At 37.6% G+C, this 64,278-nt stretch overlaps 4 protein-coding genes across 7 annotated transcripts in view; 2 read left to right on the plus strand and 2 right to left on the minus strand.

The window, feature by feature from the left end:
- Positions 1 to 5,095, minus strand: part of CTDNEP1 (CTD nuclear envelope phosphatase 1) — a 14,290-nt gene extending 9,195 nt beyond the window's left edge. Inside the window, exons 1-4 of the mRNA XM_051208788.1 lie at positions 4,834 to 5,095; positions 4,729 to 4,795; positions 1,978 to 2,168; positions 215 to 331 (exon numbers count right to left, since the gene is read on the minus strand). Of these exons, the coding sequence (XP_051073018.1) occupies positions 215 to 331; positions 1,978 to 2,168; positions 4,729 to 4,795; positions 4,834 to 4,932 (474 nt within the window). The 5' untranslated portion in view covers positions 4,933 to 5,095. The remainder of the gene's footprint in view (positions 1 to 214; positions 332 to 1,977; positions 2,169 to 4,728; positions 4,796 to 4,833) is intronic.
- A 4,321-nt stretch (positions 5,096 to 9,416) lies between these two features.
- Positions 9,417 to 25,108, plus strand: MS3_00001370 (uncharacterized protein). Its single transcript, XM_035733311.2, has 7 exons — positions 9,417 to 9,486; positions 11,867 to 11,982; positions 12,020 to 12,260; positions 16,551 to 16,695; positions 18,784 to 18,839; positions 22,446 to 22,518; positions 24,589 to 25,108. Exons 2-7 carry the CDS (start codon positions 11,887 to 11,889, stop codon positions 24,704 to 24,706), a joined length of 729 nt encoding a protein of 242 aa, XP_035587236.1. The 5' UTR covers positions 9,417 to 9,486; positions 11,867 to 11,886; the 3' UTR covers positions 24,707 to 25,108.
- Positions 25,109 to 28,426: 3,318 nt separating this feature from the next.
- On the minus strand, positions 28,427 to 35,920 carry DNAJC19_1 (DnaJ of sub C member 19). 2 transcript variants are annotated; one of them, XM_012946361.2, is made up of 5 exons: positions 35,741 to 35,920; positions 35,594 to 35,707; positions 34,847 to 34,923; positions 31,178 to 31,248; positions 28,427 to 29,629 (listed from the first exon to the last, which is right to left on the minus strand). In XM_012946361.2, the coding sequence occupies exons 1-5, from the start codon at positions 35,741 to 35,743 to the stop codon at positions 29,562 to 29,564; spliced, it is 333 nt and encodes a 110-aa protein (XP_012801815.2). In that variant the 5' UTR covers positions 35,744 to 35,920; the 3' UTR covers positions 28,427 to 29,561. The 2 variants fall into 2 exon arrangements, with proteins under 2 accessions (XP_012801815.2, XP_051073019.1); XM_051208819.1 differs by having other exon boundaries at positions 29,406 to 29,629; positions 35,594 to 35,795; positions 35,836 to 35,920.
- An 8,501-nt stretch (positions 35,921 to 44,421) lies between these two features.
- On the plus strand, positions 44,422 to 58,062 carry MS3_00001391 (uncharacterized protein). 3 transcript variants are annotated; one of them, XM_051208833.1, is made up of 8 exons: positions 44,439 to 44,534; positions 44,586 to 44,681; positions 52,639 to 52,778; positions 52,818 to 52,902; positions 52,949 to 52,980; positions 53,023 to 53,113; positions 54,581 to 54,711; positions 57,597 to 58,062. In XM_051208833.1, the coding sequence occupies exons 3-8, from the start codon at positions 52,696 to 52,698 to the stop codon at positions 57,685 to 57,687; spliced, it is 513 nt and encodes a 170-aa protein (XP_051073021.1). In that variant the 5' UTR covers positions 44,439 to 44,534; positions 44,586 to 44,681; positions 52,639 to 52,695; the 3' UTR covers positions 57,688 to 58,062. The 3 variants fall into 3 exon arrangements, with proteins under 3 accessions (XP_051073020.1, XP_051073021.1, XP_051073022.1); XM_051208834.1 differs by having other exon boundaries at positions 44,422 to 44,681; positions 52,639 to 52,902; XM_051208835.1 differs by lacking the exons at positions 44,439 to 44,534; positions 44,586 to 44,681 and having other exon boundaries at positions 52,636 to 52,778; positions 52,949 to 53,113.
- The last annotated feature ends 6,216 nt before the right edge of the window (positions 58,063 to 64,278 follow it).

Below are 64,278 nucleotides of genomic sequence, written 5' to 3' on the forward strand. Positions count from 1 at the left end.
GAGAATGCTGGTCTGCGGCCTATGCTCCATTAGGAGTAAGTAAGTAATATATCTATTTGTACAATGTTGTTGATTTATAGATCCTGAAAGAGGAATGGATCACACATCTTTTGATGGATATCAAGAAGAATAGATTTTATTTTAAATTTTACACTAATTGTATTACCGAACAAGCAATTATGGACGTAACGCTGAAATGGAAATAATAACCGACCTGTCTGTAAAATCGTCTCTGAAGAATATGGCGTCCATTGTCGAGCAACTCAGTTACTCCTGCTCCGTAAATTTCAAGACTAGCTGTATATATTACAAGTTCGTACCACTGGCTTATCTAAAGAGAATCATCAAAATTAGAACAGGCTATTAAATTCAGAATTCGTAAATATTACTTAAGTTTTAGTGGGGGGTAAGAATTTTCATAATAATGTAATCAATAAATTATGCGGCAAGTAATACAACGACAAATCAATTGGAATTTAATCAGTTACATACCTAGACTTTTTACGATATAAGTTGAAGTGGTCGAAGTCAGGAGGAAATACACTGGGAACCTTTAAATTATCCATTGACAAAATCGGTGACCACAAAAAATCCCTTAGAGTCATTACAATCAAAAGGTTTGTGAACTATCTGCCTTGTGGACTAAACATCTAGGCCAAAGGCTCGGGGAGTGGCCTCCTAAGGAAACCACTTGCTTCAGTCTAAGAACCCGAGCAGTATCACGACCCTCACACAAATTAATGATAACTACTGCTGGCCTCATTGTTACTATGTGGAGCATATGTATTTGGTGCCCCTTATACCCATGTTTATGTGATCAAATAATAAATAAAATAAATACAAAGCGAAGTAAGATCTGAAGCAGAAAAGAACCTGCATGGACAAATATCTTAGTTAGGTGGGGACAAAGAAGACTTTAGGCTCAAAATCCGTGTTATATAGAATTCCGAGGATAATCTTGATCTTAATTTCACGTTTTGTGATCAATTGACCTACCTAAAGCTTACGAAGTTATCAGTTTCGCCACACGCAGATAGCATGAAGACATGGAAAGTAAAACGAAATGCAGGGAATATTATAAGGTTTCAAACAGACCGATAATTAGTGAATGCTAATAAGTCCTGTCAAGAGCATTATGATCCCTACTAGTCAGTGATGTGGGGATAATTACATAATTATTCACCGTCGATCAAAAACCCACAATGGACCATAAAACACTTCAAAACAACTGGATTGTAAGTGGTTCTACAGTCGCACTCTTAGGATACGTTGGGCAGGATACATGCCGTTTGATAATTTATGTCAAAGTGTTTACGATACTGAGTACAGTAACCGTTTGTCTAAAGCTCAAATGTCGTAAATATAGAGGTAATTCTTTTCTGAAGTTTTAAGCAAACTTGACGGGAACTGTCTTCAGAATTTTCAGGTTTTCGGGTGGTACTTTATTCAGAAGGATCCGAGGTGGACTAATCACAGTTTTTGGATTACTTATTAACCACATCGGTATTATCATAACCTTGCCTACTTGTCTACCAATATCAAAAACATATAAGGATGCCAAAAGTCGTAAGCACAGGACTAAAGGACCGCTGGCTACTTAATGAGTCCCCTAATAATTAAAATACCCCATTTTCAGAAGTGACAGCAGCTCCATCCCCAAACTTATCTAGGAGAACAGATCAAGTGAGACCTATGTTGTCAGGACTAACATAAACATCTTAGTCGTCTAACCTTAATAACACGACTTAGTATACACATATAGCAGGAAAAAGTTTGAGCATTAGTATCATAAATCACAGTATGACTCATAGAATTGTAATACCTTTAAGGATACTTAAACTAGGTATTTGGAAACTGATATAGACCTATTTACATGCATTTAGCTGATAAGTGAAGAAAATATACGTTAATTAGGATATAAGTGCGTTACTTTGAAGCCTTTGAGAAAAACACAAAATCTGATATTAAAAAACTTACCACATTGAGGAAAAAATCAACATGCGGTCGTTTATGAACGGAGAAGCGAACAGGATGATGGTCAATAAAAACTTTGAGAACGAAATCTGGAGGTGTTCCTGGTCTGACCGTTGGCCGCATTATCCCATCGTGTACTGAATGAATCAGTGTCTCATCCAAATCTAGTACCATAACTTTTCGTCTTAATGTACCTGAAGGAAAGAAATAAAGTTAGAATTTTTTTACGTCCGAAATTATAAAACATTTTAATCGGTAATTTTACTTTTTGTCATTAACAACATACAGGGATCATCTTAAATATTCAGAAAATGATATAAGATGTAAGTCATTCATCGAGCTTTTAATCACACTACGTGTAAACTAATGACGACACCATGCTGACCAGACTGAAGTCGATGTAGCAGGACCCATACCTGTAACATGATGGTTGAAAATGAGATACCGACCATTAAGCCACCACTCTATATTTTAATGGAATTAATGTACTATTTATTAGTGAACGATTTCTGATATCACATGGTAAGGTGGTATCTACAGACACATAAACATTGGTACAAGAAGGCACCAAACAGATATGCGGTACAAATAATTCGATATGTGTGACGGCTGGGATACTGCCAAGGTGCTTGAACCGAAACAGGTGGTTTTCTCAGTAGGTCACACTCCGAAACTTCAACCTAAAGGTCTAATACACAAGACAGTGGAGCAACGTAAGGAGATGCAGTCCTATGGTAACCAGTGACCAACAATTGGTTCATACACTATTTGTTCCTTCAGGATACTGGAGCCAGCCCATATGTACCATCAGTTTGGAATAAGGGTTTTCTAACTCCCTTAGGTGGATCCTCCATATCCACCAGCCCGGTCAAAGCGCCAGACATTCGCTTTTCGTTCTCTCCATTTCGTAAACAACGGTGATGCCGCGAGAAGGAAGTGAGTAGAACTTCTTTGACAGTGGTTGTATACATGTGGCCATGTGAGAGCATCCTGAGAGGAAGAGCTGAATCTTCCCACTAATGGCGGATCAGAGGCGCCCCATGCCTAATTCACACACGAAGATCCAGTCAGGGATTGAAGAGGGGGGTTGATTATGAATACAGTGGTCTTGAGTGCTGTTAGAGGTATGAGGGCGGTTATCACTTCCCGGTCGCCCACATCGTGGAAGGGTTCTTCTGGAGGTACCTGAAAAGAATATTGGACTAGAAGTGGTCTTAGTGACCTGAGAGCGTGACCGCAGTGCCCAAGGAACAACTGCTTGAGGTCGGTCACACACGACCTTTTTATGAGTAACTTTTGTGTTAGCTCCGTACCTGTTGAGACCTTACCGCCGGAGACGGATATCCGTGGGATAAGGCGAGGTGTGCATTTCTAGGGTCGACCCTTTCTAACGACACCCCTCTTTTTGGAAAGGCAGCATCGCTGTTATGCTGATTGTCTGAAGGAAACACCTTACTGCTGTCACACCTCTGTATAGTCAGCAGTACGACTCCGGACCTTGGGTTTGTTGCTTTCCGTCTTGCCGCTCTTCAACCGACCTGTCTGACATGGTTAAACCTTGAGGAACGGTTGTTCCAGCCAGTATAGCTCGGTTGCTTCATCACGATAGGCAAGCCCAACCACCACGTCAAGGTAGCAACAACGGTCGGAACAGACGCAGATTGGGTGCTTTCGATGTTAAAGTGACATTTACACAACATCGAAATAAAAAGACCTTAACAAACTTGCTGTTTGAATTAATGGTCTTAAAGGGATGAAACACCTATAAACTCATTGTTCACCTAGTGATATTACGAATGGTGAAAATAATGGATTATCCAGAAAACTAGAAGGGGTTTATCGCTCACTAAAGCGCGCCATCTCCATACTTTACCAGTGAGTTAGCAAATCAAAGCAACCCGAGAATTCAGGTGTAAACATTTCTTGAGAACCTGTTTCTTCAGGTGAATAAGATTTTTAGAGGCTACCGAGAAGAGGTGGTTTAGTGGTCAGTGAATATGAGCAAAGTCAACCTACTTAAATTCCGACAACATCGATCACTATTAATTGCTATACGTGCAGCGTCGTCTATTATGCTATTACTACTGCTTTAACATCTTAACATTGAAGCACGTGTAGAACGAGATGAAACATGACAGCACCAGTAAGCAGATGGAACCTGATCACTGACTAAAGCATTATGAACTCAGGTTTTAGCCGCACTTAACACTACTCGGAAACCCAGACCGATACATGTGAGAAAAAACTTACGGGAAGAGCAGGACTTCATACACTAAGCCATAACTATATAACTTTACACATATACTATGAAAATTCCTATTCGAAGCGCAAATGCAGGTTCAGTTTTCTATAGTCTATCCTGAAAGGGCGTTCCAGTTATTGACCCCGGAGACTCGGCTTACTTGGTCGTCATTTCCGAAAATTTATATGATTGCTATGATGACCAGTCTTACATATAGAGATTTTTCCAGTCCTAATGTAAGCTTAGGAGAAATAACCAATGCTCTAATCAATAATGGTAGTTTGTGATAAAGAACTTTACTTTTCGAACACGAAGAAAAGCATTAAAACTCTTAGAGAAACATACAGTGTTCCCCTTAGTGGAATTTTCTCAAGTTCATTTGCACCAGATCACTTCACGTTGTGTAAAGTAATCTGAAAATCTCAAGTGTCCATGATACTTTTTAATAATACAGACTACTACAACACAATACAAAACCCGAGGTATTGAACAGAAAACTTTCATAAACTTACACAACCGGTACTTAGATAAGGGAGATAAAGGAACAATATCATATTTCACACTTTGGTATTTTAATGCCTGTAAATAGGTCAGTCTGTGTAAATGAGAAATCATACTGTTTTTAAGTGCCTTCTGAATATCAGGCAAATCATGCTCCACAAACTAGCTATCAAGAGTTTGAGGTATCCCTTGTAGAACACAGCATACGTTCTCATGTTTATGCATGAAAACGTTTCAAATCACCCGGCTAATAGGGGAGACAACAAACAAATATACCAGAGAAATCAAGTGAATTTGAAGTTGAGATTAGTAACAAGACAACTCTGGGACCATCAGGAGAATTCTAAATCCTTAGTTTCAATGAATACGGGTCTGAACTGACGTTTTAACTCAACCAACATCACGATGCAGAGCACACGTTACTGAACGCCAGGACTCATTGAACCCACTGCATGATGAGGCCTAAGAACGACTCTGATAGGTTCCACATTACAACCTTGAATATAAGCGAAGCCCAATGTCGTCATCACTGACCGAATGGAGATCTCATATTTGTAAAACGAGCAATTCTTCATCCATCTTACAGTAGCGCCACTAACCGCGACACGGTAGTTTAATTACAACCTTTATTGGACAATAAGAATCGTGAGACTTCCATAGTCTCTGAAGATTGACAAACGTCAACACATTCTGAAAGACATCACCTTCAAAAGAACCTGAAAAATCGCTTTTCAAGAACTAGTTCTGTCAACTTTCTAAACTTTTCACTTATTTTTTTGTGCGTTACAACATCGTGTTGGATTTGTAATTTTTGTGGCTCTCCTAAAAAAGCTGCGTTATACCTATACGTACGTATTTATGTTTTCTTCCTGTAGATTTAATGAACCGCGAACATGACGGTAAAATCCTAATCGTTTTTGTCACACACTCATTTCATTTTTATTTATTTTTCCGGCCGACTCGAAAGAACGATAATAAGGGAGGAAAAAGGCAGTGATTTTGCGCCATATATTTGTATCTTGATCTTTTTATACAATTCCAAGGGGCGAATCCGTATTTCATGAGGGTGAAATTTTGGCGTGCTATGGTCCATTTCTCCTAACTGAGCGCAGTTGCAAGTAACTTCATATACTCAGTTTTCAACTATCAATTCACACCCGGTGCTGATCTTTCTTGTCTTCACGAGTATTATAAGTTGGTAGCAAACGTTTAAGCATATACCCTTATTCCCTGTGAAATCTAGAACTATCCCACAATCTTACAAATGACCACCCGAATAGTCTAATACTATTTCCAAACCATGAGTCAATTAAAGCTGGGCCACCATACAAAGGCTGGAAGCAGTGGACGGTAGGACAAATTTGTGGATTAACTGAAGTTAGACATTAACACTGTTGGATGCCTGCCCAGTGGTCTACAGATTAAGCGTTTGCGCGCGAGAGCGAAGGTTCAGGGTTTGGATCTTACAAGGCGGGGTCGTGGATGAGCACTGCTTAGGGGTCTCATACTAGAAAGAGACGGTAGTAAAGTGCTTCCAGATTTTCTGTGGTGGTCTTGCTTTAATTAACTCAATAATACATGTGATAGTTTCGAGCATGTTAAAAAGGAATAACTAGGGCAAATATAACCTTTTTATATTTTCCCCTCTTTTTACTACATCGGTTGACACTATAACCTAATTTTACTCTGCAACCCGTTTCAATAATTTCACGTATAAAATTGTAGAGAATACCATGCTTTTTAAGATCAAGAACTAGTCTAAAGTGGAAAAAACTTAGAAACAGAGAAACATATGCTCTCTAGCGATTTGCCTCGTGAGAAAATCTGTGCTCTTAGTTAAAGGCTGAGACCGGTGGAGGTAGACCATATGAAGTAAGGGAAAGCTACTCAACAAAGTCAATGAAATATGGTCGCATGCTGTCATGGGCTGACAGAAGTTAAATTCGTGCATCAACTGAATCCTAATCAGTAGTTCAAAGGTTAAGCAGTACGTTGAGAGACCGAAGAGCCTTAGCTTGGCCCGTGATGACGCTGTCGTAGATGTGCGTTGCTGGTAAACAGTTTTACCAGTGTTCCGAGATTTTCAAAGACTGTTTGACTTAGGTTAGCTCGTGATACCAATAGAACTATTTTTATTTATATAACTGTTTGAAAATGTGTTATACAGACTAACCTGTTCATAGAAGTTGACTCGAAAGAAACGCCGCTAAACATATGACTCATTTTTGATTGTCTGAAAATTTCACAAAGTTTATTGGGTCAAAACAAATGGAACTAACGAATGATACTCTTCTACCGACTAACTAAAAGATAACAACGTTTCCATCACTGAGGACGAATTTCAAATCGGGGCGTGACATGTTTAAATTCAGAAACTCAGTAATTGCATCGATTCTAACTCTTCATACGTGACTGATAAAAGTTCGTTTTGGTTGATGAGTGTATTGTGATCGACATGTCAAGTCTCAGTAGCTCAATGGTCACTATCTACTCCCTATCGTACCATAAACAATACTTTGTGGGTGTGGAAGTAGTACGTGGAAGGTGTGGATAAGAAGGGACGATATTGACAGATAGATTCGGTAAAGTATTTTTTAACAGTTGAGACAGTCAAATGAAGCAAAAAAATTTATACCAGGTTTCGATTATCAAATTTTTTTATAATAATTTATTGTCACTAATAGTAAGCCGTTTATCCCATGGTCAGCACGTAAGCTATCACATTGCCCTCCATGGATTAATAAGGAAACCCGGAAGCTGTTAAAGCGTAGGAAACATTTCTGGGACTTATTCTTGTTGACAGGTCATGCACCATTTAAGCGTGAGTACCAAAAGTACCGTAATATCTGTAAGAAAACCATAGCCAAATCCCGTACCACTTACGAACGACAGTTAGTATATGACAGTTGTACTTGTCCGAAACGATTGTTTTCGTATGTTAAACGGCGGACGAAACGTAGTGATGGTATTCCCCCGTTACTGTTACACGAAAATTCAGAATTACTGGCTGAATCAGATTGGGCAAAAGCTGAGACTTTTTCAGACTACTTTAGCGAAATCTTCTCTACGTTTATTGTAACAAATACTTGTCCCACTCACATCGAGATACAACCATTGAATCTGTACAGGTGACTGAGGAAACTGTCCTTCCGTTGATAACTAACCTCAAACCTGGTAAGATACCGGGCCCTGATGGGTTACATCCACGGTTGCTGTCATCTCTTGCGGACATTATTTCAAAACCGCTTGCGACACTCTTCAACATGTCCCTCTCACTCGCTCAACTCCCTAGAGATTGGAAGGACGCTATAGTTAGTCCTATATTTAAGGACGGTCAGCGACAGATAGTATCTAACTACCGGCCTGTCAGTCTAACTAGCATAGTCGTTAAGTTACTTGAAAAGATAATTCGGGTTAGGTTGCTAAGCCACATAGATTTACACAATCTGTTGGCTCCTGAGCAACACGGATTTCGTAACAAGCGTTCATGCTTGACTAACTTGTTTATTGCGAGGGAGGATTGGACAGCAGCCCTAGATAACGGTCTGTCTGTTGACGTGATATTCATAGATTTTAGCAAAGCGTTTGACAAGGTTTCACACGTAGGTCTCATGCAGAAGCTCACGAGCTTCGGAATAATAGGTACTGTACATGCGTGGATAGGAAATTTCTTATGTGACCGCAGACAGAGAGTGAGGGTTAACGGAACAGTATCCGATTGGAAGCCGGTCAAAAGTGGTGTACCTCAAGGCACCATCTTAGACCCCCTGCTCTTCCTTCTCTACGTTAATGAGTTACCGCTGTTACTTAGGTCGTCGACATTATTGTTTGCGGATGACGTAAAAATCTGGAGAACAATAAAAAGTGCGGCTGGTCATGTGGATCTTCAAGCTGACTTAGACGATTTAGTTAGATGGGCTCGAGAGTGGGGCTTAGAAATCAATGCTAGGAGGAGTGTACTAATGCACATCGGTCACGGTAATAGTTACCGTTACACTATTGAGGATAAACCTCTTCCATGCGTTCAAGAGCATAAGGACTTAGGAGTAATATTAAGTCATGATTTAAAAACAACTGCGCATTGCAGAGCAGCCGCTGTCAATGGTTTTCGTGCGTTATGGTCACTTCGCCGAGCGTTCAAATCTTTTGACGAGGAAACGTTTCGAATTTTATATCCCACATATGTTAGACCACATTTAGAGTACTGTATCCAAGCAGCTAGCCCGTGTCTGGTAAAGGATACTAACTCCCTTGAGCGTGTCCAGCGTGTGGGAACGAAATTAGTGAAGGGTCTTTCTAGACTCCCTTACGATGAGCGCTTAAAACGCCTAAATCTTTTCCCCTTGTCGTATCGTAGGACACGAGGTGACCTTATACTGGCATTTCGTATCTTTAATTATGATTTGGGTGTTAATATGTCTTATCTTTTTGCTCCCTCCAGCACTAATAATCTCCGAGGTCATAGCAAGAAGGTTCATAAACCACGATCTAATAAACTTAAAGTGGGATCCCGTTTTTCTCATCGAGTAGTCAATGATTGGAACGCCTTACCCGAACAAGTGGTATCAGTCACATCAGTGAATACTTTCAAAGAGAAGCTGGACCTTCACTGGAAAGCAATGTGTCAGGATTAACACAGGTTCATCAACCTACTATCCTTATTACTGAAGACTGAAGACTGAAGACTGAAAAGAATGGTAAACAACGGCGGTACCGCATACTCCGGGTTGTTTGAAACTGGGGTCTGTAGTCCATGATCTATTATATTTGTGAGTATTGCCCGAAATTCGTATGTGAATTACCATGTTATACAATCACCCCTATTTGAAATCAAATTTTTTCTGTCCGAGATACTTTTCGTAAACCAGCTTAGATACTAAAACACAGTCAGATTCAAAGGAATTAATCCTTCAAATCATGTTGATTTCGGCTTGCTAATGTGTAAATTCAACATGTTTTTTAACATTAAACACATATGATCTCTCCCTACTAGACCTTTATGTGCTTATAAATTTACTTTGAGCCAAATCTTAAGATTTGTCGTTTTTCGAACTATAACTTAGCTGTTTAAAAAAAGTGGTGTTATTCCTCGTTGAGTTAAGTTTACTGTTTTGATCGTCAATTACTCATCAAAACTACTGTCTCTTCAATTGAATTTATTTTAGTTAAATCGTACTAGTATGTATTAACTTTTCTTTTGTGCATTGGATACTTGAGTGACTTTGACTTGATTTATTCAGTTAAGGTTTGAAATTTCCTTACATTTCCATTTTTGTGTTACCATTTTTAGTTCAATTTTAAGACAGTCAGCTCTGCTCACAAATGTGAGCAGTCATATTGCTTATTCCCTGTGGAAGAAGGAATCCAATGTGATATGTAGGTTGACTAATATTTTAGCTAAAATCTGGGAGTTGGACGTCATCCCATCTAACTGGTCACAATTACTTATCGTCCCAATATATAAGAAGGGGTCGAAATCATCCTGTGATGACCTTAGAGGGATTAGTTTAACTGATATAGCATCCATAATACTAGCTCCAATAATTATCGGGCGCCTAAAAAAGACTCGTGGACTGCACATACGAAAAAATCAGGCTGCCTTCAGACCTGATAGTGGCTGCATCGACCACATATTCACTACTCGTCAGATCTTGGGACACAGGCATGCTAAGAGCTCCATTCGACTCTGTAGACTGAGGTTCTGTGTCTGTCATTGAAAGGTGTACCTCAAATGTGCATAAAACTTGTAGAGGCTCTTTATTTCAACACTACAAGTCGAGTCAGAGCTTACAGATAACTGTCATCCGATCTTTCAACCTCATGTGGTATCCGACAATGCTGTCCACTATCTCCATTTCCGTTTAATTTCACCACAGACCTATTGCTGGGAATAACATTCTCCTCTACTGAATTTTCAGGAATTAATCTCTTTGCGGAAGGTTCACTTATCGGCTTAGACTACTCAGATGACATAGTTCTGTCTGATGAAGACGCTGATGAAATGCAGTCTCTTGGTAGCACTGAGCAACAACGCCAGGATGTTTGGGATGCGTTTCTCCCCATGTTAATGCAAGTTTATTCTTCAGGACTGGCCTGAGTGAACACCTAAACTAAGGGTTAGGCACGAACTATTTGAACGCGTCGACACGTGACTTATCTTGGAAGTCTGATTAGCCCTAGTGTGTTGGTGTCTGACGAAATCTCTGCACGGATTCGAAAAGCTCATTTGACTTCTGCCAACTGACGTCACCTATGGCGAAGGCAAGATATCCGTCTACCAATTAAGGGACGAGTATATTGCGCAGCAGTTCGTTCTGTTCTACGGCTGCGAAACGTGACCATTAAGAGTAGAAGATACTCGTAAGCTACTAGTATTTGATCACATAGCTCGCATCTGCTGGAATCACTGGGTAAGTGATAATGAGGTTAGACGTAGGGTATTAGGGAATAACAGTAAATCAGTCAATGAAGTTGCAAATCTTCACCGACTGAGATGGTTGGACCACGTGGTACGTATGCCTAAACACGATGCGCAATGCTGACCAGTGTTGGAGACGGTTGGAAGAAAGTCAGGGGCGGTCAAACCAAAACGTGTCATCAGTGCTAGAAGTCACTAAATTCTAGTCTGAGCAACATTTGTAGATGCAGAATACTTGGTTGGGGTTTGCGTGAATATCGTAACCAATGGTTGGAGACTGTGTGACATGGATCACAATGTCGTAGATGTATACACTCTGTTTTCCCTTAAACTATAAGGTTAAAACCGCTTCATATCTTTCTGTGAACTAATTCTTTCTTCCTGTGCTATATCCGTATATGCGATCTTTCTTTTATATATTACCATCATTGAATTAATCAGTTCTAGTTATATTTTTGCCAACTGAACTGTTTCTCCCACATTTTATTATTATTATCTCACTCATACACTAATTTCTGTTCGTTGTCGTTCTTTTACTATAACATTCTCTATCTCTTCACAACCTCATTGTTATTGTGTGTATTTGGTGCTCTTTTGTACTAATGTTTTTTTTTTGTTCAAATAAATAAGATAAATAAATACATGCTTGTTTTAAAAATCTAGTCTTCTGTCATAAATCTTTATTATTTAATCAGTGTTTTCATCTGAACTCTGTATTAATTTGTTAATAGCAGTGACGATATTGTGAAAAATGTCCAATTTTGCCAATCTTATGATCACCACAAATGCATCAAAATTAAGATCTGAAAAACGTTATCCGCTTGATATAACTTTGGGTCAATTGAAGGTATTAGTAATTCAGTTCATTAATCAGTCATTTTTAGGAGAAGCTAGTTTTAATTACAGGTTGCGATAACCGTACAATGAAAGTAGAGTTGTTTGATAAAGAGGATAGATCCTTGGGTCAATTAGTTGGTGATGATAAACCACTTTATGATTTCGGGATTGAAAATGGGATGCACATTCATGTAGCAGATCCTACGTTAAAAGATGGAGCATACGATCAAGTTGAGGAACCTGTTGAAACTTACCAAATGTCGGCTGAGGAGTATGCAAAACGTGAGGGTACGTTAGTTACTGTTGTTCGTCATTATTAGACTTGTGTATTAATGTTTGTACTCAATCTTACAAAGTTGTTAAAGTCTTTCTTGTAATTTGAGAGATAAGTATCAATCATGTGCTAACAGGTCGGGTATTTTTGAATGTTGTTGAATGTTATTGTCGCCTCATTTAACTGATTTAATGCCCTGTTTATCAATTTTTGTGTGAAGAATCTCAATATGTAACGAAAATTGTAAGCCAGTCAGTAACAACGTAAACCTTCGTACGTACGTACATCAGTTCGAGTTGCCACACCACATTAGCACAGAGATGCAGTGGTCGATTCAAATCCCGTAGTGCTAGATGGAGTAAATCATAAGCTGTAATCAGAAAAATTAGGGTTTGAAGATGTTATTCAAGGAGTATAATCCAGTAAAATAAACTTGGAAAGAGAAAAAAAGGGACATGAAGAATTCAGAAGATTAGAATTTGGAAGAACACAAAGAGTGGATGCACCTGCTCCATTGCAAACGATTTTGAGTCATGTCATTCAGGGTCTCTAACCATCGATTGCTATCATCTCGCGGTCCCCAACCAGGTAGTCTACACCTACCAATATGACTCAGTCTACTTGTCAGTGACTTTATGGACTTGTGCCATGTTTTGGTCTGGCCGCCCCTAACTTTCTTCCAATCTACTCCTATACCACTGAACATCGCACATCGAGGCAGTCGGTGGTTGGGCATGCGTAACACATATCCCAGCCATCTCAACTGATGAAGTTTCACTACGTCATCAATTGATTTGCCATCCTTATCTAGTACCCGTCTCCTAACAACTGCGTTACTTGCTCGATGGTCTCAGGATATACGAGCAATTTTTCGAAGACACCTATGATCAAATACTAGTAACCTACGAATATCCTGTACTCTTACCGGCCATGTTTTACTGCCATAAAGTAGGGCAAAGCAAACTGCTGCACAGGAAACCCGTCCTTTGGTTGGTAGACGGGTTTCTCGTCTACGCCATAAATGATGCAAGTTGTCAAAAGCTGGTCAAGCCTTCTGTATCCGTGCTGAGATTTCGTCACACACCAGACCACGAGGGCTGATGAGACTTCCAAGATAAGTGAGGCGGTCGATACGTTCAACTACTTCAATCCCTATCATTAGTTCAGGTGTCGATGTAACCTAACCCTAAGGCAACATTTTGCATTTCGAGGGATAGGATCGCATCTCGAACGTGCTTGTATTGTTGCTTACCGTGGTCAGAAGACTGCATTTTGTCAGCGTCTTCACCAAATAAAACTATGTCATCAGCATATTCTAAGTCAACAAGTGAACCTCCCGGTAGAAGTTCAACCCCTGGAAATCTAGACGAGGAAAGTGTTATCTCTAAAAGTACGTCGTTGACAAAGTTGAACAAGAATGGAGAGAGTGGACAGCCCTGACGAACACCACTTGAGGTAATCAGTTCTGATAACAGTTCGTCATAAGCTCTCACTCTACCAGTTGTGTTCGAGTAGAGAGCCTTTATAAGGTTAATGTACTTCTTTGGTACTTCTTTCAGTGACAAACACTGCCGATCAACAGAGTCGAATGCCGCCTTAAGGTCGAGAAATACTACCTGTGTGGGGCGTTTGAATGTGTGTCTGTGTTCTAGAACCTGACGTAGTGTGAATATCTGATCTATACAACCACGTCCAGGTCGAAAACCAGCCTGATTTTCTCTTGTCTGTTCTTCACGAGCTTTGGTTAGGCGTCGAAGTATTATTGAAGCTAATATTTTAGACACTATACTTGTCAAACTGATTCCTCTGTGATTGTCACAAGAGGACTTTTGTCCTTTCTTATAGACTGGCACAATCAGTGATTGAGACCAGTCAGATGGGATTACGTCCAGTTCCCAAATTCTACCTATGACCTCGGTTAATCTCATTGCTAATACTGGACCACCATCCTTAAAAATCTCAAGAGTAAACCTGACAGGGCCTGCTGCTCTCCCTCGCTTCAGATTTCCTATGGCTTTTCCAACTTCGTAAAGAGTCGGAGGACCTACAATAACTTGCCATTCAGGTTGACTGGAGATCGTGGGAAACCGAAGTGTGGCTGAAGGCCAGCTGAACCGTTCCCTAAAGTGTTCTGCCCATCGATCCAATCTCCTGGACTGAGAATGTATAATATGTCCATCTTTCTCTGAGAGTGTTTCGCTAACAGTCGGGTTCCTTAACAAGTCTGAATAATTGTCTGCTATTACCTATTGCCGCTGCCTTTTCCATCTCTCTTGCTTTCACTACTCACCACTGTTCACGATCATTGCGTAGACTTCTTGTCAGCTTGGACTTAGGCTGACTCCGCTCTTCATTATGTTCAGAGCCAGGTGGAATGAGTTTCCGAGCATCTATCAATGCGATAGATGCTGCTGAGACCCAGTGTTTCTCCCTAACCTTGTGGTTTACCTTACTAGCAGATATCACTGCTGTTTCCATAGCTTTTCGGATATCATTCCATGCTGCCTCGTGGTGGGCATCACATACATGGCTGCCTAACTGTTTTCCTAGTTGTTCCTGAAATATACTCTTCGCTTGACTATCATTAAGTAGGGCCCGAAGAGGTTTCCTTGCAGCGTCTTTCCTACGTCCAGTAAGACACAGGCGAATACGCGCTCTTACTAGAGCATGATCTGAATCTAAGCATGTGCTTCAGAATGAGTGACAGTCTTCTATCGAGCCCCTCCATCGGTGGCTGATAGCGATGTGATCTATTTGGGTCCAACGTTGGGACGAATTCGGGGGTCGCCATGTTAAAAGATGTTTTTCCTTATGCTTAAAGTTAGTATTTGCAAGGAACAGGCAGTTATCTGAGCATAGCTGCAACAGACGGTCGCCATTATCTGTTATTTGAGCCACGATGCTATAAGATCCACCCAGGTGTCTTTCCCTATCGCTTAGTTTACCTACTTGAGCATTAAAGTCACCGGCTACTACTACTACATCAGAGCGCCTAGCTTTTCGGAGAACGTCTGAAAGCTTTCTGTAAAACTCATCTTTTACATCATCTGAGCAGCAGTCAGTGGGAGAATAGGCAGAGACGATGAAGAGGCAACAACGAGTGTCCCTATCTTTCCGAGTCCTTACTGTTCCGTTCAGTCGGACAGCGCACAAACGAGTGTCTACTGGGATCCACTCTAAGAGAGCTAGTTCTGCCCTAGAACTCAATGATATACCTACGCCGGCGAGGCCATGGAAAGCAGAATCAGGGCTTCCAGATACACGAAGTGTGAATCGAGTCGGTTCTTTATTTTGGCATGGTGATGTCAAATGAATGACGCTACTCGGATCCTGTATGCGCGTTTCGGAGACGCAGCACATATCGATGGCGCGGGATTCTAAAGTCCTAGCTAAGGAAGCCTGCTGTCCTATTTGGCACAGTGTTCGAACGTTAAAAATTCCTACGTGTAGTTTAGAGCGTGGTTTCAGGAGACCAGGAATAGCGTTCCGCGTACTCGAATCGTTTGCCCTAGCGGTGCTAGGTGATAAAGAGATGTGAGAAGGGTTATTCATGGAGATAAGAGAAGTATTAGGAAGTGTAGGAAGGATTTGAATGTGACCAACTTGGTCTCGTGTGCTGTTACGGGTATGAGGGCTGATATCATTTCCCAGCTGCCCACACCGTTGAAGGGTATTTCTTGAGGAACCTGAAAAGGAAATTGGATTAGTGTTGGTCTTAACGACTTGGGAGCGTGATCGCAGAGCCCAAGGGACAACTGACTAAAGCCGGTCGCGCATGGCTTTTTCGTGGAAGGTTTTTAATGTGTTAGCTCTGTTCTTCAAAGGGCCTTATCGCCGGAGACGGAAATCCGTGAGGTAAGGTGAGGTGTGACATTTTTAGGGTCGACCTTTTCTAACCCCACCCCTCCTTGTGAGAAGGCAGCGTTGCTGCAGATGCTGGTTGTCCGAGGGAAACATCTTACTGCTGTCACACTCCTCTACAGTCAGCAGTACGACTTCGCCCTCAGACCTTGAGTTGCTACTTTTAGTCTTACCATTCTCCAATCGACCTGCCTGGCATGGTAGAACCTACAGGAACATATTTTCCAGTCAATATAGCTCGGTTGGGTCATCACGATAGGCAAGCCCGACCACCGCGTCAAGGTAGCAGCTTCGGTTGGGAACGAAAATTGTAAACCGTCTTTCAACTAAACAAAGAATATCTTTGATTTATACTCATATACAAATCTCAGCCAAATTCTTTGTCCTTCGATACCAAGTATTTGTGACATCATAACAAACATAGCATCATTTTACTCTTTAAGAATCAGTATTGGCATGGAAACGGCGTAACAAAATTGGGCAATTTCGAGACGTTGATCCTGAAGAAAAGAAACGGACAGAAGAACAACGTCAATTGGCAGAATTTCACGAAAAACAAAATGCTGAATCATTATCTATAGGTTCCCGGTAGGTGGAAATGTTTCCGCAGTCCTTTTCTCTGTATGTTATATGGTCCGTTAAACATATTTTGATTCAAATGTTAGACAGATACTACCACATTCCCTTCAGATAGCTGTTGAACCTATGTACAAATAACGATTACTATCCCATAACCGCATATCTTAATGAACTATACTTTCAGTCATACCCGTTGAAGAGTTCAGCGATACTACCCATGCAAACATGAATTTATTTCCCAAATTTTTATGGTTTCTTCCAGATAGGTTTTTTTATTTTTCATCTGATTCGCTCATGTAAAGTGTGGAAGTTGGTACCGAAATACTAAGCAAACTTGTCCAAAGGGGATAAATAAGACTATCAGTGGTGAATAAAATCTAACGAACCTATTTCCTTTAATTCTATTACGCATAACAGATACCCCTTTACAACGAATCGTGTCAGTTTTTATTACTTTAATCCACGATTTGTCTAAAAAGCTAAGGGATATTGAGATATCTGACTAAATTACATGGTATGTTCTTAGACAAGATCAACTACATACAACTAATTAACTTTGAAATACTGGTATTTGGTGTTACACCCCTATTTACTTTGAAAGAAACAATATTCCTCAAAGATATCGTGTTATAACTGATCAGTAACCAAGAGCGAATCTAGATAAAACTCGTCAAAATGCACTTTACGGCATATTTCCCATCGATAGACAGATTTATAAATGGGCTTAAGAAATTCCATTAGAACCGCCTGTATCATTACTAATTGTAGAAGCCGTTATACAAAGACTTGAGGCCAAATTTTAGTCAATAATCAAACCAGCAGAGGATAGATTTGTTATCCTCCGGAGAGACAGGCTTGGTTATCAACATCTTCATAAACACAACGTTTACAAAGGGAGAATAATCACCAAACAAATATCCATTCCCGAATGTAGTAATCAGCAGGAAACGCAGAAATGGTTAAGAAACAGTCATAAAAGTTGAGCCATACGAACCAAATGGAGGATTATACCAGCGCACAAATAGAGTTGCATACAAACACTATTTATAAGAGCCAGAACTCACTGAAGCATCCTCACCACATGAAAAGTTGAAGAAACTAACTTCCTATCAGTCTTTAACAGATCATCCCTACAATTTTACCGAAAAGTGTTTAGTAAGTTAGCGTACTATCGCAGTCACATTCGTAGACTAGGAAACAAATCGTCCTATTATGTGTGAAAATACCTCGGAAATCACTATAATGACTATCAAGCCATTCAGAATAAATGTCCGTCAAAAGCTAACATAACAATGTAATTCTGTCTTGTACAGACTAAATGAAATAACTTAAACTAATACATTATCTATTTGAGAAATTGTATTGATATTATCGAGCAGTACATTAGACAAGGTAGACTTATCCTTTATTTACGCGTACATAAACACAAGCTAAGAGTGAGACGAAATAACTGTTATCATGTATGTCTCTGGACGCAGACAGCTAACGTGACCAAAATTATGAGTCAAAGAAATTCAAAGAATGCTGAGAACTTTCTAAAAGCCTCAATCTGTATTGAGTAATCACGTTGCCATGAATACAACAACAAGTTTAGTAACTCGCATGATCAGAGGTCAATTGAATGAGACAGACAATGGGAATAAGATTACAAATGAAGATAATCAGTCACAAGCTAAGTTATCAGAGTGGACTGGTTTATCACTCATGGGATAATCAAATGGTCCACTTATACGTGAAGCAAGCTCTAATGATATTGTCTAATAAGAAAATGAAAGTTTCGCAGCTTACCCACTTAGTTCATAGAACGCAACACGCCGGAGTTCAATGTACACTTTTACCATATCTTACTTTGTTTATGACTTAGTCTGTTAAAACAATAAGTATGAATAGACTAAATATAAATCCGTAGTTAATACTTTGAGGCCTTTTTCTGTGTATTCTTATGGTTATGGAATATATAGTCTATAAATGTAATTCTGAGAAATTAGTTATTATGAAGACCTAGAAATTTCTGGTTACAGTTTCATTATAATTTTCTATTATCATTAAACTACTTACATGGATTCATGTTCTAACCGTATATATTTAATGCATCAGGTGTGAAGTTCGAATTCCTGGTCAACCGACAAAGCGAGGTGTAATAGAATTCGTTGGTAAGTATATAATCTCTAAGTTTATTTTTATTGAACTTTTGATAAAATCCAATTTCCCAACTATCCCTATTCTGATGATATCTATCCGTTTGTCAAGTACACGTTTATGTACTTAATTTCCAGAGGATTAGTAGTATCCCCTCAGTTAGCTGAAAGTTGAGTCCTTTAACTACTAAGTTTTCACTCTCCACTTGCACTATCAAGTGTAATATCATACTTTAGACTGTTTAAGATATAGTAACGACTGACTAGTAGAGATAACAAGCTTCCTCTGAGTAAAGATTATATTTACGTACCTAAACGTAAAGGTATTTAACCTCAAATTGTGAATAAGTAAAAATAAGTTGAGGATCGAAGTAATTATATCTGTCATTTCCCACTGATAATCGGTCATCCTGACGGGTCAAACACTCCGATCATAGTTTCTAACGTGATTTTGCGAAAAATACTTTGCCAGTTATAGACAAAGATATTAAGTGTTATAATCTCTTTCTTACGGTATGACCCAGCTATACCTATTGCTTAACATTCTTGGACACCAATCACTCGACAAGTCCCCAAATCAGAACACGGTTGAACAGGAAAGAGATTGTATTCCAAATAACAAGGTTAGATGGAAGTAAGAAGCACAATAGAGAAAATGTTAGTATATTTATAGTTTTTACATGAGAAGATTCTAGAGTATTCTCAAACTATCGACTAGTGCTGATTGGATAGGAATCAGCCAATCAGCGTGCACCAAAGCAGTCGTGCATTGAGCATGCTTTAATCCAGTCTATGTCCCTCTAACATTAAGCTTCAACTATTAATGTGTTTTGAACATCTATTTTTCGGCATCTACCATTTACGCTATTTATTATCATGTGCAAATAATTGTAACAAGATTCATCTTTTAAATTAAGTATTTAGAATTTTCAAAATAGAATAAATGATAGATGTGGAATGTTTCAAAATATATGCCTAACACCAAGTGATTCCATTTCGCTCTTTAAATCCATAACTTTTGTTTTCTAGAATCACGCAAGATCCTAGTGTTAGGTTGATCTTGAAAAAAATTCGAGACCTTCCCGAATAAACTTTGTTCTCAATCATAGTAGAAATAACTCCATAAAAAATATTTAATAACAACTATTTAGATCATAGGAAACACTTTATTTATTTATTTAAACACATAAACATTGGTACAAGGAGGCACCGAATAGATATGCACCACACAAATCATTCGGTTTACGTGAGGGATGGGATGCTGCCCTGGTACCCAAACCGAAGCAACTGGTTTTCTCAGGGGGTCACACCCGGAGCCTTCGAACCAAAGGTCTAATCCACAAGGCAGTGGGGAGATGTCATGAGATACAGTCCCATGGTAACCGGTGACCAATAATTGGTTCATACACTATTTGTTCCTTCAGGATACTGGAGCCCATATGCACCATTGGTTTGGAATCAAGGTTTTCCAACTCCCCAAGGTGGATTGTCCGTGTCCACCAACCCGGTCAAAGCGCCGGACATTCGCTTTTCGTTCTCTCAATTTCGTAAACAACAGTAGTGCCACAAAAAGGCAGTGGGTAGGACTTCCCTGTCAGTGGTTGTATGCACGTGGCTATGTGAGAGCATTTGGAGAGAGGGAGCTGACTCTCCTCACTCTCGGCCATACCAGGGCATTTGGGGGTTATGGAAAACATAGTCAGAAATGCGGTCTAAAAAAGATATTTTATTAGGAATGTTTGTCTAAACGAATAGGAAAATGCTAGAAAAATTTCCTTCTATAAAACAATATTTTTGAATATGTCATCAAAATATCCTTTCTTTCCCAAGGATTTGCTTCATTATAATTTTGGTATATGAAAAAGCCCGTAAAATCAACGTCGTTTTGATAAATCGATCAAATCTTGTTAAATTTTCCACTTTTTATGTAATCTTTTATCAGTCCATATTGCCCCGTCATATTTTAAACTAAATAAATAGTCCAGTAACATAACATTATGTAATTGTTATCTTCATTTTGTAACTAGTTGCTATGATACAAGTTTACCAACTCGGAAAAATCGCATATAAAAATTATATATTTTACAGATTTAAATATCAAATATTAAATTATAGAGATAAATGATCATACTAAACAAATAAATTTCCTATGGTCAATTACAATAGAAATTAACAACCAGAATAAGTCAAAACAACTCTTATGAGTATCATCGTAAGTGGAGATGGTCTGTAAACTTGAATGTATCCGTTTCAATAAAACAAATCAGTCATTAAGATTACTTAAAGTTAGCTAGCGTTTGTAAATAAACACATTTCATCAGTTTAGTGAGAAAAGCATTCAACAAATATTCTTATCAAGTATATTTGAATGGAAGGGATTAACTTATTCGAATATATTCTTCACTCTAACCCATTTAGTGTGGATATGTCGCTTGTATTATTCATTAGCTAAGTTGTTTCAGTCTATTTCGGCATATGTGCATTTTGTTCGAATTGCCTTGATGTCGCTATTAAGTCACAAGTATTGTAAGAGAAGTTGGATATTGGCTAGCAGTAAAATCCAGGACGTGTGTTTCGTCCTATTTGGTAATGAACAGCTGAATTTACCTTCATCCTATCGAATAAGACAGTGGTTATCTGGACTTAGTATCTAAGTGGGTAATGCGTTTGTGTCTGAAGCGAAAGGTAATAGGTTGGAATCTCAGAGTGTACGTTAAATCTAGGATAAAGGTATATCCAACCGACGAGTCCCAAACAGGACGAAATGCGCGTCCTGGATTCCACTGTTAGCCACCATTCATTTCTGCTTGAATGATTAGTATCTAGTTGATCCGTAAAATGCCAAAATTTGAAAACATCTGAAGTACAAAATGAACAAAACGTTAGGAATAATCGGGAACGATCATAGTTAACAAAATTAGGATTTAAAAAGAGTTTGTTCCAGGAAACATTCAGTTAACTTGTCAGTATGCTTAACTCTCTATTGGTTTTATCATCAAGAAAGGCAGTCAATGCGATAAAAATTGAGAAAAGCCTGTGATTAACTAGCCTTATAAACTATGTTACTAAACCTAATTATTATTTAAGTGGGATGCAGCCTTTACAGTTCTTGAAATCTAAAATTTAAAAAATAACAAATCATTCTTTTTGATGCTTTGATTCCCATTTAATTGATCTTCATCACTTTGGATCTACATATATATAGTCACCAATAAATATTTTGAAATTATATACAAAAATATTATTGGCTTCTTTATGAAATCGATGTTGCTAGTTGACATCGTATGACAGTCAGACCTATTTTATCTTCAGAAATCTCTATACTCTAAGTATAAATTTACAATAAATATTGTATGGATAAGCGAACAATTTGATGAATGTTAAATCAACTTGCTTTTAGAATGATTTAGTTATCTTTTACATTGGATGCAACCTTTATTGATATATAACCTTATGATAACTACCTAGAAGTGTTTTTTTTTCTTCTGTATACACCATCCAAAAAGCAGCAAAGATTTTGAAGCATTAAAATGATTGAAAATGCTATAGTTGTGATAAATATTCATTCCGAATTAATATTTCAATAAATAAAATCTGAATACTTATAATAAACATTTTCAGGCCAAACCAAATTTAAACCTGGTTATTGGGTTGGAATTCGTTATGATGAACCTTTAGGAAGAAATGATGGAAGGTTAGTTTTTTTTTTTCACAATACCTCAATACTTTCATTGATTTAAGGACTATAATTCATATAGTTTATATGGGATATCTATCACCAAATGTTAACTTCCAGGTATTGAATGTAGAGTGTAATAATTCTTCTGTTCAAATGAAATTCATCATTATTAAGATTGTTATGTGTGTATTTGTGCATAGAAATTTGAAATTTACAATTAATATATTCAAACAGAAATAGAGCTTTTGGTAAGGACGACTTTTGAGCGATACTAGACTGACCTTGATTGTGTCCACCTAACAACTAGGACCAAATAAAGGTTATAAACTAGTGTGGGGAATTAGATTTATGGTTTACATCACGAACTGATATCAACTGTAGTGCGAAAACTATTTAGCCAAATGGATGAGTGAATTTCGCTCCAAAATTCGAGACGTGTTATCTTATATCTGATTGGTTCGTCCATAAATTATAATGTCGCCGAGTTTTTATTAATGATCAGACAGTTTTATTCATATAATTTCGGAGTATAATAATTAAAATATGAATTTGCACTGATTCATCAAATTGAATACCAAGTAACAAGCTGTATCGTTCAGTCGTAAGTAAAGTAGAATCTACTTCATATGTTCATCGGTTAGAGTTCTTATGTCATATGATCACAATGAACTAAAATTATCACGACAAATCCCAAAGTAATAGGAATAGTAACAGTATCAAGAGTAGCACGAAAGACTAAGTATAAACGTTATGATCTGAGAATAAGGAATAAAATAAGGCATAGAATAATTTTAAAACTAAGGATCTATGGGAATTTTCGGATCTCGTTATTGGTGTTAATTGTTACATTGGAGGATGTGTCATAATTAAACTAGGTGTTTTTCATATGTAACATTTGACACGTGATTTCGCCGCTATGAGGATATACCTTTATATTAATACTCATCTGTAGCTCACAGTTCGAAAAGTTGACTGATTTTCGTACACGATCGCTACATCGTATCGATTAGGACCCAACGTTAACGCTCAAAGAAGTTTATGAGAAATATCAGCGATTGACAAACCTGGTAGTCAAGATAGGTTTGACGTCCAGGCAGTCCAAAATAAATTCCATTCTGATCCCAAGACCCCAACACTCACCCTTAGACGAAAAATCATCAGAAGAGAAGTCTAAATCTCCCTGTCCCAGGTACTAGCATTGTAGTGGATGGGATTTTTCAAATTCATATTCATTCATAAACCACTATTGTAGGAAATGTTACACGGTTGTACATAAAGAAACGTGGCAAGTAGCAAACTAGCCACCCGCATTCAAGGTTTCGAAAAAGGTACAGATCTAGCATAAAGCCGATCAAAGTTTGTTCTGTATTTATAGTAAATCAAGTGCACAAAAAGCTACCCAGGAAGTTTGTTTAAGTTCTGATAACAGTTAAGTTGATAAGTTCATAATTGCGTACAAAAAGTCAATTTGTTCAGCCTAAAGTTCATGTACTGAGCTTTAAGCCACACTATTTGTATGAAGACTATCGATACTACTTGAACGCTGTAACTGAAGTAAATATACGCGAGAGTTAAATTTTACTCTGAAGGTCTCCAAAACCTTATCTGTAAGATACCTATTAATTTCCCGAACCTATTACTGTCAGTGATAATAAAAACAGAAAACTAAAAAGGTGTTAAGTTCATAAGTAAAAATGGATGTTTAATTAATTTCCCTGTGGTTATCTAGTTTTAAACTTGCAAATCAAAATGAATAATCAGGGGAAGTTTAGTCTTGAAACCTATTGGCTAATATCACTACAACGTGATAAGTCTAAAATCGTTTGTAAAGAAGAACAACACAAATACATGATAAATCGTCAGTGACCTGTGTTCTTTTCAAGATTGTAATAATCCCTAATGCTGTTTCGATCAATAAAATGCAGTGATTTTCGAAAAATCAAATCTGAATTACAGCTCGTAATTGTAGTAACTAGAGATTTGTTACTAAATATTATATTTTGAGTATTTTATTTTGATGAAATCCTAACATTTAGACTGTAAATGAACCAGTAAACGTTGATTTTGTTATTTGCTTTTTTTTAGTATTGATGGAGTACGATATTTTCAATGTCCGGAAAAGTATGGTGCATTTGTGAAACCGCAATATGTTGAAGCTGGTGACTTTCCTGAACTTGGTATTGATGATCTAGATGAAATTTAATTACTTATGATCTTTATATCAATCTCCTTGTATAAAAGTGGAAATATTTTTATGCATTCAATAGAAAATGTATCAAGCATAATATATTTGATAACTTTCAATGTACAATTTTAAAAAAAAGTCATAATTGGTTCTGTTTGTTTATGATCGATAATGCAATGAAATAGATAGTCACGGTGTATAGTTTTTGTTCATTCGTTAAATACAGAAGAAATAATGAATTAACTGTTGACACTAGATGATAATTTCTTCTTACTTTATCATCTATCATTAAACAGCTTTACCTATCGAAATAAAGGTGTTTAATCTATCGAATGTTAAAAACTCGCTAGTTGAATTAAAACTGTTTAGTACACTACATAATGACATATTTCCTTGTTTTTGAACACTTGTAAAACACTCAATTTATAGGTGGGTAGAAGTAAAGAGTATATACCTTTGCTCATTTACCATAGGTTGTTCTTGATTGAACAATGTTCGGATTATGTATATGATGGTGAGGATAACATGTTAATTTATATAAACTCACATCGATGACAAAGTAAATGGTAGAGATTTTTAAAAAATCTAAGTAGATTTTTAGATCTGTATTTAGTTTCTTACAATGATAAGTAATCAACCTCCTATCACAATTCACCTTCATCCACTTTAGTGCATTTACGACGCTTTACCTCATTACGTAATCTGAAAAAGTCTATAGCAATCCACTCAATACCACTACGTAGAAACTCAAATATCAGTAGACTTTAGCTTTTAATTATCCGTTTAAAAATCAGTAAGGGAACGCAATGTATATTCTAGGTGCTGAATTTGTCACTTTTACAGCTGCAGGGATTGTATCGATGTCTAGTCCAGTTTACCGTGTGATATTCTGGACATTATTCTTAGTTAAACAAGGTATTAGTAAAGTTAAAAATTAAGTCGGCTCCGTGTAAGAATGAAGTATGTTCCCGCTATTTGGAAGAGCACTATGACAAATCTAACCTGTCATGCTTAGTATCCTTCCGCGGGTAGGAATAACAAGCATCGCCGTGGAACTTAATACATGTACAGATTAGTCACATATGTACTAACGGATAGCGATAACATGTTATCATAACTGGTGTGAAGTAACATTGTTATCGTCCTCAAGTATGTACTTAGTATTTCATACCAATATTCAGAATTTTCATAGAAATTTTTATTATCAATAACCTAAAGGATCAAACGAACAGATTCTGAGCCTAGTGTTGCAAAATACTGAAATACATTAGTTTCAGTGGCTTATTTTCCCAGCTGACTCGAGTCCCAGTGAATGAGTTTTCGATAGACGAATCCATCTATACGTATGAAACGGGAAGGATGGCTATTTTTGTGATAGACTACTCAACCTAGCCTTGCATCATTAAACACTGATGTAATTTGTTAGGCAGTACGTTATTAGGATATCAGAGATCACTAGGGTGAGATTATCTAGATTGTAGTTCGTCAAATACTAATCTTCCAGTTACTAAACAGCAATTCAGATATTCAATGTACGTTCAGATCCTCAGGCATAGGAAGTGATTATGGTCCACAACATATCCTTTGAACTCAGATTATCCCGTTACGGTGATTCAGCCAGTATGGCCTTGATTATTAAATAGAACAGTAGAAAAACTGTTGATACCTTTGTAAATTAGTATTACACACTGGTGACAACTTAAATACTGTGTTGTTTATTTACATTTTGTAAACGTAGTATCATGTTTCACGTCAATTCGACGTAACTTATGTACCAAGTACATATTTATATGCTCATTTTTGCACGACGCTGTTTGTAAGGACTGGGAATGCTTCCAGGTCGCTCAAACTGAGGTCAGTGGATCGGCTTATGAACATGAGGCTTAGTAGCTAAAAGTTGAGTGACTTTAACTACCGTAAATCAGACTGTTGAGAAAAACAGCGAACTGCCCGTTGTACATCCACTGAGCCAAATGCTTGATTTTTTTATTGTTAGTTGAATTTTTAGTGATGATTGACAACTAATCGGTATTATAACCGTCTTCAATAGTAAAACACCTACACCTAATTATATGTATGAAAACAATGTCTGATGCGGCTTGTTGCCTTTCCAACCAACCAGTTTATTTAAAGCATGACAACTAATGTTTCGGTAATAACTAAGTTTAAAGGTATCATAGATCATTATAAGTTGATTTTTGACCCTGTATTCCAATAAACTAAAGGTAGTCTGATTTTATGTCCTTCGTTCGATACCAGTGGATATGAATTCATGCTTATGATAATTTATTATAAAAATAGATGAATAGTGGCTACCAGTGTAATCCAAGACGCGCGATTCATTCTATTTAGGATTGGTTAGCTGAATGCACCTGCTGCTCAGGGTTGATATTCACTCTGGTTTTCGAACCTAGTACCGTTCTCTTCAAATAATATTTCATTAAAAACTTAGTGCAGATAATGAATGGCATTTACATAACAGTTGTACTCGTATTATTTTAAATAAAAAAATTTCCATCCCGTTTACTCCCATAAAACTACTCTAAGGGAAGTCCTACTCACAGCCTTCTCGCAACATCATTGTTTACGAAATTGAGAGTACGAAAAGCGAATGTCCGGCGCTTTAACCGGGTTGGTGGACACGGAGAATCCACCTAAGTGAGTAGGAAAACCCTGATTTCAAACTAGTGGTGCACATGGACTTCATAATTCTGAAGGAAAATGGCGTATAAGCAACTGTTGGTCAACGGCAACCATGGGACTGCATTTCCTGATGTTGCCCCACTGCCTTGTGGATTAGACCTCTAGGTCAAAAGTTCCGGGTGTGACCCCCTAAGAAAAGCGTCTGCTTCAGTTTGGGCACCCGGGCAGTATCTAAGCCCCCACACAAATCCAATGATCTATGTGGCGTATATCTATTTGATGCCTCCTTGTACCAATGTTTGTGTTTAAATAAATAATAAAAAACATAAGGGAACAAATTAGGTTTCATTTCTATGGGGCATGTAGGAAAATTGATGCGTTTTAATATCGATGTCTGTCAATAACCCTTCGTATCATATATATATATATATATATATATATATATATATATATATATATATAATATAGTATAATATAATGGGTGTATCGTTTTTTTTAACTAACGGTCTTATATTTCACAGCAATGAAACCGTTTAGCAAATTTTGACATTCAATACAAAAACGGTTATGTTATTGGGTTTCAACTAATCGAATTAAAACAATGTACAGCCAATTAACAAAGTATTACAAGGAACAAAATGTTTGCTCCTAAATACATGAGCACACATTTTGAAATACATGTTAACCAATCACTAATTACTGAATTTTTATCAATAGGAGTTAAGAGTCATAATAACCGTGATAAGCAGTGGCTTGTGCAATAGCGTGGAGTTTAATTTGTTTGTATTAGTTGTTTAAATCTTTTCAATAATGTTTAGTACTTTATCTAACCAGTCTCGGAGTGAACATCAACTCTGCGATGCAGGTACATCTGGCTGACTAGATCTAAATAGGATGAAACACATGTACTGGATTCCACTGCTAGTCACTATCCATTTCTGCTGACAATTTCTGTGACTTAATGGTAATATCAACGGAAGACGCACAAAATGCATATATGCCAGAAGAGGCTGATCAATTGCAGTCCTCAACGTTAATGGAAAGTTTCAAACAACCAATACAAATGAATTACAATGTATTTCATATACTAAACGTCAAATTCTTAACCAACCTCATAGAAAATGTGAATTCATTTTACATCACAATCGTATTCCTTAGCTATCAAGGATTTGGCATCCTAGAAGTTTCATTACCACAAACAATAATAAGCCAGTGGTCAACATTTGTTTTTGGACTTCAACCTAGCAGTAAATATCTATTGGGACTTACTGACATAATGGCCAAGTAGTATGAAAGTATAGCTTTTGAGACCGTCATACGGAGTATTGTTTATATTTTCACTGAATAATTAGCAGGCTCTTAAACTATTTTTTTCGTGTTTTTTTTTCATTTCTAAGCTTTCATTTGACCCATAAATCATTGTCATATTATCCCAAATTTATCATTAATTATTTCCTTAACACTAGTTTTTATCGCTTATGAATAAGTTATTCAGACAATGTAATTTTCTAGCTCCGTTGCTGTGCATTGGGTACTCCAGGTATATTATGCGAATTTCGAGTAATGATTGAACAGAATACAATCGAGAATTAATCAGCTTTCTGTCTCCGTGTTCTAACTGGGCATTGGATTAAAAGATCGAGGACCAATAACGGCCGGGATCTTTGTTGTTGTTCACTAGTCGCAGTCATTTTGTAAATAGGTTACCGGTCCTACAAGCAGCATATGTGAACTCATCAATAGTTGGTTCAGAGAATAAAATTCCTACCGTAATAAATATTCGAACAAACAAACTCCAGGACTACATAAGCAACCGTTTCTGTTTTCATCATTTCATCACTTACAAAACAAACCATGATTTTAATGGTTGATATTTCTAAAATCAGTAAACTAACAAACTGCGTTTTGCTGAAGAATCCCAGCGAACAGCAAAGTAACTAGAAAGCGCTCACTGTTATACAAGATTTCTTCTTTTGATATTAGATGACTTAGAATACTACTTATGAATTCATTAAAAATTCGTAGCATGACTGCATTGAGTTGCATGAGTAGTTTGAGAAGAACCACATCAAAATTAATATAATTGAGAAAAAACGTTTATTCAAAAGATAAGTATCTAACAATTTACATTTTTGTAACTATAAGTCTACAGTTCAACAATTGAAAAGTAAACTGTATTTGACATTGTAAAATAGTGGGCGATATATTACAGCGGGATCGTTAGTGGTGGTTAACTTTTGTTGGATTCTAGTATATCTTTGGCCTGATTGATCTTAGCAGCCAAGTATGGGGAACCGCCTGAATTAGATATATGATAAACATATTACACTTAAGCAAATTAAAAGATTATACTTTGTGCAAAATATTCATATAAGAAAAATAAATAACTACCCAAAACTGACGGGCATGGACCTGAAGACAATTTATGAAATGATGGTTAAAAGTACACCTTTGTTGTTTGTCAGGTAAGTCATTTTTTAAAGTTGGATAATAACTTTTTACGAATACATCTTTCATATATAGTTAGTAGTTTTATTTCATTATAAGTTAGTCACTTCGTCTGTTATGAAATTATTTTTGGCATTTCATTTACGTAAGATATTCATTAACAAGAAACTCTATTTTGATCCTTGTTACTGTGAACTGACAAAAGCTGTAAAAGTGGTAGGGCTTGAGTAGCAAGCTTTTATTTTATTCTTTTCAAGAAGCCGATGGAATATAGATAGACAAAATAACTTGGATTACTCTGTTGATAGAAATCTCAAGTTTACATTAAAGTGTAAATACTAGGGTAGAAGTGTGCAGATATATGAACAAATCCTTCTTAAGGAATTTTAAAAAATAAATTGTGAATAGCTTACATTAGTACACTGACCATTATTATTATTATTATTATTATTATTATTATTATTATTATTATTATTATTATTATTATTATTATTATTATTACATGGATTTCAGTCAGGAAGCTTACACTTTCTGATACAGTTAAACACGGCAAATAATGATCTTGTTCCGGGTTGCCATTCCATAGTTGATATCCAACTTACTACTATACCAGTTAGTACAGAATACTGATATAAACAGTGGGTGAGATATGTAAGGTTATGAATTAATCACTGAGGGGAACTACGATCCTTTGCATAGGTCACCGAATAACATTATTGAAAATCTCGGAAGTGGAAACTTATATTTTCCCAAATATTAGACACTTTATAAACTTATGGGTTGGATATTCCTGTCTGATGAAGTAGTTCAACAGTTTAAGTAACATAATTTCTTAACATAGCAAAGAAATTTGACAATAAACAAGCACCAAAATAAAACTACGAGAGTGAAACCAAAGAACGAGGTGCAGTTATATAGAATAACAAACCCGAATATTCATGCAAATAAATGCGAATAACCGAGATACATGATGACGAGAAATTAAGTTGTTTTGACCCACCAGCCTCTATATTTCTGCGAAATTCAACTAAGAAGCCCAGATTGAGCCCATGCAGAAATCTACGAGGGTGAGCAATATGTAGATAATTTACAATCTTAAAACAAAAACAACGAGCGAATTTTAATAACTAGTCGTAGCATGTACAACCTTTATTCAATTAATTAGTGAGCTACAGAAAACAAACACAGGCTTACACGACAGAATATAGATTATCAAATCTTCAACATGCCCAATAATCCTAACAGATTATAAATAACCAAAATCGAATAATAATAATAATAATAATAATAATAATAATAATATGGAACTGATTAAGGATAAGGAGTTAGTTGGTTATAATATTGATACAGAAGTTAACATAAATTAGAAAATTAGTGATAATTTTATTCTGAACTCACCTTTATCGGGATGGTTAAGAAGCATGATCCTCTTATGAGCATCCCTAATTTTATTTCTACTTGACTGTTGACTAAAATACAAGACAAAGATGAATACTTCTTTATAAAATAAATGCACACCTTTCAATGCTTAAATCTATAAAGAATAATCAGTATCAGGTAAGAGATAAAGGGCAAGTAATTAAATTTTCAGACAGTCTAGTTGAATATGATGAAAGCATACCTTAAAAAGTTTTTAGCAACTCTTGTGAAAGCAAAGCTGATTCTTAATGAGAATGGTGGTAGAGATGAAAAATTCATTACACAAATACCCCCAAAAAGATTGGTGTTAGTATTTAAAGCTACAATCAGGAGTTTGAATCAAGATTTACGGTTAGGAGTAAGTTAGGATCAGAGCGCAAGAATGCTTAGTAAACATATAGATTAACATATGCTGAGTTCTTTGTAAACAAAAACGATTCTTAATTTTTTTGGAGGCTTTTAAAAGACAAATACCAAGTTTCAAGTCTTTGAAATTATAATATTGACAAAACATTCTTGGCGTTAGTGATGTGACATCAATTTACAAACAAAAGGGATAATCGATTTTTATTATAAATTCAAATCAACATATTGAAAAAATTATCACACTAAAATAGTTCGAAATTGGTCAGCTAAATAATCTGTATCACCTACATTCCATACAATCGAAGTGAGAATATTTAATGAGCAACTGGATTTTAAACCTAAACTATTTAATTCACTTGGTATTGTTTTACTTGAATCTTCCCATTGATGTTTTAGGACTGGTCAGTCTCTTATTGGCATATGTGCATACTGTGCGTATGCCTCGATATTGCCTTAATTTACAAGCATTATAAGCAAAGATGGATAGTGGCTAGCAGTGGAAACCAGGACGCTCGTTTCGTCCTGTTTGGGACTCGTCAGCTGGATGTAACTGCATCACAGAGTTGATATTCACTCTGGGACTCGAATTAAACTTCACCCCATTGCACAAGCAAGTGGCTATCAGGACTCAGTAGCTAAGTGGATAACGCAATGGCGTTTGAAGCGAACGGTACTGAGTCCGAGTCCCAGAGTGAACACCAACCCAGATGCACGTACATCCAGCTGACGAGTCCCAAATAGGACGAAACGCGCGTCCTGGATTCCACTGCTAGCTACTTTCCATCTTTGCTAAACTATTTATTTATTACCATTTTAACACATAGATATTGGTACAAGGAAGCACCAAATATATATGTGCCACACAGACCTCATATGGTATGTGTGAGGGCTGTGATACTGCCTGGGTTCCCAAACCGGAGCATGTGGTTTTCTTAGGGGGCCACTCCCCGAGCCTTCGACCTGAAGGTCTGATCCACAAGGCAGTGGAGCAACGTCATGAGATGCAGTCCCATGGGAGCCGGTGACCAACGATTGGTTATACGCCATTTGTTCCCTCAGGATACTGGAGCCCATATACACCATTGGTTTGGAATCAGGGTTTTCCAACTCCCCTAGGTGGGCTCTCCATGTCCACCAACCCGGTTAAAGCGTCGAACGTTCGCTTTTCGTTTTCTCAATTTCGTAAACAACAGTAGTGCCACGAGAAGGCAGTTAGTAGGACTTTCGTGGCAGAGGCTATATACGCGTGGCCATGTGAGAGCATTTCGAGAGGGAGAGTGGACTCTCCCCACTCTCGACCGTACCAGGGCATTTGGGGGCAAACCTAAACTAGCCAAAGGTTGTTCTTGCATATAAGGAAGCGAACTGAGAGAAGTGATGGAATCCCACTATTTTTGGTACAATAAAATCAGTTGGTATTGCTAATAGATGATGTAGCAAAAGATGAAGCTTTATCAGACCATTTTAGTAGTGTTTTCTACCGACGATGGTGAAAGACAATCAATTATTTGTAATTATAGATGCTTATTGATAAATCCTCCGGTTATTGAGGAGATGCCTTTCAAAACCTCACACCAGATAAGTCCAATGATCCTGACGATATTTATCACAGGATTATAAAAGCCCTAGCAGATGTCGTTGCCGAACATCCGGCAATACTGCCTAAGCTACCAAGGTACTGGAAAGACGCAGTTATCAATGAGGCCTATAGAGCAGGGTGTAGAGACATAACTATCGACCCGTTATTCTAACCAGCGTAGTTGTTAAACTAATGGAGATTATTCGGATGGCTGTTTCAAACTCTCTGGAAGTGAATAATCTTTTAGACAGGTAACAACATGGCTTTAGGGAAGGCTTATCATGCTTAAAAAAATTGGCATGAAGCAAAAGATAGAAATATTTCATAGTAATTTTCATAGAACTACGTAAAGCCTTGATAATGTCTTTCACCTTGGTTTTGGATCCATTATGAAACCACAAACTGGATGAGTGATAGAAGACAACAGGTACGGGTAAACGGGGGTCCACTAACATGGGAACCTGCAAAACGTGGAGTCCCCCAAGAGGCAGCCCTTGGCTCTCTTCTTTTCCAACCTTGTTTAAACGAGTCACTGACTGCAGCAAACTCATCTTTTCTCTTTGCAGATGAAAAAGATTTGGAGACCCACAAACAATATGTCAGATAAGGCAATACTACAGGATGACTCAAACTAACTGATTGAATTGATGTGTAGGTAGTGATTAGAAGTTAACTGTAACAAGAGTATGGTGGTGAAAATAAATAGATGCGACGATTCATATCATTATACACTAAGTGAAATTGTTACCTGAAGTAATGGACTGGGAGTCATAATAAGCAACGACCTTAGAACTACGAGTAACTGTAAAGCTGTTACTGCCAAAGGATTCATGGTTTTATGGGCTATTTGCAAGTCATTCCATTAGTTGGTCGAAGAAATGTTTACGATATTATACCTGACTTTTGTGAGGCCGCATTTAAAATATGGGAGTAAAGCAGCGAGTCCTTTTTTAAGTATGAGGCGGATATGCTAGAACGCGTTCAACGGCGAGGGACCAAGATGGTAAAAGATCTCTCTGTCTTATGAAAAGATTAAGGCGCCTCAGCCTATTTCCATTCTCTTATCGCAAGTTACGGAGTAATATGAAACTGGTTTACCGTACACTAAACGACGATTTTGAGGTGTGTCTTATCTTTTCCTTCCAATTTGGACTGATGATCTGAGGACATATTAGGAAAGTTCAAAAACCGAGATTAAATCGTTCACATGTGAAGTTCTGTTTTCTGCACCGAGTAGTGAATTACTAGGATTCCGCAGAGACTGGGTCTTCACAGTGCTACAAATTGCAAGGTTTATTATAGGTCGGTTGACCTCCTATCCTCACTACTGAAGACTAGAGCCAAACAGTAAAACCCGTTTATCCAATGACCGGTTAGTCCATCGCGTTTCCAATTGCACATTAGATTTATTTACTATGAAGTGGCTTAATTTAAGTCACGAAACACCAGAAATGCATTTTTTCTACTCATTAGGACATAATGATAATATGTTTATTAAGTTTATTGTTTTGCAGATGAATTATAATGACAAAACTAGGGCGTTTATTTATTTAAAAAAATTGAATGATGCATTTGTCGGCTATCGACTATCCTAAGTAGTAAGTGAGAATAACGGTCAGTTAGTCAACGGAAACAAATAATCCACTGACTAAGTGGGGATTCATGAACCCAGTCTTGATTAACACTAACAAAACCAAACTTACCTCACTCCAAGAATTAGGGCAGCTTCACGCCGGGACATATTTTGTTCAAACCCCCCACGATAATACTTGGAGCCATTCTGAAAGCAAAGTAAAGACAAAGTCAGAACTTGGTGTGTTTGTTTACACTACTAGTTTGCGATTGTCTGTTAAGTCGGGGTCGTAAGCACGTAAAAATGGTTTTAGTGAGCAACACCAAGAGATCATGGGGACTAAATAAGAATTTAATTTCACCACACCGGTAGATCGACCAGCATTCAGAATAGAAGGTAGTTGAGTAAATGGTTAGACAGTTAAGTTAGAATTTTGTGGGTTAAGTCAAGACTGAATATCCGCTTACGCTAGTAAATGCACCTATAAATGTAAACTGAAATATAACAGTAAAACGTCAGAAACTATTTTGAACAGAATTGATGGTTTCAACACTTTATGGCTGATTTCCATAAAACTACAGTGAGCATGTATTGAGTAGCTTTGTCAGAGGAATAGGAGAGAAATATCAGTTCATATAAGATTTTAACGCGAAATGTAGTAGACTGCATACCACTTGTGTAGTAGATTGAAATCCCTAACATCTACAGATTGCTTAAGTGGCCAAAAATTAACCTCTAGGTGTTCATCTGAGATAACTTAAGATTCACCTTGCAGCATATTTAGTAAAACATAAGAAACAACTTTCATAGCAATCCTATTACACAGTACACCACAACTATATTCTGTAACAATTATAACAAACAGGACAGCACTTACTAGTCCAGATATACTGAAAAGCTTTTGTATACTACCAATATTCGTATTCCGTGTTATATAACGTCCAGCAACTCCTACAGCTATCATACCCAATCCTAATAAAACAGGTGTCGACTAACGATAGATTAAGTGGTTATTTAGTCTCACCATCACTTCATTACTATCAGCAAATAATGTTGTTCAGTTAGGTGGCAAACTGCGCCTACGAGTTAAATATATGAAGAACGATTACAATTATGTACGGGCGTTTGACGAGTCACGTTAAGACGCGCGTAACGAATGATGTCTGAAATAGCGCCAAACCTTCAAGAATGGTTCAAATAATTGTGTCCTCAGTCTTCAGTAGTAAGGATAATAGATTGGTTGACCTGTATTGATCATCGTGAGTTGATTTCCAGCGAATTTACGGCTTCTCTTTAGAAGTCTTTGCTGACAGGGCTGACTCCACTTGTTCGGGTGTAGCGTTTCAGCAATTGGTCGTCAGATGTGAAAAAACAGAATCCTAGTCTGGGTTTATTTGAGAGTGATTTTGAACACTCGAGATGTGATCTTGAAGCTACTAGCTGTGGAGGGAGTAGAAGCATAAAATATTTTGAAGCCTTAATCATTTGAGATATGAAATGCTAATCCAAGATTACCTTTCTTTCCACGGTAATGAGGACAGGTTTTTTGGTTATTAATGCGCCCATCGAAGAAGAGTTTAAAGGGTTCCATAAAGGACTTGGTTCGCACACAGCAGCTTTTTCCAAGTGTGATGGTTTCCTTAATAAGATGTGGACTAGCCTCCGTGACGCAATGCTCTGAGTTCTTACATGGGGTGCGGAACTCGAAACATATCATCATGAAAACATTTGGGTACTCGGCGACTTGACTATAAGACTCAGAAACGAGTTGCAGTTGAAAAATTCTAATGTTTAGTTCTTTCAAAGTTACGAGTCACCATTACTCCCTAATCTTTCTGTTTCTGCACGCGTGGAAGCGATGTACCATTGACAGTAAAGTGATAACCCTTGGGGATCCGGCGACTTAACAGATATCAAGTTAATAAGTGAGCAAAGAAGAGCTTCTTCAGTCCTATGTTGGTATCTTTGTGGTGGGGTTATGGGAAGTATTAATAGTAATATCTGCCTAGCAAATGTCGCTGAATGAGTTTGATGGAATTTCAGCTTCGGCCATATCTGTCTTAAGTCGCACATCCGAATTCTTGTATAGTAGTCACGGAGGTTGAGATAATGCAGTCTTCGATTGCGAAAATGTTAACCCTCCAGATAATGGAACAGGATGGAGCAAATACATACTGCACAATGTTCGTCCAAAACATAAAGTACAATACGTGATCACTGTTAGTTGATGAGGGTAGGTACTGAATGTCAATACCTTCATAGTCGTGTGCAAAGACAAGATCTAACAATATCGGTTTTTGTTCCAAGTCAATGTGTCTTCGGTTTTGCAATACATTGTACAAGTGCTCACTAGGCAACAGTTGTTAGTAGGGTGCCGTCAAAACATCTACCCAATGTCGTAAGCTCTATCCAATTGGCATGTGTCTCGTCGAAATCCCTAAAGATGAGACATTGATCACCCGTGCTCCTCACGGGGATGTAAATTGGGGCAAAATCGTCAGCAGAAGAAGAGGGACTACAGTATATTGTTTCTTTAGTCTCTAATCGATGTCTAGATTCTATTGTCTAACCAGCTGCCTCATATGTGCTTCTACTACATGCTTCTGGTAAATGGGGCTGTGCGCTAAAGTGATCCCTAACACAGCGCTATACCTCCAATCCTAGGTTTCATAAGCTTATCACTTCTGGTACAAATGTATTCTGCAACAGTTGGAGAATATTCCCCGTTCAAAATAAGCTACGCTTCTATGGCGACGGTCGTAGCTGGGCTTCATCTTTTGATCACCAAGATTAGCCCGGACGTCTTATTTCGAAGACCACTAAGGTTTGTGTGGCACATACTTAAGGCCCTTCAGAAATTGCTTGTTCTACCCGTAAAGGCCTCAAAAACATGGGCTCTCAAGGCTTGATTACCTGGAGAACCATGAAACATAAGGTTCGCTTCATTATTTTCCTTCCAAGTTTTCACCTCAGTTATGGGATCCTTCCACCTAGTTCGGTCATTCATTCACAGGTCTGGCCGAATTTTTGGGCTACGAATTTTGTATGCAACAGTCATCCTAGTATCTCTTTCTTCGTTACTTCCGAGAACTATCTTAAGATCTTCCCTTGTTGTGTTCCGCCTCTAATTCACTTTCCGAGTCTTGTTGCTTTAGTATATGCGTAAAACAAGATTATATGTGATAGGAATATATATTTGCGATAAGTTAAGAAATGTTTACTTAGTACATACACATAGTGTTTAGTCATCTAATTGTATCGTTTGACGTGTTCTGGATTCTGAACCGTCTTCTCATGCGATCACCAAGTGCACTGTCAACGCCGCGCTTCTATGCACCGAAACTCTTTACTCCGACTTCCAACTGCTGCAACTTTGAAATCACATTCCATTACATACAACTTACATTCTTGTGGGTGGTGTCCACTATATATGTACTCCAAGAGCCTCTTCTAGAGGTACATGTCAAACTGCAGATTTCGCCGACTACATATAATATATGTATCATTCAGTTAGCTCGTTTTCTGCTGGCTCCTCCAGGTGTTAAAGAATCAAGGTAGGGAAGCATTTGACTTCCTTCAACGTTGTATTCACAGCTTTTGATTGAGTTGTTATCCTTCGCTTCCACATAACCAACGTATGCTTTCTTGTCATTTTTCCATTCTGTTTTCACAGTTCAAAGTGAGGCTTGTTCCGAAAACTAAATGGCACAATTAATCAATGTGGCAAGACATGCTTTCTTTTATAATGCAAAAGATAAAGTGAATAAGCCTGGCTAGCGATCCAAAGAAAAGTAAGTTTTAATGGAGCTTAGACACATTACTGATTATTTGCATATGTTTTTTATTTCTTTCCGTATAAGTTTAATTATGACGTTACTATTTACTGTATACTTATTTTCAGTTGGTTTCAGAAATACTTATCGGTACTTACTGTAAATTTTTTATCAGCATATATTTTTACGCTCACTTTGGTATAGAATAGGGATGTCACATGGGACTATAGGTTATGGCAGATTGCATTTCAGAGTTCATTATGATCTTCGCCACATCATGTATTTGTTTATATTTTGTTAGCATTGAGACTTTTGACATTACGGTTACTAAATAAAAGACCTGTGGTAAGCCCAATAATTTTTTATTACCTACCTGTTATAATCTAGACGATTAACTCACTATGTAAAAGTATGTTAGTTTGATTGAAAGCATGTCCGCACCTCAAAAGTTTTCTAGCCTTCCATTGCTTGTTAACACAGACAATAACTTACCCACGATTTATTAACACTTATAAAATACACATGAATATTTCGACTTTTTACTCTCACTCACCCGCTTTCCATTGTGTTTGCATTGTAAATGCTCGCAGATTTCATTAAATATTAACAATACACTATCCTAATAATTTGTGTTCTAGCTTTCAAATATTCTCGAGTAAATTCACAGTACTACTAAAAGTGTAATTCTATTAAAATCGTCAGTTAGCGGGATATTATCTATTGGAGTCCTGTAGATAGGGATTAGCTTATACACACTATCGTTTCTATGTATGTAGAACAGTATTGGCGAGAGTTGGACTTCTACGCGATAAGTTGACCAATAGTTTCATCCCAGATGAAAAGAATATGAGAACATTGATTACTCCTGAAAAGTGCGTATGTATGTTTTTATATTTTGACACAGAATCTCATTTATAACACATCAGTCTTTTAACCATGGCGATGGTGATATGCATAGCGTTTGTTATTACGAGTGCTGACAAGATAGCTCTACGTCGATAACTTGAGTAAAATGTGACTTCTAGTTCACATTCTTTGTCCTCTAAGAGTCGCTTAATTTGTTTCACATAGAACTCTTACACAAGCTATGTGTTAATAGTCACTTCAAAGAAGATTGTCTGTGTTTTCGTTGTCTTTATGACTGTATGACTGAGAATAAATGAATTAGGTGAGAACCTTAATATCAGTGTTCGTAAATGTATATTTGTGTGCTTGAATTAATGAGTAATTTCGGCAGTAATAAACGACCAAAGTATAGTATCAATGAATGGATATAAATGGACTGAGATAACAGTAGTATCTGAATAACGTCATAATTATTCAGTTTGATTAAATTGACACTTACGCTAAGAATCATCTTCGGTTATGCTACAATGGAAACGACAAACTGAATTGTACTAATGCATTAGACATTTACATGCCCAATGAGATTTATACATGAAAATGAGTAAACATTCGTGCTCATTCAATATGTCCACAATAGATACACTAGGTTCTTTAATATCAACGCTTACTCCTAAACAAATTTTTTTACTACACAGTAGGCTAATTCGAACCCTATATTAAGGAATTGTTTGGAATCATATCAGAAGTTATCTCCTCTGAAAAGCTCAATATACTAACGCAACTGCATCTGTCCTACTTGCTTAAAAGTCGTTAACCAGAGCATTGTAGATCGACGTTCGTTTATTGGCAACATGACCTTTGTTTCGGGACGAATGCACTGCTTTTCTTATGACTTAATAGTCCGTTAAGTTACGGTTATGTATTTACTGTCCGATGAGGAAGCCAATAAATCGTTATCTTACGCAGTAACAATCTAAGTGGTAATCAGACGAGCGTCATACGGGACAGATGTACTACGTATATGTTCCCGGAGGACTAGGTTATCCAAATAATGTTAATCTTGATATCATGAACATGACCGATTTCTCCAGATAGCTTCGGTATACACTATAAGCTTGCAGGATATGGCAACGTATAAACCTGTCATGAGCATCTGTGCAGGTTAGTAATACCGGTCTACCTTCCCATATTGCTGAGACTATGGAAAGAAGTAATTATGGATTATTGCATATGCTATTAGATCATTGCTAATGCAAAAAGTACATTCGATCACACGTCATTGTGAGATATGTTCATGATGTAATTTAGCTTCCCTTATAGTTGTCCGGGTATCTAAATAAGTAAGGTTGGCATATATTAATGATAGCAAAAATTCTCTGTACAATTGTGTTGTCCTAGACTGACAGCTGCATAGTATAATTACTAGGATGTATTACGGGACAACGGATTGATTACTCATTACGTGCACGTCATGTCATCTGAAAATATCGAAATTATATTTCTCTTACATGCTTGAAAACTTTTGCGCATTTCCGAACTCATCCCATGTCAAAAACTTCGGAAAAAAGACTGCCTGTCAGTTAGGTAGGTAGAAATACTCTTAGAAGCATTTAACGCAGTAATGCTACTGGATAAATGGACGAAAACTACTGAGTCACGGAAAGACAAAATATACATACCCGCCTACAGTTAGCCATAGAGCTGCCGTTAAAAATGCAAAACAGAGGTTCTCTTCAGCTGGAGGATGGACAAGATACATACGATGGACACGGACACATGTCGTTCGACGACTATAACAAAGGATTATAACAAAGCTCAAGGCGACACCAGACACAGAACCTCGGAGTAACGTGTACACTGTGGATCAGTTAACTCATATAATGAAGCTGAGTCAGTTACTAAGTAATCAGGACAACACTCACAGAATAGAAATATGAGAAAAAGTGGACTATAAACTGTCTTTGATGCTCACTACTGGGCAGAAGAAATACCAAAAGGATAGTCCTATCGCATGATCGTTGGTCTTCAGAATAATCGACTTAATATCATTTCTTTAGTGCCTCGCTACTCTGTTGCTGTGATAACTCTGTATCCAGGCAGGGCAATGGGTCTTTGTTATCTCACCCCTTTTTGTGGCTAGGACGCGTTTGCCCAGAGTGTAGAAAAAAACGCACCAACGGAACTAACAGTAGAGAAACATAATACCTTATTGGTAGCAGCTGTATTAATCCACACCGGTATATACAGATCACTAAAACAAGCTCAACCAAACACGCAACTATGGGAGCCACGATTTGTATGCCAAATAAATTAATGGCTGTTGCTAATACTCCTTTGTCTGTTAGCTGTGAGAAGTGAGTGGGCTTTCGGGGAGAAAGTGTACTGATCATAGCCTCCAAATTACTAAACATCATGAGCAAAGACGTTAAACAAAACTATCTGTATTTATTTAGTGATTTGTAGAATTATGGTCTACTATGATATTAGTACTGCTCTAATAATAGACCTAATCCTATAATTGTAGATTTGTCGTGATATAACTGCCTAATCTATAAGATCTTACGTGGAAGTCACATCATCGTCTACACCGACTTACTACATTGTAACAATTACCAATACATGATAGAGAACAAACTTAGGCTAGAGATAGAACCATAAATTTTATATGAATAAAAGATATAAGGTAACATTCAGCAGGGACCACGCCTGCAAGTCCGAGCCATGCCATACGATCGGCTCCAATCAATTCAATTCCTTGTTCCCGCCTTCTATATCGTTAGTTATTTCTCCGCGTTAAATAATGAATATCTAGTTTTTGAGTAGTCTAGCGTTCAGCTTTGAGGATTATGTGGTTATGATCCAATGCCACTACAAATTCAGTGTCATACGATAGACTAACAGAAAGTAGGGCAGCCTTCAGTAAAGAGTAATGGTACAAATACTAATAGGTGCTTGAAATGGGTACCACTTTGGTGAGACAGTGACACCTACATTAAGATGTAAACGTTGCGGAAGGTAATTCCCCTCCATTATGGGTAATTTTAGATTCAACACACGTTAATGAGGAAAATTTAATCATATCCCAGAGACCATCGATCAAGTGATCTTTCTAAATTCGAATTAGACACGACAAATCGTGTTCCGCGAGAAATTCCCCTAGTAGGTAAGCGAACACTAGAGAACCGACCAACAGGATGGTTCATAGAGTACATGAGCTGGTAGGTGATAGTCAGTACAGGTGTAGCTCGAGGAGTGACCTCCCCATTTATGTGAAATGTCGTGAAAGCCGGTTAAGTGGTAAGCTAGGAGAAACCAGAACCAGGTGCCTTCATTTTAAATTGAAAATAAAGGTCCTGAAAAATGAGATAATACAGTCGACGATAAAACTATCCCACCTGCTGTTTGATTAAATGCTACTAAGCAGCTTGCCACGAATATTCAAAGTTGTAGGCCGGCTGAATGTGTGGTAGCGCCGTGAAATGAAACAGGGACAAAAAACTTTCAAGCTTAGATGACAGACTGACGAATGATCAGTTTCTAGTTGAGGAAGTTCATGTACTCACACCGATGGAGTGAAGTGACTGTAAAGTGTGGTCGACAAACAAACCCACCAATGACAATTAGTCGCCCAGCACAAGATTAACCCTCTGTAACCCTGTATGATTTTGCCTTGTTTATTCATCAATCGCAAAGTTTGTGTTCATCGTAAATAATATTTGGTTCGTCGGTTCGTTTTTTTCCATTCCCCAGTTAATGTTAGGTACGTTAGCTATGTATCACTTTTTCCCTGTTTAACAGACTGCATAAATTGTTTATTTTGTTTACTGACAGCATTTATTTGCTATTTAGAAACAGACAAAGCTTATCAAGACAAATAGCTTACTTGTTCTGATGTCGACTGAGCCAAGACTGTGCTCGACAGTCTGGGGAATAGTTTATAATAGCATCTGTGGAAAATAATTTCTTACAGCGACCATGGTGCATCCATGTTTTACGTGGTCAAAAACGAGATAATTCTGAGGGATGAGAATTTCACCTACATTATCTTCACTAAAGTAGCCTACGCAACGAGGGAAGATTATCTCAAATACACCTCATGGCCATGAGATTGGTGGAGACAAACCGTGTTTGACCACTGGGAGATTGTGACGGTGGAATGCTAACCAACGCAACGTAATTCAGGGTTAGTAAACCTTCGAGTACGCTCTCACCCTTTCTCATTGACAGCTGACCCCATTTGTGGTGATTTGCCAGCCAAAGTGATCATGCTGCGTGTTCGTATCACGTCCGGCTCACCAATGAAGATGGCACAGGTATTCAGTGTTTGACAACACTTTTACCAGAAACACGTGATCTAATCTGGCTAGCGATTGCGGTAGATGTTGAGCACGGAGTTCCCACACGTGATCTGGTGCGGATGCATGACCGAGTGCTTTCAGCTAGGTGAGTCCATTAAAATATGTGGTCAGCATCCAATGTCTAAAACTTACAGAGCTATTTATTTTGGGGAAATATTTACCGCTAAAAGGGTATAGCTTTAAGAGGATACTTGACAAACGCGCTCAGCTATGGAATTCTATCTCCCTCTTGGAACAGTTGTGTGTGATGCATGACTTATGATTCATTACAGTTTCAACTACCGCATGTCAGCAACTAATTCTTATCCCTCTTGCTATCATCCTCGTCACACCTCTTATTCCTTCAGTTCCACATTCTTATATGTTGACATTAAAGTAAATTATTATTCATTCTTGGAAGAGTCGCCTTTCTCAACACTTGATTTATCATCTCACTACTTTCCACATTGCGACCAATGACCCCTCTGCTTGGTAATGCGATAACTTATGGAATCCAGAAACCTCACTGTCCTGAGACAAACGCACTAAGTCAGATTGCAAGGTATACAGTCACAAATACCTGCAAGTGACTGCAATTAGTTCAGTCAAGCTGTTAGACTACCACCAACTAGACATAACAAAGTACATCGAATTATACTGAAATAACAAGAAGAGGACTCAAAGGAGTCAATCGAATAATACAAATTCACAATTAAGATATCGGATATTGGATGCACTAGCTTTAGTCCGGAATATGAAGGTATGCGTTACATTCTGTTACTATGTTGTTTTGCTTACCAAACGAGTTTATCTCCTTGAAAAAAGAAATGTGTTCTTAATTCCATATGTGAAGCAACATTAGGTATAATGAATTGCCTTCCATTAATTTTCATGGTGTAAATTTACCAATCAGTGCGATTAATTAAATGCTGATTGGAATCAGGTTGTACCATGATATTCAGTGAGGTATCCGGGTAATTTCCTGAAATCATCATGTTTGTTAAAAAAGGTAAAGACCATCAGTAATTTATTTGACCTAAAAACCTGTGTTTCAGTGTGTACTGTTGTTAATCGTTCTATATTTTGTTTCCGCGAGTTTTTATGTGAGATAAGCTACGTATACTTTTTTGAGCGAGGTTTGTGTGACATTGAGACTGTCCACTTGCTCATTAAGGTTAGCAAAGGGTCTACATTAGTGCGAGGAGCTAAGGCTTAAACCTATTACTGGAAGTCAGCGCTAGGAATTAGAATAGGGATTATCATCACTAACTGACTTGGGCTGGATAAATAAATTCTGCGTCGTAATTCAAGAACTGATATCTTGAATCTTATATGTCAGTCTATGAGTTATTGTTTCGCTAATTTTTATTCTGTTGATCATCTCATTAGCTAATAGTTATGTAACCTGCATTCTTCCTCATTATAATTGGTCATAACCACATTAAATATGACTAAGATGTTATTATCTTTTTTGACGCTGTGAGAAGCACTTCTTTCTTGCAACTCATTCTTCAACCCATTTTAGAGCTACTGTGTGGTTCCACAACAGATGTTTGTCAGTATTAAACTCTGAGTAGAGTATAAGCTGTTTATCATCGTGTTTTTGAATGTCGTGCAAAATACGAAAGACCACTGCCTTTGGTTCCTTTCCCTTGTTGGGAGAGTGTGATTTCATCATTTACCCTTTTCAACTAACAATCAAAATACGTAGCAGTCTGGCTTGACACTATCTTAGCTGAGTGTTTCAGTGTTTATTACTGCGTTGGTCAGTATTGTGATTTATAGACCATTTCCTGAATCGATCATAAGAATTTGGCAGTTTGGGCGTTGTCTTTTGTTGTTCAAACCCCATTAAAGTAACTTTCTCTGGTGGATATCAGTCTATCATCCATGATAAATTCTGTAATATTAGTGGCGAGACTCTAATTTAGGGACGAGCCAATCAGAAGCGTTTGAGCGATTTCAAGGTCACGGAGCCAAGTTCAACACCCGCTGCTAACATACGATCGGTTCACAGCGGATTTTAGAGAGTAGGTGATTAATGAGAGGTTACAACAGATAGGACGGCGAGACTCTAATTTAGGGACGAGCCAATCAGAAGCGTTTGAGCAATTTCAATTATTAGTCAATCAGAAGACAGCATAAAGTAAAAAAATATTAAAAGAAAGTAACAAATTACGGTGGATATTCTTCTTTGACATGATTTAAAAACTCGTATGTTAGCATCCGAACCCCAACCTTAACCCTCACCTAACCCTAAACCTTAACCCTCAACTAACCCTTAACCTTAACCCTAAACCCTCACCTAACCCTAAATCCTCACCTAACCCTAACCCTTAACCCTAAACCCTCACCTAACCCCAACCCTAACTAACCCTAATCCTAATCCCTAACCTTAACCCTAAACCCTCACCTAACCATGAACCTTAACCCTCAACTAACCCTAACCTTACCCGTAAACCTAACTCTAACCCAATATCAAAAATATGCTCACTAGTGACTGGCTTCACGAAGTATATCCTGGAGTTCTAGTGAGAAGTAGTGACCAGTGGAGTTCAACCAGGTCTGTTGTGAGGTAGTAACTCATTGAAGACAATGGTGAATGTGTCGCTCAATTTCGTGGATTGGTTGAAGTTAGACATTAACACCGTTGGATGCCGGCTCAGTGGTCTAGTGGTTAAGTGCTCGGGCGCGAAGCCAGTAGGTCCTGGGTTCGAGCCCCGCGTGGTGCGGGATCGTGGACGCGCACCGCTGAGGAGTCCCGTACTAGGACGAAACGGCCGTCCAGTGCTTCCAGGTTTTCAATGGTGGTCTAGCTTCAACTGACTCATGATTTCAATTCGTGAAAATTTCTAACCCAATAGACGAGTTTCTATTCCATATGCATTGTGAATTCAGAACCTCTGAACCTTAATCAGACCTTAACAAGTTTTTAAATCATGTAAAAGAAGAATATCCACTGTAATTCATTACTTTCATATAATATATTTTCACTTTATACTAACTTTCTTCTGATTGGCTAATAATTGTCAAGGTCACCTAAGATTCGTTCAAAGGTCGTCCTTAAATTAGAGTCTCGCCATATTAGTCAGTACATGTTTTTATTTATTATTTGTTTTAACACATAGATATTGGTACAAGGAGGCACCAAATATATATGTGCCACACAGACCTCATATGGCATGTGTGAGGGCTGTGATACTGCCTGGGTTCCCAAACCGGAGCATGTGGTTTTCTTAGGGGGCCACTCCCCGAGCCTTCGACCTGAAGGTCTGATCCACAAGGCAGTGGAGCAACGTCATGAGATGCAGTCCCATGGGAGCCGGTGACCAACGATTGGTTATACGCCATTTGTTCCCTCAGGATACTGGAGCCCATATACACCATTGGTTTGGAATCAGGGTTTTCCAACTCCCCTAGGTGGACTCTCCATGTCCACCAACCCGGTTGAAGCGCCGGTTATTCGCTTTTCATTCAAATATTTCCCTTTATGCCCGACCGAAGCTGCTACCTTGACGCGGTGGTCGGGCTTGCCCATCGTGATGACCCAACCGAGCTATATTGGCTGGAACATATGTTCCTGTAGGTTCTACCATGCCAGGCAGGTCGATTGGTGAACGGTAAGACTAAAAGCAGCAACTCAAGGTCTGAGGGCGAAGTCGTACTGCTGACTGTAGAGAAGTGTGACAGCAGTAAGATGTTTCCCTCGGACAACCAGCATCTGCAGCAACGCTGCCTTCTCACAAGGAGGGGTGGGGTTATAAAAGGTCGACCCTAAAAATGTCACTCCTCACCTTACCTCACGGATTTCCGTCTCCGGCGATAAGGCCCTTTGAAGAACGGAGCTAACACGTCAAAAACCTTCCACAAAAAGGCCGTGCGCGACCGGCTTAATCAGTTGTCCCTTGGGCTCTGCGGTCACGCTGCCAGGTCGTCAAGACCAACACTAATCCAATTTCCTTTTCAGGTTCCTCAAGAAATACTCTTCCACGGTGTGGGCAGCCGGGAAGTGACATCAGCCCTCATACCCGTAACAACACACGAGACCAAGTTGGTCACATTCAAATCCTTCCTATACCTCCTAATACCTCTCTTATCTCCATGAATAACCCTCCTCACGTCTCTTTATCACCTCGCACCGCTAGGGCAAACGATTCGAGTACGCGGAACGCTATTCCTGGTCTCCTGAAACCACACTCTAAACTACACGTAGGAGCTTTTAACGTGCGAACACTTTGCCAAATAGGACAGCAGGCTTCCTTAGCTAGGACTTTAGAATCTCGCGCCATCGATGTGTGCTGCGTCTCCGAAACGCGCATACAGGATCCGAGTAACGTCATTCATTTGACCTTACCATGCCAAAATAAAGAACCGACTCGATGTACGCTTCGTGTATCTGGAAGCCCTGATTCTGCTTTCCGTGGCCTCGCCGGCGTAGGTATAGCACTGATAGATGCTCGAAAACTCATTCCACCTGACTCTGAACATAATGAAGAGCGGAGTCAGCTTAAGCGCAAGCTGACAAGAAGCCTACGCAATGATCGTGAACAGTGGTGGGCAGCGAAAGCAAGAGAGATGGAAAAGGCAGCGGCAATAGGTAATAGCAGACAATTGTTCATACTTGTTAAGGAAACCGGATTCAGGAACCCGACCGTTAGCTAAACAATCTCAGACAAAGATGGACATATCATACATTCTCAATCGAGGAGATTGGCAGAACACTTTAGGGATCAGTTCAACTGGCCTTCAGCCACACTGCGCAGCAGTTCGTTCCGTCCTACTTTATGGCAGTGAAACATGGCCGGTAAGAGTACAGGATATTCATAGGCTACTAGTATTCGATCATAGGTGTCTTCGAAACATTGCTCGTATATCCTGGGACCATCGAGTTAGTAATGCAGTTGTTAGGAAACGGGTACTAGGTAAGGATGGCAAATCGATTGATGAAGTGATGAAACTTCATCAGTTGAGATGGCTGGGACACGTGTTGCGTATGCCCAACCACCGACTGCCTCGACGTGCGATGTTCAGTGGTATAGGAGTAGGTTAGAAGAAAGCTAGGGGCGGCCGGACCAAAACATGGCACAAGTTCATGAAGTCACTGACAAGTGGTCTGATTCATGTTGGTAGGTGTAGACTACCTGGTTGGGGACCGCGAGATGAAAGCAACTGATGGCTATAGACCTTGAGTGACATGGCTCACAATCGTTTGCAATGGCGCAGGTGCATCCAATCTTTGTGTTCTACCAAATTTTAATCTTCTGAATTCTTCAAGTCCCTTTCTTTTTTCTCTTTCCAAATTTATTTCACTGGATTATACTTCTTGAATGACATCTTCAAACCCTAATTTTTCTGATTACAGCTTATAATTTTACTTCATCTAGCACTACGGGATTTGAATCGACCACTGCATCTCTGTGCTAATGTGGTGTGGCAACTCGAACTGATGTACGTACGTACGAAGTTCTACGTTGGTACTGACTAACTGACTGCTTTCCCTTTATGAATTTAAATAAAGCAAGAACAGATATTGATGCAGGATAATATGGATCCAGAATATTTCGAGGTTTCTCGTCAGCTGCTTACAACCAAATATGTAATGGAATTTTACATTGAGATAAGAAATAGTGTAAAACAATTAACATAAATGAATGTAAATGATTGGAATGACAAAGGTTTATAATAATAACTATATATATATGCAAGAAAAGGTCAGAGGTTAATTAATGTTAGAATCAAGAAAAAAATTAAGGATGGGTGGTGTAATGGTTATAAATTATGTGATAATTTTGGAGATAGTGAAGGATTCATGGAATTGAGCAGTGATAAAATAGGTTACGCAATAACTGAATAGATTTTGGTTTTGTTCTTTTACAAGTGTTTTAGTAAATGTCTTCAAGAATTTATGACTGGTTTTAGACTGAACATCGCGAATGAAAATTGTTATTGATTTAAATATTGTATATCGTATTAAACCATGTGGCATTTCCTACTAATCCAGGAAAATACATACAGAATTTATCGAGTAAAAAACCAAGTCGAATTGAAACTGAGACACTCTCCCTTGGATTCAAATTTCATATCCCGAAAAAATGTAACAAAATAAACACAGAGACGCGGTTTGAATATTTATATCAACAGTTGTCAGACCTCAAACCCATGAACGACGTAAAGCAAAGTTGGTTTAAATCCAAATTAGTGGATATTACAAACCATCAAGCATTGGGAAAACTTATTAAAGACGAAACAATAATGCTACTTCGTCCGGATAAGGGTTCCGGTGTAGTCAATATCAACAGAGATGAATATATTAATAAAGTAATGTCCATTTTAAATGACTCCACTAGATTCGTCATCGATAATACCCAGAAAGACTTAACAGATGCGACAGAGAAGCGTCTCTTAAAAAAGTTGAGAGAATTCTTTAAGAAAAATCTAATAGATTATCATACATATAACGAACTCAAACCAAAAGGGTCACAATTACCACAATTATATGGCCTACCCAAAATACATAAACCCGACATCCCGATAAGACCAATATTATCTATGACCAAATCACCCTTTCATAAACTTGCCCGCTGGCTGACTAGATGCTTAGAACCAATCCGCAAGAACCTAGCAACCTACAGTTTGAAAGGTAGCTTTGGATTTGTACAAAAACTTGATAACCTTAATGTTTCTGACAAATTCATGGTCTCATTTGACGTCTCATCGCTCTTGACAAACATCCCATTGGAAGAAACGGCAGAGATCATATGTGAATATCCGGAACTCCTGCCTTTACCAATCCATGAATTTAAACAGCTCCTGTTTTTGTGCACAAAAAACATAAAATTTAAATTCAACAATGTTCTATACCCCCAGATTGATGGAGTAGCAATGGGCAGCCCTTTGGGCCCAATTCTGGCCGACATATTTATGGGACACCTGGAACAAAAGAAACTTAAGCACGCAATCGATAGTACCATACTCTATTGTAGATATATTGATGACACGTTCCTTGTCTGCAACAATCACAAACACTCCACCAACTTACTCAGTCTGTTTAATAAAGCATACAAAGATATAAAATTTACTATGGAACATGAGGTTGACGATAAATTCAATTTCCTAGATATTGGAATTAGAAGAACATCAGATGGTACATTACAAAGACACATTCATCGTAAAAATACCTGGAGTGGAGTTTATCTCAATTATAAAAGCTTCTGTCCTATATGTTATAAAAAGGATATTGTACGAAACCTTTTTGACCGCTCACGCAAAATCTGCTCAAAGGAATGTCTTGAAGAAGAAATTGCTATAATCACCAACTGCCTACGTGAAAATGCATATCCGGAGAACTTCATGCACAAATATGCAAATACCGACCCTCCGGTTAAGCATGATACAGTTGAAAAGAAAAACTGCTTCCTATACTTGCGCTTCAAAAGAGATGAAGTCACCGGAATAGTCAGTCACAGAATAAATTCCGCATTGAAGGTGGTCTACCCAGCAGCTAAACTGACGACGTTATGGGAAACGAACTGCTCTCTCAAACAAACTAAAATCGACAAGTCCTCTTTTCTCAGTAGATATAATTGGATTTACCAATTCACATGTACGTGCCACAACACATACATTGGAAGAACTGAGAGAAGGGTACATGTTCGCGTTTCTGAGCATGTTCCAAAAAACTTGAGCCTGAAAGGGACTAGGGCTCTCAATAGTGCAATAGCTCGGCATTTACTTGACACCGGACATACCATCAATATTCCGCACGCTTTTAAAATTATCAGTAGGCAAAAAAGTACGGTTCCTCTCCGTTTTGCCGAAGCGATCGCGACAAGAAAACCTAAACCGGATTTATGTATTCAGAAAGATACAGTAGTTAATTTATCATTACCCTGGTAATCCATTTTATTTTTATTTTATTAGTGGGTTATTTGCGTAATCTTAATTATTTTTAAAACATTTATTTTGTGTTATATTCCCCTCCTTCCCCATTACCGAACTCGTAAACCAACTTTTCATTCACACATTTCCGCCCACTCATCCTCTGAAATTTTGTTAGCTTTTCAAATTCTATTCAGTTATTGCGTAACCTATTTTATCACTGCTCAATTCCATGAATCCTTCACTATCTCCAAAATTATCACATAATTTATAACCATTACACCACCCATCCTTAATTTTTTTCTTGATTCTAACATTAATTAACCTCTGACCTTTTCTTGCATATATATATAGTTATTATTATAAACCTTTGTCATTCCAATCATTTACATTCATTTATGTTAATTGTTTTACACTATTTCTTATCTCAATGTAAAATTCCATTACATATTTGGTTGTAAGCAGCTGACGAGAAACCTCGAAATATTCTGGATCCATATTATTCTTCATCAATATTTGTTCTTGCTTTATTTACATATGCTTATCGTCCTCTCAATTTAATAAACAACAGTAATGCTGTAAGTAGGCAGCGATTTGGAGTGCTCTGGCAGAGGCTTTATACGCGTGGCGTGTGAGAGCATTTCGAGAGTGAGAGTGGACTCTCGGCCGTAGCAGGGCATTTGGGGGCAGTCAGTACATTTTTACGATCATTGATTAACTTGTCATTTACTTAGAACTCGGTGGTTAATCTGAATAATGGTATAAAAAGCCACAACCTTTTTGTTTCCGCCCTAACTAGCAGCACTACTTTAAGGGTAACTGATGGTCATACACTGTACTACTTGAACACACTGTTGGTTATCTATTCTACTCCATAAATAATCTGAATTTACAAATGTCAAGGTAATAATTGTTGTATCATTATATCACTTTCCATGTAGCAGACAAATCTGCACTTCATGTAGCATGTGTACTAATTAATCGATGCTACATAAAATCCATTCTGCTTTTAATTTCTATGTAGATCTATGCTTATTTTTTAATTTTCATATCAAAATTACTCATTTTCATCTTTTTTACTTGTCAAGGTAGAGAAAAGCAGCTTAGATTCCTCTCCTGAATTTCATGATCCTGGATATTATAATATGGAAAACAGGATAGAATCAGTTACTCCTTTACTTCATCGATTCCCATATTCTATTGTATGGACTCCTATTCCCTTGTTAACGTATGCTGTCATATGTACTAACATCGCTACTAATTGAAGATGGTTTTTTCCTTTTATTGGACATATGGGAATCGCTAATTCATATGGTGTTATATATGATTTTGCAGGCCCTTATACTATTGGGGTAAATTTTAGTTCCCTGTTGTATTAACTTCAACACTTCTCTATAGGAGGACCAAATGGCTTTTGGATGGCCAACGATGTATGTTTCACGACAATACAGCCTGATCTTCAATTTCCTTAGGTATTACCAACCCCATGCTAAACTGATTGGGAGTCGGGAAGTCTGGGACAATGCCATCTCTGAAGCGAATGAAGTTTATAAAGGACGAGTGGTATGTTGTTATGATTTTTCTAAAAACGTCTAGCTATAGTGTATCGTATTAAGTTACTATGCTATAGCTTATTGGTCTAAGCACACGATTTTCAGCAGTCGAGTCTCAAGTTTTGGTGTCAGTTTATCTTTCGGATGGTATCTCTGGCTTTCACACAAACGCCTGACGTAAAAGAACGTATTCTGAGTTGTCGAGTTGTGTAAAAATTTACTTTTATACATCTAACCTGTTGCTTTATGAGGTTGAAGCGCTCAGATACGATTAGGAGGTCTTAAATAACTCAGATTTTATCTTCTTGTAGTGAGTTATGTTTCTCATGGCTTAAGTGTGTGAGTATATATTTGTTTACTTGAATATATAAATATTGGTACTAGAGGCTACGAACACATATGCACAACACAAGTATTATCGAGGAATTCACTCAAAGACTTAATATGATGACAACTGTTGGATTAAATGACGTCCTGAACAACAATCATTATTTATTTGAACACTTCGGTACATATGTACCACACAAATCACTTGATACGTATGTGGGCTTTAATACTGCCCCGGTGCCCAAACAGAAGCAGGTGGTTTTCTTAGGGGGCCACACGCAGAGCCTTCAACCTGAAGGTCTGATCCAAAAGACAGTGGAACAACGTAAGGCGGTGCAATCTCATGGTAGTCGGTGACCAACAATTGGTTCATACGTCATTTATTCCCTGAGGATTCTGGAGACAGCCCACGCGCACCATTGGTTTGGAATCAGGGTTTTACAGCTCCTCTAGGTAGACTCTCCTTGTTCACCAACCCTGTTAAAGCTCCGAACATTCGCTTTTCGTCCTCTCAATTTCGTAAACAACGGTAATATTGCGAGAAGGTAGTGAGTAGGACTTCCATGACAGTGGCTGTATACGCGCGGCCATGTGAAGACATTTCGAGAGGGAGAGCGAACTCACCCCACCCTCGACCTTACTAGGGCATTTGGGGACTAAAGTCAATTCCTTGGTCGGGAATCGAAACCGAGTCTTCCATGTGTGAATATAGCATAACACTTACTTCGAAACTATGCAAAAGAATTTAAATCTGTCTCTTTTTTGCATGGGGTTAGGCGATGTTTAATTTTTTCAATGAAGAACATTAAGGATACTTTTGTCGCTTATTATAAAATACTCATTCGTACCTCTACTTGTGATATTGATTATTTTGCCTAAAATACTGTCAGGAGTCAAATACATAAACCTTCACCTTGAGTAATAAGTTACAGCAACATTAATCGTATGTGAGTACACAGAAAACCAGATATTTTGTGTCCTGGTTTTCACATAGTGTATTCATATATTTTTCTAAAAATCAGTAGATTATTCTCATTATGATCTAATCTTTCTAGTGTCATATATGAAAGACTCTTATAAATCATAGTTTAGTAAAGCCTTCAATATCAAATGTTTTTCTTACGAAATGCAATATTCTTATTTCCTTTAGCATAACCTTTTTTGTGATAATTGTCATAGTCATGTGGCATATGCTTTCAACAAAATGCGATTTCAAGATAAGGGGAATTGGAATATGTTCAGTGTTACTGCATTATTATTCTTTCACGGAAAGTATGTTAGGTAAGCTTTTTTTTCAGCATAAGCAAAAAGTGTTTTCATTTACGTTATCATTGGTTTACATGATTGACTCACAAAATATATGGATCTCTTAAGTTTTATTCCTGATTCATATTCAGTCCCTCATATATTGAAAATATTAATATTTTAACTTATAATTTTGTATATTTTCTGTGCAAATATGGCATTTAACTGCTTCAATTCAACATATTAGGGCATTATTCACAATTTCATACATACATTAGTCGATTACGTAGACTAATTCAGAGTATTTTATTAATTTGAAGTGTTGCAATTCATTTGGAAGATTTTTTAAAGGAATCTCCATCTATAAATATATAAGATAATATTATATTTTTGGCGGGGAAGCTTTGGAAGATGCAAAAACCTTTACATATCTGGGCAGCATTATTGATGAACACGGTGGATCTAATGCAGATGTGAAGGTGCGGATCGGCAAAGCAAGAGCAGCATATCTACAACTGATGAACACCTGGAACTCAAAACAACTGTCAACCAACACCAAGGTCAGAATTTTCAATACAAATATCAAGACAGTTCTACTGTATGGGACGGAAACTTGGAGAACTACGAAAGCGATCATCCAGAAAATACAAGTGTTTATTAACAGTTGTCTACACAAACAATACTTCGGATCCGTTGTTCAGACACTATCAGCAACAAATTACTGTGGGAGAGAACAAACCAGATTCCAGCAGAGGAAGAAATCAGGAAGAAGCACTGGAAGTAGATAAGACACACATTGAGGAAAGTACCGAACTGCGTCACAAGGCAAGTCCTCACTTGGAATCGTCAAGGTGAAAGGAGAAGAGGAAGACCAAAGAAGACATTACGTCGAGAAATGGAGAGAGACATGAGAATAATGAGCAACAACTATATAGAACTAGAGAGGGTGGTCCAGGACATAATGTGTTGTAGAATGCTGGTCGGCGGCCTATGCTCCATTGAGAGTATGAGGCGTAAGTAAGTAAGTATATTTTTATCCAATCTATGAAAAGTACTCAACTGTCAGTATGGCTTTAAATAAATAGTATGTGAATTTAACAGAAAATTAGACAATAAATTAATTTATCCGGATGCATCACCTAAGAAATAATTTTATGTTACGCATATCCATCAAAAATTGTAAAGAATAATGTACTTTTCATGGTACTGAATAGAATATTATCATAATCAGTATTCATTATGCTGGATTTTAAGATCTCATAAAGTATAGTATTGTTGTGACAAATCTAGTTTCTTTTTTTAAAAAGTCTTTTTTTAAATCAGGAGTTCTCGTTTGACTGAAACTAGAAATCTACAAACTGAAAGCGAATTATTGCATATATTATTATGGTTACGAAAGTAGTGATTATATTTTTGTTTAAATTCACTTGATATTGTTTGACTTGTATCTTCCCATTGTTATTTAGGACTACGATTGATCAGTCTCATGTTGGCATATGTAAATCCTGTGCGGATTGCCTCGATATAGCTTTAAGTCACAAACTTTTTTAAGCAAAGATGGATAGTGGCTAGTAGTGGAATCCAGTTTGACGCGCGTTTCGTCCTATTTGAGATTCGTTGTCGTTGCTTAAAAAGCTTGTGACTTAAGGCTATATCGAGGCAATCCGCACAGGATGCATGTATGCCAACATGAGACTGACCAATAGCAGTCCTAAATAACAATGGGAAGATACAAGTAAAGCAACATCAATTGAACTTAAGCTTCGCCCCATCGCACAAGCAGGTGGTTATCAGGACTCAGTAGCTAAGTGGATAACGCAATAGCGTTTGAAGCGCACAGTACTGTGTTCGAGTCCCAGAGTGAACGTCAATTCTGAGACGCAAGTATATTCAGCTGACAAGTCCCCAATATGACGAAACGCGCACTCTTTATTCCACTGCTAGTCACAATCCATCTGTGCTTGAAAAATATTTTTGTTTAGCTTAAAACAATTTTTGACCTTCATAGTTGAAGCACTGAATATTCACCTGTAGATTTATAGTTCTGAATCTAGCACAGCTGCGTAGTTGTGTTATTAAAATTCTTACAGTAAAATATGTAAACGTTTACTAGGTTGTGGAGTTAAAATAGTTAAATTTTAACAGATAAAACAGTGATCAGTATAAAAATTAGAGTAGTTCTTACTTAGATGAGAAAAGAACTGTTGAATACTTTTTGTTTTTCTGGTGCTATACTAGTTATTATCAACTTGTCAGTCAGTCAGTCAGCTACAACGTAAGACCAGGCACGTATATGCATCGGTCCAAGTGGTTATACCTCATTAGCACAACAAGATGAACACCCGATTCATAGGAGTAGTTAAGTCAATAGTGCCAATATATGAAAGATTGCATATAAGGATATAGCACAGGAAGAAAGAATTAGTTCACAGAAAGATATGAAGCGATTTTAATCTCATAGTTTAATGGAAAGCAGAGAGTGTATACATCTACGACATTGTGATCCATGTCACACAGTCTCCAACCATTGGTTAAGATAGTCACGCGGACCCCAACCAAGTATTCTGCATCTACAAATATTACTCAGACTAGAATTTAGTGACTTCTAGCACTGATGACACGTTTTGGTTTGACTGCCCCTGACTTTCTTCCAACCGTCTCCAACACTGATCAGCATTGCGCATCGTGTTTAGGCATACGTACCACGTGGTCCAACCATCTCAGTCGGTGAAGATTTACAACCTCATTGACTGATTTACCGTTATTCCCTAATACCCTACGTCTAACCTCATTATCACTTACCCGGTGATCCCAGTTTGTAAAGAAAAAATGTATTAAAATGCTTGATCTACCAAATGATTTTTTCTTTCTTTTATTCATTAAACAGTTATGATAAAATTTCTCCGTTTTTTTTCTTATAGTAAACGTCACTGTTTTTCATCATGGTTTCCATTCATTCTTGTTTTATGTGTAATTTTGGCAATAATATCAATTATTTTGCATATCAGTTGAATCACTTATAACTATCATATACAAACCAATCAGACTGTATTTGACTGATCTAATTGAACTTTTTTTATAGTTTAATCGTTTTTATTGTAAAATATATCATATATGTTTTCTAATTTGATGGATCATCGCATTAACCTTTTTAGGTGATTTTAGAAGTCCTTCACACATAATTAATATCATGGTTACGGATATGTTTACTCCTTGAAATCATTTCTTTCCACCTTTTTTTTGATAAGACTGTTATTATTTTATTCATGCCAACTATTTTAACAAAAAAATTTTTTTTCTTTTACATATATGTATCTATGTGACTGGAATTCTCTTTAAAAGGCTATGTTTTGTGATATTGGTATGAAAATAATAATGATAATCATCATGTTTTCATTTTTAATTGCTTCTAAACGTTTTAGGGGTTGTGAAATTGATTTGTGTTAGATGATAAATCAACTTGTTATTGCTTGCGTGAAGAACTTTGGTACTGGTTATTGCATCCAAATGCCTCGGTACGGCCGTAGGTGGGGAGAGTCAGCTCTCCAAACAATCTGGCTTCATTGAGAGGATGAGAAGTGAATATTCGACGCTTTAACCAGGTTGGTAGATACGGAAGATCCGCATAGGAAGGTTGTAAAACTCTGATTCCAAACCAATGGTGTACATGGGCTCCAAGATACTAAGGAAACAAATGGCATATGAACCAATTGTTGGTCACCGACTACCATGAGATTGCACTCCTGACGTTGTTCCACTGTCTTGTGGATCAGAATTGTAGGTTGAAGGCTCCGAGTGTGGCTTCCTAAGAAAACCATCTGCTTCAGTTTAGGCACCCGGGCAGTATCACAGCTCACATACGTATCAAGTGACTTGTGTGGTGCATATGTACCGATGTGTCCAATTAAATAATGATTGTTGTTGTTCAGGACGTCTTTAATCCAACATTTGTCATCGTATGAAGTTTTTGAATGAATTCTTCGATACTACCTGTAAAGAAAAATTGATTATTTTAGCTAGCTGACGAGTTTCATACAATAAAATACGTGGCATAGATCCCTCTTCTGCCAACTATTAAAAAAATATAACCTCAAGTATAATGTTTGTATCAACTGATTGGAACCAATAATTGCATTTGGACTTCAATAACCATTACAGATGGATTAATGCAGTAATAATATTAGAATTGCATTCGAACAACTAGTAATTCAAGCAATCAACCATGTAGCAGTTTCGTTTACAAAATCAGTACTTCCAGTCACATGTCTACGATATACTTAAAAAATCTAAGTTATTCAGAAAAACGACTGATAACATTGTGATGAACCAATCATGGTGTAGTTATGTAATATGAAGTATAGGTTTGTATAGGATTGTCTTGTAGATTCATCACAGCATGTGTTATCTATTCAGTTAGTTGCTAGTTTTGATGGAACTCAGCAACTAAGTTTAGGTTTAAGTAGTTTATCACCAAGTAAACTAAAGTGCCTTGTTTTCTGCCCACATTGAAAATTTATAAATTATAGAGATAGTTAAATAGCGTGTAGTATTCATACACCTGATTTGTTTTGTTATTGTTTACTGACTCATGTAACTTATTTAATATATTTTGCTCGTCAGTGATATCTGTGTTCCAAAGAGACCATTATTTCAGGCTTAATCAAGTTATTTATAAATGAGATACCATATATACAACAGTTAAATTACTAGGAACAGTAAATTAAGTATGTACAATGATATTACTCATGCGATTTGTACAGTCGATCTTCTTGGTGATTTACTAAGACAAATGCTATTGGAACTAATAGAAATACCAGTATCCTAGTTCTTTCTGCATAATAAAAAATGATTTAAATGTCTGTGTGTTATGTTCAGTGAAATCGTTTGATCATATAACTAATTAGTTGAAAATTGAGTTGTTACACCGATCTGTCACAGCTTTACTGAGTTTTTTTTCTAAAAGATTTTAGTGAGCGTTGTTTCTGTCTCAGATTCTGGATGATTACGAAATAACTTTTGACATCCCATTTTGATGAAAAACAAAGAGATTACCTTTTTTGTTTAGTTGAATAAAGAAAATCCTCACATATGTAGTTGAAAATGTAGTGAACTTTCTAAGTATCTATTTAAGTAGCTCTGAAAACATTAGGATATAGAACAGTTCAATATCGGTTCAGATTACTACAATAAAGTCATTAATAATAATAATAATAATAATCACATGGGAAATTTTATATAGGGAAATCAATGAAAACGAAATGATCCTATTTACTGTTGTTTATATGTAGCAGAGCTCAAAATAATGGTTTGTCAGACAGCAAAAAAGAATCTGTTTGACTCGAAGCTGTAGAATTCAGAATTTAGATGTGCTTTTGATTACTGGTGTTCATTTTTGTTTGAGAACCAAACGGTTTCGAATGTGGATATAAACGGTAGGAAATTTCCTGTGATTGTATTAACAGATACTTGTTAGAATCAGTAGTATCAATATTTCGAACTGAGGCAATGGCATCTTCGGACATGGATCTTTTTGTTGATATAAAAAGTTTAGAAAATTGTTAAGAATGTAATTGTTATGTCCCGATAAGCATAATGAATAGTAGTTTTGGGGATCCATTTATGAACCAATACTATACGTATATTTTTTATTGTATCATTGTGAAGTAACTAAACTTGTAGCGTGGTGTCGAGTCGAAATTGACTATGAACACCGCTACCAAGAAACACGTGCCAAATAGATCAGAAGGCGTAAGAAGCTCGTTCCAAATGACTCCATAAAATCCCCGAGAAGCCAAATACCAGAAGGCAATTAATGGACCAAGTCGAGGTTTATTTGCTGGCGATCTTGTGGCATCGAGATGATACCGAGATCGTGCCAGGATACAAGCTTGGTTACAGAACGTAACCGAATTCGCGTGAAGTTACAATCAAAGTGCGAGTATAAGAATGGAAGCACAAAATAGCTGTCATTAGCACAGTCAAACAAAAGCACATTAAAACAGTCACTGGTACACTTGGTTATAATAATAAGCGTTTTTATTGAACCAGTCGTGTTCTCGTGATAAACGTGAGTCACTACAAACTATTCATACTCGTGTTTCTCTTATTATATAAGCTTTATTTTGACCTGTGAATTCTTATTATACGATTTACCATTCTTCAGTTATGCCCAGTCTATCAATTACTATTTCCCACATTCACAGCCAATTTTGGCTAGATCTTGTACAAATGTTGTTTGATATTTTATGGTATGGTGTGGTCTGTCTGCTTGGCATATGAACTCAGTATGCTTGAAAAAAAGATTCATATTGCAGAGGCTGAGATTGGTGTTCTGGACTTAAATGGCTGGGCTAGGCAGGAAGCAGGACCAATAATGACTCTAGACTGTTTGTACGGGGTTTATGCGTCATTGATCCTATCGATAATTCACTCCTCTCTAATTGGCGGTATCATTACGTTATACATTAGCAGGGCACTCAGACCACAAGTTATAACAGTAATCTGAACTATTGTATAACAAAAATCTATTAATGTCTAATCAGGTTTTTCCACGTAATGTATTGTGGTCCTCAAATGCCCTGCTATGACCGAGAGTGGGAAGAGTCAGCTCTCCCTCTCCAAGTGCTCTCACGTGGCCACGTGCATACAACAACTGCCAGAGAAGTTCTACTCACTGCCTTCTCGCGGCATTACTATTGTTTATGAAATTGAGAGGACGAAAAGCGAATGTCCTACACTTTAGGCAGGTTAGTGGATACAGAAGGTTCACCTATGGGAGTTGGCGAACCCTGGTTCTAAACCAGCCCTGGAAGATCCTGAAGGAACAAATGGCGTATAACCAATCAGTGGTCACCGGCTACCATGGGACTGTATCTTTCGGCGTTGTTCCACTACCTTATGGATTAGACTTCCAAGTCAAAGGTTTGGTGTGTGGCCACTTGAGAAAACTGCCTATTTCGGTTTGGGCAGTATCCTAGCGCTCATGCAAATCGGATGATTTAAGTGGTGCATATCTGTATCGTGCCTTCTTGCACCAATATTTATGTGTTTAAATAGTAGTAATAATAATGGTAATAATTTCATACATTGAGAGAATTTTCTTTCAGTTTCAGTGAAAATCTGTTATGAGTCGCTTATTTTGCATCACAAACTAACCTTAGTTAGGCTACCAACGGAAATCAGATAGCATTGGATAGATTGCTGCTTCGTCCTAGGATCGGGATCCTATTAGGCATCGGACCTAGGATTTTCCAATCTTTAAGGAAGTGTTTAATCTCTAGATTAATGAGAGTCGGAATCCCAGTGGTTTACGTTTCTGAATCTAGTCAGTTTGTGTTATCTCACAACCATCTTTAAATGATATTGGTGCGAATCCACTGGATACCGATTCCGTGGTACCTCCTTTTACCAATGTTTATATGTTTAAATAAAATAAATAAGTTTTAGCACCAAACAGGCACATTCTGGGGGGAATATAATACCAATGGAAATTTCATTATTGATTTTTATATGGAATTTTGGTGAGACTATAATTTATAGGCGACCTTTATGCAACGTCCGAAAGACCTTGAGAGTGTCCAACTACATACCACGGCTGAGGCTGGTCATAAGGTTGACAGCAAATTAGCATTTGCAGCGTTATACAAAAGGATTCAAGGACGTATACTAAGGTTTATTGAAACCTTGGTTATACGGAAACTAAAACTCCCTTTATGTGTTCAAAAACAGTTTATCCTTACACTTGATCTACCCTGGTAATACTGATTTATTATCCAGAGTGGTTATCACATTGTCTTTGTGTACTTTGTCATTATTTTTTTCCTTGTTACAGCTTACGTTTAATCTGTTCAGTTGACCTTTTTATTTTCAGATAAAAATGATCTTAACAACTACATTATGTGTGATCAGATTGTTCGAAATATATTGTGCTAATATATCAACACACTAGTTCTGCTAAACTTCGTCTCGTAATTGTACTATCGAAATTTATCAAAGGCACTAATTGTTGTAAATTTTTGAAATTACTAACTTCTATCTCTGAATCACCAATATCTATGTTGATTCCAATAGAAAATAATCATGAATTAGTCAGTAATATTGAGAATGAATCTTTCGGAAATATATTTGTGGATTGTTTTGCTGACATTAATTTCAATAACGTAAAAAAATGCATCATCAGAACAAAAGTTAATGTTCAATCAGAAAATACAAGCGTAACCTTGTATGTGGATTGGTTGAAGTTAGACATTAACACCGTTGAATATCGGCCGGTTTAGTGGTCTAGTGGTTAGGCGCTTGCGCGCGAGACTGATAGGTCCTGGGTTCGAGTCTCGCGAGGCGAGTTCGTGGATGCGCACTGCTGACGAGTCCCACAATAAGACAAAACGGTAGTCCGGTGCTCTCAGATTTTCTATGGTGGTCTAGCTTCAATTGACTTGTGAATTCAACCATTCAATAACCTTGTATGTTTGCAGAGTAAAATGTCCGAAATAAATTTATAAGTTAAAATTAATCATTTTCAACTAAATTCCAACAGTTTCTCCAACTCACAAATAATAGTCCTCAATGAATTAGAAATGTGTAAAAATCAGGTTTATAAAGCCTTAACATCAAATATCTTAGGTATTCAACAAATGTAGGTGACCAATCTGAAAAATAAACATTATGAAAAGTCTCCATATTCTATTTCTACTGCCAACATTTAGAGTAGATAATACAGTAGATTCAAGGCGAATTATTGAATCATATGAATGCGTATAATCGAAATTGTAACGAACTATTGGAATTATATGATTGACAGATATAGAGTTGTGGAGATTATTATGTTTTTGATTAAGATCATGAACTGATTGGTGTTAGACCACCATTGAAAACCTAAGATCATTAGACGGCTATTTCATCCTATTATGTGACTTCTCAGCAGTTCGCATACACGACACCTCTCGCGAGGTTTGAACACAGTGCCTTCGTTCTCGCCCGCGAACGCTTAACCCCTAGACCAATGAGTCGGCATCCAACGGCGTTAATGTCTAACCTCAACCAATCCACGAAATTGCGCAACAATCTTCCATTATCCTGAGGTAGATACCTGTCTCTACCCGATACGGATTAGCCCCACTGGTCACGGCTTCTCACTAGAACTTCGAGAATTTCCTCACGAAGCTAATCACCAGTGAGCACATGGTAACTATCAGTTTAGTATTGTGGAGATTATTAAGTTATTGATTGAGATCGTGAACTGATTGATGTTAGACCACTATTGAAAACCTGGAAGCACTGGACAGCCGTTTCGTCCCAGTATGGGACTCTTCAGCAGCGCGCATCCGCGATCCCGCGAGACTGATAGGTCCTACGTTCGAATCTCGTAGGGGACGGGATCATGGATGTGCACTATTGAGGAGTCCCATACTAGAGAGAAACAGCCGTCCAGAGCTTCCAGGTATTCTATGGCAGTCTAGCTTCAACTGACTCATGATTTCAACTATTGAAATTAATAAAATCCCAACAAAACCCTCACTGATAAAAACCATTATGTTTCATCATCGAGCTAACGTAAGTAAACAATTAGGAGAGTCACATTCATGAATTACATGAATTAAAAAA

This window comes from Schistosoma haematobium, chromosome 1 (assembly GCF_000699445.3).
Source record: "Schistosoma haematobium chromosome 1, whole genome shotgun sequence".
Lineage (NCBI taxonomy): Eukaryota > Metazoa > Platyhelminthes > Trematoda > Strigeidida > Schistosomatidae > Schistosoma > Schistosoma haematobium.

What these genes read in the sequence shown, in the direction of transcription:
- MS3_00001370 (XM_035733311.2), top strand. Translation starts at nt 11,887, where the DNA reads ATGTCCAATTTTGCCAATCTTATGATCACCACAAATGCATCAAAATTA. An exon ending in GGAGTATGCAAAACGTGAGG is followed by an intron (nt 12,261 to 16,550) that starts GTACGTTAGTTA and finishes TTACTCTTTAAG; the next exon opens with AATCAGTATTGGCATGGAAA. An exon ending in TTAGGAAGAAATGATGGAAG is followed by an intron (nt 22,519 to 24,588) that starts GTTAGTTTTTTT and finishes GCTTTTTTTTAG; the next exon opens with TATTGATGGAGTACGATATT.
- DNAJC19_1 (XM_012946361.2), bottom strand. An exon ending in TTTTCAGTATATCTGGACTA is followed by an intron (nt 34,924 to 35,593) that starts GTAAGTGCTGTC and finishes CTTTGCTTTCAG; the next exon opens with AATGGCTCCAAGTATTATCG. An exon ending in GCCCTAATTCTTGGAGTGAG is followed by an intron (nt 31,249 to 34,846) that starts GTAAGTTTGGTT and finishes CTTGTATTTTAG; the next exon opens with TCAACAGTCAAGTAGAAATA.
- MS3_00001391 (XM_051208835.1), top strand. Translation starts at nt 52,696, where the DNA reads ATGGAAAACAGGATAGAATCAGTTACTCCTTTACTTCATCGATTCCCA. An exon ending in ACTCCTATTCCCTTGTTAAC is followed by an intron (nt 52,779 to 52,817) that starts GTATGCTGTCAT and finishes TACTAATTGAAG; the next exon opens with ATGGTTTTTTCCTTTTATTG. An exon ending in CAGGCCCTTATACTATTGGG is followed by an intron (nt 52,903 to 52,948) that starts GTAAATTTTAGT and finishes ACTTCTCTATAG; the next exon opens with GAGGACCAAATGGCTTTTGG.